The sequence below is a fragment of the Coffea arabica genome, chromosome 3e, assembly GCF_036785885.1.
Source record: "Coffea arabica cultivar ET-39 chromosome 3e, Coffea Arabica ET-39 HiFi, whole genome shotgun sequence".
In the NCBI taxonomy this organism is placed as follows: domain Eukaryota; kingdom Viridiplantae; phylum Streptophyta; class Magnoliopsida; order Gentianales; family Rubiaceae; genus Coffea; species Coffea arabica.
Genome location: NC_092315.1, coordinates 1,017,773 through 1,068,500, shown reverse-complemented (window position 1 = coordinate 1,068,500; position 50,728 = coordinate 1,017,773). Strand labels below are relative to the sequence as shown.

Here is a 50,728-nt window from a genome sequence, read left to right as displayed (position 1 = left end):
AAATGTTGCCATGTTCTTTTTATTTTTTTATTTTTTTCTAGTGATTAGTTGTTTAGCAATGAGAGGTCTTTATTTTTTCTTTGAGACCAGTTTACATTTTCTTTTCTTTCTTTTCTTCTTCATCTCTCATATTTGCTCTATTATTCTATCTTAATGTTATAGTCAACTGATATTCGTGTGCTAAATTTGAAAGATGATATTGTTATTTGATATTTCTTTATGGATAAAAGGTGAAATATTAAAATATATAAAAAGATCTTAGCATTAATTTTATGCCAGTGATCCTCTTCTATGAAAAATAAAACAAAAATTCATTCCTTTCTTTTCTCTTCTCAAGATTTGATTTCTCACTTCGCATTTTTTTTTCTTTTTTGTTTTATTTTGTAATTATCTACAAATTTCGTGTATTTTTGTTAGGAGAAAAGATATCATGTGATGCTTCCACTGAGATAATTCTAACTTGGCATTCTTTTATCTCTGTTTTCCTCCATTTCTTTCTTGTTTTCTCCCTTTTTGCAATGACTTTATGGTCTATTAAATTCAATTGAAGGATCAAGTAAGATTTTGTATATATTCAATTTCTATTTGTTTTTTAATTACTTAAGTGCTGTAATGTCACTCTTATTGTCGATAACCATCTTACTTTTATTTTGCTAAGCATTTGATATTGTAGTTGACGTAGGAAGTTTATGTAGTATAATAATATGTTGAGGATTTGAAATTTATCATTCCCTTAGGAGGTTTCAAGACTTGATGGTCTTAGGTGTGAAAAGGCATAAAATTTGTTAAAAGAAAATTCTTTGCATGATAATTGCCTTGAAGAATTCCTTACTCAAACATAAAGTTGTATATTGACATGTCCTATATGGCCTTGCATAATAATTGTAGCAACTAGTTTGGGGAAAGACTTGTTTATCCATATATTGTAATCTTCCAGGTTGAGAATTTTGCATAATATAAAACTCTCTAGTTATTAAGATAAGTTTCTCTTATGATTTGCTAATTGTATGCATATGCTTAAATTGTTAACTATTGAAATTTGGACATACTCATTGATTCTATCAAATACAGATTACTATGTGAATGCGATCAAAATTGATGAGTAACTACTTTACATCAAAATTTTGGTCCTAAACTATGTATCAATCTAGTTGGCATACTGTCATCATTGGATTCAAAACTAAATACTGGAGGAGGGGCAGGACTGTTCCTGAAGCTTCATGGTCAATATTTGGCCAAAAAAAAAATGTAAGGTCCAAATTCCATCTTATACATCATTTTTTACACCATATGTGGAGTCTACAAAATTCTATTCTATAGTTACAGATTGTTGAAACGTATTGGCCATTGCGCCCGTTGCCCTTACCTTTATCACTTGGTGTTGTATGAAGCTAAGTTGATTAAGGCGCAATGGTTGTTGATATTATCATTTCGTGCACATAGTTTTAAAGTTCACCATTTGAATATGCTATTTAGAGTTATTTTAAATTTTTATCATTTGAATGGTTAACATTTTAATTTTTAAACTTCACCATCTCACCATTTCACGTTATCAAATCTTTGTTCTTTTTTATTTTTTATTTTTTCTGTTTTTATATTGCACAACAATGTTATATTGGTCAAACTATAGTTTAGATTAATAATTACTTTTTATGTGTAACTAACCACTGCCATGTATTTACTTCTGCCTCTATTCTTATCACTACCTACTACCAAATAATAATTTATTTGTATATATTATTTATGTAATTGTCAATTTTCTATATGTTTTATAAAAATATAAAACCAAATCTTATACAAAATAATTTCAATGATTATATTTCAAAGATTTTTAAATATTTATTTACTGTTGCACATTAAGATTTGGGGAATGCATTTTCTTGTAAATTGAATGAGATGTGGTTTTTTTTAATCTAAAAACTTCTCTTAAGGTTGAACATAAAAATAATTGATTTAGCAAATCTGTTTAGACATTTTTCTTACGTTTGAACATAAAAAAAATTAACCAAAAAGGCCACCGGGCTTAGTTTTCAAGTTTTTTTTTTAAAAAAAAAATTGCAGGCTTTAAGGCTAATAGCCTAGCAGTTTTTTTTTTTTTTTTGAAAATTTCTAGTAGTTGTTGAGCTGACTACACCCAACAATCAAAAGAAAAATTTTTCTACCAGGCATTCATACGAGAAAATTCATAAAAAATCTCATTTTTTATGAATTTTGATTTTTTGAGTTTGTTAAATTTTTTGTATTATTCAATTAATAGTTATTGGATTTTAAAGAAATAAAAAAGAACTAAAATATGATATTTATGTAGAAAAAATAGCAATATAATAAAGAGTGAGACAGAGAATGGCATAGGATGTGAGACAGAAGGTCCGTTGGCGTTATTCTGCATCATCCCTATAGCCGCTGCTCTATCACCAACTGGCATTTACCCAATTTCAGTTGCTGAAATTTCTCCGGTAAGAAGAAAATTTCCTTCCTCGATCTCTCTCAAATAGATTATGATCAGTTTCCTATGTGTTTTTTTATTTTTTATTTTTTTTATTTTTTTGAGTCGGATCTAGAAGGTGCTCTACTTTTTTTTTGTGCTTTTGCTTTTCTTTTCTGATTCAATGTGATTTCCCGTTGTTTGGACGATAGCTTGCAATGCTATCTCGCTAGGGTTTTCTAGATCTATTGGTTGGGATATAAGTGCGGTTTTGATAAAGTTTTTTCTAGATCCGTTGCGATTAAGTTTGGATTTTTTTTACTGACCATTATTTTTATTCGTTTGGGCGATAAATTTTGTCTACGATTTTACGTTCTCGAAAACATTATACAGAATAATTTTTTTTGGTTTCAGGTCCTACTACAATGGCGATCAATGAGTTACCTTCCTATCATACAGAATAATAATATACAGAATATTAACAAGAAATTTTTTATTTATTTATTTTTTGGAGTTTTGGGGGGGGGGGGGGTTATGATCCTCCAGTAGAAATGTTTCTAATCTTGGTTAGTTTGTGACTGCAGATAATGAAACTCTATTCATAGCGAGCGTTGGTTCTGGCTATGTCCTGGTCAAACTTGGATTCATGGCTTTTAAGAAGTGGTCTGGGCGAGATAAACGGTACAGGTTGGAGGGCCAGTACGATGGGACTAGCAAAGGGAAAAGGGTTTTTTCTAGGTTGCTAATGGGGCGATGAACTGAATTTGACATTCTGATACTAGTAGTGAAAGTGGTGGTTTTGTTGGCATAGATATGTATGTTGGTTTTGTGCATTTCTGGGTTCCTTTCCCCTGTTTTTGATCTGTGAATATCTGGACGCTCATTAATGCTTATTGCCAGCAACTTGTTTGTATTTTGGGCTGAGAGGGTTGAGCTGGCAAATGGCAATGACATCCTCATCCTCCTCTTCGAGAGAACGGTTCTACTCGTGTCTGCAGTCAATTTAACATCTCCCATGTCTCTTACAACTGATTCCAGAAAAAGATAAAAATGAAAAACAAAAGAGGACTCCTACACATTGAGGCCTCGCGAGCTTACTAAACCATTTAGGAGTGCTAGGTGATTTGTATCTGTCGGGGTTTAAGTTGTGCATTTTTTGGGTGTGGACGTGGACAAGCAACCAGCAATAACGACATGAACCGGCTAAACAGCAAACAATATAAATGTATCCGCTGAGGTTAAAGTTCTGCAATTTTTGGGGTTAGGGATAGGGTGGGTGGCCCCCAACTGCAAAAGAGTATTCTTGGGCAGCCACCATCAAAGAATTCGCTCCCCAAAACATCCCATTCATAGTCAGTCCAAAGCAATGCATACGAGGGAATGCCCAAAACCAAACCATTACTAGCAGGTAATCAAGCTTAAGCGGGAATGCACTTTGCAAAAGGAGTTGATTTTGTTGCTAATGTGGTGGGTTGCGGTTGGTGGAATTATGGTCGTACAGCCATTATTTTTCGGTTATTTGATTGCCTGTGACTGTGAATCAGAAGTTCGCGGATGTTGTACTTGTTATATTATAATGGTATCTTTTCAAAACTGCAAGCAAGAATTTGTAACCTATATATATATTTTACATATATATAAAAACCTAAGGCTTCTTCTCCCACGTTGATCCACGTGGCAAAACATGGGAGCTAAGCAACTATTGTGTTTTTTTTTTTGGCAATAACCTCATAAAGTATATCCTGGTCTAAACAATTGATAACTATTCTAGGACATTTTTGTCCTTTTACTTAAAATTACTTGTTTGCCCTTCTAAACATAATAGGCTTCCAGAACAGTAGCTCACTATTTGGGCTGAATTTTGGTTTTTCACCTGCACTTGTTCTCCTGTTCATCCGCGTCTTTCCCTTCTTTCTCTGTACTATCACTTTCTGCTTCTTTTGACTTTTAGTTTTAGCCTACCATCTTTCTGCTTCATTCCTGTTTCTTTCCCGCCTATTTCTTTTTCCTCTCATCAGACGAAAGGCAGAAGCTGCAATTCAACTGCTTTAGCAGATGATGTTTTCTCATTTATTCAATGTCAAATAAACTCCTTTTTTTTTTTGTAATTTCTTGCTCAGAATTTGCTTACCCACAGGATAATTCTACTTGGAAAGAGGAAAATGGGGAACTTTTGGTTAGATTAGGTTGTACCTCTTGGCCAAAAAATCAGCAAAATTTTCCCCAAATTATGCGTAGCCTTCGAATTCATCTTATAGATAATTCTTACAGAATGGCATTTTGGGGAATATTATCCCCCAACTACAGCCGACTTTGTAGCCATGGGGATGCTTTTCTTCTTTGCTTGACTTTTATAGATAAATTTGAGTCTTGGTTTTGATTGCCAAAATTCATTTTTTTTTTCTATTTTATTAGTTTCAGTGTAGCTGAATGTGTTCTTCTAAACTTTTAATACAAATTTAGCCCCATTTTTAAATATGATTATGACATGTTATGATCCTTTCGATATTACCCTAATGACTAAAATAAGTTCTTGAGTATTTTTTTTCATTCTCTAAACATTCAATGCATTGTTTTTTAGTTTTTTTTTCTCTTCTTATTTTATGACTGACGACATGGAAAATTTGTAGGAGAGTATTGGAGGATTTAGGTTTTTTTGAATTTCCTTTCTCCAGAATTCTGTTCCTTCTACTTGAAGTTGGCTTGAAGGTAAGATTTTTTCCCCTTTTCTAACTCTTGAGAAATTTAGTGAATGACTTCTCTTTATGGAGACAACCATTCTACTAAAAGCAATTTGTGTTCTTTGTTCTTTGTTTTACAGATGGCTGGCTGCCATGGAAGCAATCATTCTACTGAAAGCCATTTTTACATTTTCTTCTCCATTGTACAAATGTTCCTTTTCTTTCATGTAAAAAATAATATTCTAAGCAGAAGGTGAATAAATGTAATCCCCAGAAACTGGTATCTTCATTGTAAAGGTGTATGAATTTTATACTTTTTAAATGGAAAAGATATTATGTAATTTAATTTAAGAAGTAAGGTTCTACCTTTGCTTCTTTATTCTTACTCTTATTGATTAAACATTTACAAATGCAACATAGTATAAGATCTTTTGAACATTTACAGATGCAACATAGACTACATAGTATAGGATATTTTGATTTTCATTGGAGAGATGCTACTGCTAGAAAGCAATAATTTACGCACTTAATATTTTTTGCATCTTGCCAGTAAACGTATTTGGCACGCTATGTTTACAACCTAATGACCAATGATGCAAGCAGTCCACAAAAGTTTTTCAATTATACCACAAAATCACTGAACTTAATAAAATTTTCTACAAGAATATCTAATATCAGATTTCTTTTCAGCTAAAACTTTTATCCTCTAGCCTAAAAATGCTTTTAAAAAATTTTTAAACTTAAAAAGAAAAAAGAACAACAAATAACAACAGTATTTAGGTTGGTATTTCAATTAATAAAAAAAAATAATGTTCATATCTAATATTGTTAGGATCAACATTTCTTCAATTTTAATAGGCGGGCGTGAGCTATGGTAAACACATTATTACATTATATACATCTACATAAGAATTATCACTACTTACAATTTAAGTGCACTGAATTATATTTTCTACACAATAGGTTGGGAATTGGTTGTGCTATTGGATTTAGATGAATGATTATTTAGTTTGATGAGAATTTTGAACCTTTTCAAATGGATAATTTATTTCTAATTTAGAATAAGAATTAGATACAATTGTGCCCAAGTTTAAAAATAAGAGAGCAAGGAATTTTTCAATATTTGTTACACAATAGATTGGGCATTGTACAGCCAGAGCCATTCTAGTATATATATGTGTGTGTAACCTCTGAGCAGTTATCTTGACAATTCTTTTGATGTCTTCATTATGGATGAGGCAATAGAAAATTTGGGCAGAAACCCAGCAAGACGACAGGAGGCCAAGAACTTGGGCCTGAAAAAATTTTACCAACGCTACTTACAATGAGCATGGCGTTGACCATAGAATCAAGCCCAATAAGAAATAATCCTTTTAATTAGTTGCTACAGCCTACAGCCATCTTTAAAAAAAATAATAATAATATAAAATCTTGTGCCTCTGTTTTAATACACTAAGCTATTACAGTGTGATATCAAGATTAGGTAAGTTCAGCCGTCTGCTGTCACCAAAACTTTGAAACTGGATTTTCTATCTAAACAAATACTAGTAGTTCTTCACTATCTTACACCACTGGTTAATGTATCTAGTCGAGGGATTTTCTTTTTCACTTTTCCTTTTAAATCAAAATCTTACATTGAATGCAATTCAAAATTTTTGGGACGTTTTTTGCAATCTGCCCAGAAAAGGGCGGACAACACAACAATGTACAGAACCAGCACCACCGAGCTTCCTATCTTAACAGCATTCCATGAATGTCTCCAACCGGAGAGGTTGGAATTGTACATTTGCATGCGGGTCACATGCAACATCACGTTTGATTAAAGGATCCCTGTATTGGCCTAGCTCGTGAGGAATTAAATGCGATTAATCATCTTTAATGCAACTTGAAAATATAATACTGGTGAAACATTCATCATATGATGATTATGCTCTCATTGCATCGCAAGAGAATCCTCCTGTACAGTAGGAGCTACTGCTAGATTTATATAGTATTTAACCAATTCTTAGTTGGTAGCCTATTGAGATTTTAACTTTAACTTCTTCCATCATCTCGGCTCTTCTGTTTATTTGAATAGGTCACGGTGCTCTAGTCAATCTTATGACCCGGTTCCAATTTTCTGTTCCCTTATTTTCGAGGTACACACCAAAGAAAATATTTATATGTATATCAGCTCTTCTTTTAAGAAAACAAATACATATTATTTCTTTTTTCCTTTTGTTCTTTACATCGAATTCAGTGCACTTACCAAGTTCACTTTATTTTGTACTCTGGAGATGTTGAAAACTTGAAATGTGCTCAATCTTGAACTCCCCGATTCTAGAGCTCTGTCAAACATGTTTTCGAGAACAAAGATGCTTAAAAACCACATATTTTGTAATGCTAAACTAAAAGTGAGGAGGAGGACTCAATCCTTTGTGGCTCTTTTAACAATAGGATTATATGTTCATGTACTTGCAAACGTGTAGTAGTAACTGATGACCATGGAAGTCAAGTCACAGGATCTCTACTCATTGTGTACAGACCTAAGATGGATACAACGTACAATGAAGGAGGACTGCAATTAAGGGAAATGGCGCTGAGAATTGAGTCTTGAGAAGACAAAAAAATTTTAAAACAAAAAAAAAAGAAGAAAGAAGAAGACATACCCTTTATTGTAGGGCAATATTTGATTCTTATACTGTGAGCTTTCTTGCTGATTGACTCAAATGACTGCTTAGGTAGTCCACCAAGAAAATTTGTGTGAAAGACATTAACCTCTCCACAAATTCACCTTTATAGCTACCTACTGAGTAGTAAGTACTGATCCACTTTCAAAACCAAATTGTGCCCCGCAAAACAAGCCCTTTTTTCCTTAACCGCTCCACCCTACTAGTTATCTCCTTAAATGCTAGTAAATTACGTACATAGAACTCAATAAGCACTCTTACATTTCTCACTGTTGTTTTACTCTTCAGTTTCCAGGTCAGTTATCACCGGATTCATCTTTTGCGTCAATGGGAAGAGCAAGAACTGATTCAGATATCAAATCCCATTTGGTAACAGAAATATGCAACATATCAGACCGTGCTGTCACCTGCGCTCTTCAGCATCATTTCGGTTCCACTAATCCGCCTTTCGTTGATTGGTATCTGGTCCTCAAAGTATGTTTCAATACATCTTTTCCGTTGCAAGTGTTTTCTCAAGCTGTTTTTGAACCAACGATGGCTTACAGGTGGATGAGAATGCAGGGCCCGATATCATTAGGAAGCATTACCTTAGACTTGGTAAGTTGACGAAGTATAGTTCAAATTCGCCAATCTTCTTCCCCGTCTAGGTTTTACTCTACGATGGCTGGCGGCTTAATGCTCTCCGTGCAGCTTTGCAGCTTCATCCTGATAAAAACAAGCATCCCAAGGCCGATACAGCGTTCAAGCTTGTCTCCGAGGTAAAATTACGTCCCCCTGTTTATTCTTTTCAATTTCATATAGGTGACTACGGCATTTCTTTCTTCTTTGTTTTGACTTGAAGCTTTTGTTCAGATTTATTAGAGCATACCCGTTCGTATCAGATAACAGCACTAGAATCTAGAAGTGATGTGCCAAAGCTTTAATGCGAAATCACACATGCGTTTGTAGATGTTGGATAGATTTTAATCCGTCTTTACATACCGCTGTCTTAGATAATGTCGCGTAGGTAGGTAAGGTAACGATATAGCAAACCTTCAAGCCAAAAACATCGCCCTTCTCCGGGCGGTGGGCGGGGAGTTGGGGTGCCTTCAGCTTTTTGAATTGTCATTTCTCGTTTAAATTATTCGTGCTACCACGTTCATCACAGGCATATGCATGTCTATCAGACGACGCGAGGAGAACAGCTTTCAATCTGGAGAGGCATAGGAACTTCTGTTTCAAGTGCAGCAATATTTCAGACGATTCCCCCATCCCGAGCAACACAAAACCCAAGAGAATACCCACTTCAGAGAGGACAAGATCTAATCATGCCTTGCAAAGGATGAAGGACCTACGGGCCAGATTTATGGAAGAGGCTACTATTATAGAGAATTGTCTGAAGGCCAATGCAGCATCAAGGGTATCAGACTCATCCAGGAAGGAACTACCCACCTTCAATCCTGCAGATTACCTTTCCCAAGGCTATCCTCACCGCACCACTAGCAATCACAAGAAACTGGAGCGTTCTATGTCCAGAAACTATGGGCTTCACATATTGCGCATGAAACCATAATCAGAAGAATGCAGATCAGAATGGAAAACTTGCTGTACCAACTTTAGCCAAACCTACAAACTTCGAGCCATTCAAAAAATTACAGCCAATACAGAAAACTTGTCTTGAATTTGGTTTTGGATTTGTTACTTATGAACAACCAGGATAGCTTGTAAAAGAAAAAAAATTCATGATCAGCAAGCAAGATTCATAAGCACCAAGTGATTTTACAATATCCTTCTAACAGATTAAAGGGGTTCCTAAGTCAAATATTTACTTTTACACCTTGAGTACAAAACTTTAGTGTTCACCAATCTTATGCAACTGGAGCAACTCATCAGATGCAGTTGCAAATGTTGGAAGACACTGAATGGCTGGATGAGTGCAATCATGCTTAGTTCGCTTGGACATAATCCCAATCTTGCTCCTTAATGGAAGTCCTGATCGGCTTTGGCAGACTCATTAACTGCAGGTAATGTAAGAACGCCACTATCAATTAAGGGTTGCAGCTCTTTCTTTGCTGCTTCACGCAAGGCAAGGTCTGAGGCCTCTAGGTATGCAGTAATCACCTTACAACTACACAAAAAATAACAGGATCATCAGCATTGTTTATTTGTTCTCACATGGACAGAAAAGCTAAGCTCTAAAGTAGTAAATTGAACCTGTGACCCTGAGCCCATATTGCACATTTGCCCTTTAGAGCTTTCTCCCACAACTTGGAAGCAAAGATAGGGCAATCTAGAATAAGCTTTCTAATGGTCCTGCTAGAATGAAAATCTTCAAGGAGATGGTCGTCTTCTGCTCCCTCTGATTTAGGTTCTGCTACAAGAGTTGCTATTACTTCATACAATTTTTCCAACTTTTCATCCATAGCAGGGTGAAGAACACCATCAGCACCCCCAGTTACTACCTATTTATACACATTGGTAAATCATGTGGAAAGTAAAAAGGTTACATGAAATCATCCACAAAAAGTTAAGCTGACAGACTACAGCTAAGGAAAGAAACAATTATAAAGCCAAATCCAAGAAAAGCAACAGCTTGATAAATGCAAAAATTATTTTAAAATCACTGCAATTCTCAATAACTATAATCCCAAAACTTTTGGAGGAAAAAGAAAAAAAGAAAAGGAAAAAAGAGTGACAGGTCTGCCTCACGTTTTGAGCTAGTTAAAAATGTAGATGGAAACAATTTAGGTACATCTATCTAGATAACTCCAAAGAGTAATGACTTAAAGTATGTCACCTAGGACTTAGAAAAACAATGGACCAAATTACATTGTAGAGCACAATGGTTCCTAAATCCTAAGGACCAATAAACATACTAAACTACAACATCTATAACTAGAATTGTCATGTAATTTTTTTCTTAACCTTCTCTCTCTCTCTCTCTCTCTCTCTCTCTACATTGGAAGTTGCACCTTTCACCTAAAACCACTCTTCTTTCTAGCCACACACTCATCTGAGATTTAGTGTAATCTAATTCATGAACACCTCATTTAAGATGATTAACTTACTTCTTTAGTAAAAGCAATTGAGAAAAATAAAAGAACTACTAGTGTAACTGTGCTCCTCATACAAAAAACCTGACATACCAGTTACCTAACAAGGCAATGATCAGTGACCAGTGATCGTTTTCTCTTAAACTTGGAAGGAGGATTAATTATCTCTTTCTTCCCTGAGTGACTGTCAGATGTTTTTCCCTTTTTAACATTCAATAGTTAAACTCACGCTTGGTTGAAGCATGAAACACAAAAGAGTGGTATGATCACAAAAGTGTTCTTTTTGTTGCATCACAACTTAGTGTCAACCCATGCGGCGACCAATTAAAGCCAATTGTTTATAGCTTTCTTTCTTGTCTGATTTCACGATCAAGGAGGATTTACATTAGGATTTATGTGCCTGCTTTGCAATACCTTTAGTCACCTCTCAGTGATTTTCTGTCTTCCACTGTGCAGGTTTTAATCCACTGAAGCACAGCTAAAATAAACTTGTTAGTAAGTTCCTATATGTTCCATAACTGAGATTCATGAACATCTCTAAACAAATTCAAGAAACTAGGTTATACAGTTTATTCTCCATGGTAGGCTGGCTATTGCTTAGACTCGTTAAGAAATGTTACATTTCTGTAGTAAATTCACAGATTAGGGACAACAAACTTATCCACTGCCGGAAGAGGACAACAGAATTTACATCTTTCATATAAATTTAAAGTTCCTCAATTCAACAAAAGGTGAGCTCAAAAGTCCTTAGATAATTGGCAATATCCCCCTGAAACGCTATAATTTCTTTCTACTCATTTCTGAATGGTACCTCCCCAAACGTAAAATCTCAGTCCCACCACTGAATTGGAACATGCAACTAAGTGTGGATCCAATTAAAACCAATAAACCTACCTCATAGATCACTTCCTTGCCAAACTTTGACCTTAGCAAATTTTCTGCCATCTCACTGCATACATCAATGAGTTTCTGCACCCCCAAAAAAAAAAAGAGGAAAGAAATAAAGAAAAGGAACAGCAGTAAAAATAAGGTAGGAATCAAAGCGTCTATGGTGAGACAATCAAACAGTCTGAATTGGGTAAATCACATAAAGGCTATACAATCTTAAGAGGGAAGTACAAAAATATAGGCTAAGAATATAGAATATCAGCAGAATCATGTAGTGTCATGCCAGCTCAGTTTCAAAGCCCACTTTAGTCCATATAAATCAATGGTAAACCTAGTGCAGAAGCCTCCTGCCATAAAAGTGTTTCAGGAAGGCTAGGAGAATGTAGCCTTGCATTTGCAAACAGATTCTCTGCTTCTTCCCAGTCAGCTCCAAGAAAAAAAATCAGAGCAGCCTTGCTAGTGCCCAAGGTTTGCCTCATCCTTGGCCTATAATAGTAAAAAAACAAATCTACAGGATCAAAACATAGATAAAAGTACAGAAAAACACGAACCTCGGCAAGCCCACTATTGATCAACAACTCTCTCCTTCGCGTTAAAGGATCCTTCTTCGCAACCTCATTTACATCTGAATTCTTCCCAGCACTTTTACCTGTATTTGCCTCAACTAAGATCTCACCATTGTCTCTCTTCTCCTCATCACTTGCTTCATTAACCTCAGAAGACTCTTTTTGCTGAGACAAGAAAGAACTTGTTTATAAGCTACCTTAATATCATATAAACAGAGCCAAAATACATCCACTAGGTTCAACTAATGCACTTATATGTTACAAAGTTCTCAACTAGCAAAAAGATCAAGCTAGTTACCTTCGTGTTGAGAGAGGGGATAGACAAACTTAAGGACATGAGATCATCTGGGCTTAAATAGCGAGAACAATTTGGATGAAGTAACTGCAGAAGCGAACGCCTTCCATTCTGAAACAAAAACAAAGTATGTTTAGGTTATATATATGCTATTTCACATAAACCTGTTGGATTCAAGATTTACAGATCTCTAAAAGTCCATGAATGAAGAAACATTTATGCATCTGGTGAAAGTAGTCTGAGCTAAAGCATTATCAACACTGTTCAACCAAAATGTGAAATAATTTAATGCTGATATCGATGCAGGAAGAAATAAAGTTTCAAAAAACTCAACTTTAGACCAAAGAAAGGCAGGCCTAAACATAAGAAATTACACAAAGGGAGGGGTTGAAGAATCACATCTTTGGTTAACCAGGAATCCAGCTTAGAAGAGAGTGCACAAATCACATCTGGAATGAACAAATGTTCCTTAACAGCAAATAAGCCACAATGTTCCACATCTCAATAAGGGCAAAGCAATCCTTTTTACTTTAACTAGGATCTTGCAGCAACTCAGTATACGTGGTGGTTGCCATGCTAAGCACATTAATATTCTAGTTCTAAGACAGCTAGCTCTTTCCAATTCAAGCTGAGACAGAAGACCTTAACTACAAATTCAGGACTTCTAAATCAAATTTGAAGGTCACTGGATTATGCTTGACACCAAGTCTTAGAAAAAGCCATTCACTTTTTCAATTACAAGGGAAGATAACTAATAGGGCATAGACATGACAATTAAGACTACTTGAACTGTTTTGCAGATCAACTCATTCCGGCGTCAAGAGAAACCCAGAATAATGAAGTTTATTGAAACTGTTGCAGAAGGTCATTACTCAAGTTGCAACTGCCTCTAGAGACAATTTTCTTGTAATTGAACCTTTTCTATTACATATGAAAGAAAGCTGACACTCAACTAAATTTGGGCCTGATTATAACTGCCTGAGAAGTGAGCGCACCAGAAGATTATAACAAGTTTAAGCAAGTCCTTTAAATTACAAACCTGATCTAGAACAAGTTCCTTCAGAATGCCCTCCAGCTCACGAACGATGATCTGTAATGCAAGATGCACTTCTAAGATGCCACCTAACATCACTGCTTAATAAAAAACTTAGTTGCTAGAAACCAATAGCTATGGAACCAACCTTTGATAAGAGTTTCGTGTCATCAACTGTTGAAAGAATGGAGACAAGAACCTGAAATTTGTATTAGCACGTTATACTTCCAAACTATCCAATATGAAAGTAGGGTAAATGCACTGAGAAGTCAATAAAGTTCACAACCAAATGGCCTATTAATGAAATGTGTGTTCGACAATCAAAATTTCTTGCGATCTATTATGGTGTAAAATGAATGCGGAAAACCAAAAAACAAATAACCAGGAGATTCTGAGTTCTTGAACTCAAAAAATGCAAATAGCTACAAAACAAAGACAAGTCAATAATAAAATCATACTCACCATACTCCCAAATCTGTCACGAGCAATCTTGTCACACTGACCTTTCATTCCTTTAATGATTTTCTTCCTCTCCTAAAACACACCATCAAAGAAAACAAAAACGAAAAGTAGATTGATCAACAACAGATGACTATACAAAAAGAACAGGGAACTTTTGAGTTTTTCCACAGAAGATAAACAAAAACAAGACTTCTTCAACAAACCTTTGCACTACCATGTTTGATGCATAGTATACCAACCCGGGAACCATCCCTAGTGTGTATCATCCGAACAAGAAGTGGACCTGATAACTGCTGAATTACATCTGCAGCAGATGACTTTAAAATACTTGATTTAGATATGTAGGATCACAAATAGACGCAACAGTTGTTAAAGTCAAGGTCATCTAGCAACAGAGCAATTCACATAGGAAATACTACCTGATCTGCAACAGTCAGATACTCCATTAGTGTTCTGTGTATAATGGAGTGGTCTAATATTCCTTTCTCCAAAATTGGTTGAAGCACTGAGCTCATGTGACGTACAACAGAAGACCTTTGCAACTGTAGCTTGGAAATTACATCAACTAATCTGACAGGAAAGGCATCAAAGTAAACAAGCCTCTATTAGAACTAAAATTCTTTTCAAATTTGGGAGCAATTATATAATTTAATAGCTTCATTAAATATATTCTTAGAACAAGATAATCAATTAGAAAAAAGCAAAACTGGTATTTTTGCAACCCCAGAAGACAGGACAAACCGTGGAGAATCACAACATCCAATGCAATTAACTTGACTCCTTTACTCAAAATTTTGAATTAATCCCTATCCTTACATAAGGAAAGAAAAAGAAAACTGTTCACACACTATCTTAGAAAAGTTTAGCTCTTAAAAGAACATCTCTCATAAACTTTCAAAAGAATAACAGCTCATATTAAAAAAAGGAACGTATCAGTATCTATGTATTTTTGTATGGATTTATAACATGAATCGCTAGAATTACTAAGCCAAAAATATTTACCTGGTTTCCTTCATAGAGACAAGATCTTTGAATAACTGCAGTTCGGGAGAGTATAGTTCCATAAGTAGAGTTTGTTTCTGACTTGCATTTCCCACATCATAGGCATGTTCAATAACTGCAAAAAATAAAGCAGCAGAACATCAGAATTTTCAATACTTCAATGCCATTGTTACATGTCAAGTTGAGGGATATATGTCAATGCTTCATCCTCAACATTTATTGCATTAAAAAAAAATCAAATCTGGCATGCAACTGAAATTCAGCTAAGGAACACAGCAAGGTGCACTTCAAATATCATGTTTAAAAGCATGACAAACACCTCTTAGCCTTCTGATTATGTAGAACCACACAAATTATCTCCAAAATCACATTAAATTCTAATACCATTGCAATTTCAAAATTTTCACAGGTTTTAACTAGTCAATATATCAATTGTATGTGCCAAAAAAAATTGGATCCTACCAAGTGAGCCCACCATGTGTCGAAGCAGAGGCGCAACATGCCCGTACAGTGAGGAAATAAACTCTGACAGCTGGTCTTTGGATGCTACAACCAAATAAAAAGCAAAGTAAGAAAAAAGGAAAAAGAAGCTTTGATGCACTTCATGATTTTGAAGGTTGAAACATCAAGCATAAAGCAATTCTTAATAAAATATGCAAAAGAACGTAAGATGATATGAATCATCCATCACAAACATAAAGAATCATCTTGTTAGAAGCAATAGGATAAATGCAACTTAATCTTACCATTATCTAACATCTTCGTCACCAGATGAACAGCATAAGTGTTTGTGGCTAGGCTAATAAAATGCGGCTGAAGTTCCATAAACACTGCACTCTTTTCTTCTTGTGAACAGTACTTAACACATGTCTAGTCAAGAGACAAAACCAACTTATGCTGTAACACACAATAATCCGGAATGTTTAAACACAGAAAAAAGGAGAAGGAGCATAAACAGGTTGTTACCTGAAGAACACGAGATGAAACATGAGAACTGGCGATCTCAGGAATCTTGCCCTTCATTTTTCCTAGAGCTTCGCTTGCCAATCTTTATGTGCATGTGTAGAGGGATGCAAGCAAAAGATAACCATTATTATTGACTGCTGAAAATGACAGAAGTAAAGACTTTTTCTTCCACTACCTGACAGATGAAGAAGGGACAAAAGCAAAATAGCAAATTAATTTTCTAATGTAGTAAAATTAACACACTTGGATCTATCTTCTTTCGCAATATCTCGACGTCGCATCTTCTCCCACAGGATTGAAAGCTCCTGTCAAAGAAACAATTTCAAGTATTGCTTAGATGTTAGGACTCCTATATTTGACAGCTACTGTCTGGTTGCATTGTCAGATAAAACTCAGCCATCACAAGGTTTCTAGCTTAAAAGTATGTATTACATATTTACATGTACTTAAAGATTTGAATCCAAAGGCATATGCTAAATCATAAATTTTTTGGTATAACGAAAACAGAATATTGAAAGTCTAGAGAAGCAAAAACCCAAGAAACATTCTACTCAGAGAATGAATCAACACCTCGAAATGTACACCCCCACAGACAAACTATGTGCGTCAGTTTAGAATGGAGGAGCGAAGATGATATAGACAAATGAAGAGAGAGAGAGCCAAAGATACAATAACAACGAATATTCCCAATTTCCACTGCACTCAAGAGTTTGAGTTTCTTGCTTGTGGCTAGGGTGTATTGTTGATGTTACAGCTGAATCGAAGATGGTAAGTTTCTTTTCCCTATGCAGCCAATGCTTTACCCCACCTGGTCCTAAGGAACTGGCCATTACCCAAGCCTAGTATTGGTTTGCCAAAGCAATCGAATTTTCCAAATCAGAAGCTTTGCTATCAAATAAAACTAAGGCACTGAGCATTCCAGGGTAGTTGATAGTTCCCCGAGTCATGTTCAATACCAAGAATCAAATAATCCTTTCATTAGCATGTCAACAATGATTACTGAGCTAAAGTAGTAGCAACAAAACATACTTGTTCCAGAGTGTAGTGTTTCTTCCTCTTCTTCTTTCTTGCTTCAGCCAATTCCTGCATCAAGTCCGTGCACCCAAAAGAGATTAAACTAAAAATGCAAGTTTTACCTAACCAAAATATACAATACCCAAGAAAAAAGTTTAAAGGCTTTTTCGATAGAATTGATTATTTACTTCTTCGAAATCCCAACTTGAATATGAAACCCAAAAAAAAAATTTCTGAATCATCAACAGCCAAAAATTGGATTAATTTCTACCTCCACCCAAGACCACCTTCTATCAGCTAGCAAAGTCCACAAAACAAAGGACGACAAAAAACCAAAAATGGTGCCCCAAAAAAGAAAAAAGAAAGAAACCTTTGCTAGCAAACGACGTTGTTTTTTGGTATCTGGTACGTGCTTCTGTGTCGGAGGCTTAGCTCCATACTGCCTAGATGGTGGTTGTTTGGATGCTTTGAATGGTTTCTTGGACCCCGACTGAGAATTATTGGTAGAAGGTGATTTCAATCTCTTGGGATTGGCTTTTCTTTCCTCTCCTTTGGGTCCAGCAATTCTCTTTCTCTTCTTTGAATCGTTGCTTTTTAGGGGCTTCGCTGCCATTTCTGAAGCTTTGAGTGATGGAGCAGTCTCAGGTCGAAGCTTTCTGCACGATGGGGTTTTTGCGAGAGGGTTTATAGTTGAATTGGTTTTCCTGGCAATAAGTTGGGCTTAGATATAGGCTTGGGCCAACATCTTCGATGCAATTTTTTCGTTGTTATTGTCGCCGGAGCCCAACCCACCGGTGCAATATGTGTTGCTTAAATGATTTTTATAGCACATCATTGAAAGTTGCTTTGTTTGCTTTTTCTCTGAATGTTTATGTTTTAACTTTTGTTACCTTTTTCATGTAATAAAAGTAACTAAAAAAAGGAAGAAAAGAAAAAAGCGTATCAAATATTTGGCCAAAAATTATTTGCTTGTATGACAACACAATTTCTAACACACATTTTTATCTTTCCAATCACCTCTTTATTTTACATACATCACATCATAAAATATTTAATATTTAAAAAAGGTATTACTTGCTAGTGTTTATGATTGTTGTCAGCTCTCAAATTTCTTAAAGATCTCTAATTAAAAATGATTGCAGCATTTTCCTTTTTCGTTGTTGGTAAAAAGTTTTTTACAAGCAATAACAGATTAATGGACTATATTAAAGATCTCAAATTTCTTATGCTCATCGGTTTACATTTTTTCTTCGTTTTTGGTATAATAAGCACATGATTTAAAACTTAAAATAAAGTACTAATTAACATGTTTTTGCACTATTTCAAAGTGATGACGTGGATTTAAAATATGTTTATCACTAACGTTGAATACAAATTAATACAGTTACTGCTCAACTTTTTGCAAGGAGTGAGTTGACAATCGGGACCGTTAATTGGTTCATTTTCTAACGTCCTAGGCCCTATGGTCTGCAGCTTTAAAAAGAAAAAAAAAATCAGTATACATAAAGGTAAATTTTTAGTCTAGATGCATGTCATATGTATAAAATTCAATGTGGCATTTATCCATTGTCTTCATGCTTTTGATTCGTATTCTTAATCTATTCTTTGTGTTGTTTTCGATTAGGATGGCTATCTATTTGGAATTGAGGTTATCAAGAGAGGATCGGTGAACATGACTCCCTCTCCCGGAAACTGGTGAAGAGCGCCTGATACATTACTGCTCATCGAAGAGCGCTTGTAAATGGTCTTTTTGTGTTGCTAAATAACATATTGATATGGCTTTTTAGATGTTTTGGGGTTGGTGAGTTTGTTTGGATTGGTCCTTTTAACTGGAACTTTGCACTAGCATAACAAAATTTGCCTCATCGCCGTCGCCAAGCCCATCTTCGCCTTCCCCTCCCAGACCTATACTCTCTTTCATTAACCTATATAGTACTAAGGGCGAACGCCCGGTATCCACGTCGGACGTGGTCGTCCTCCGCGTGGCGGCATGGGATTCGTTTGATGCTGGCGTGGAGCGAATGCGTTGGTTGGCAACTGTTCTCATTGCACCGGATCAGTCCTCCAGCCGTGTGCCTGCTTTTGTCTCTTTATTTTTTTTCCACTGTTTTCTTCTTTCTTCACCTCTCTGCCACTTCATCAATCTCCTCTATACCGACTCCACCTACTCGAAGCTTTTCCTCCTTGTGCACTCTTCCTTGCACTCCAAGTTTTACCTCCTTTTGCACTCAATTTCCCCCTCCTCTCTGCTACTGTGTTTCCTCCGCATCCTCAGCCTGCTCCCCCTCACCTTGTTGTTCACTTTATGCCCTTACACGTCTTCCACCTTTGAAAACCCGTCTTTCGTTGGTCCTGTTTGCCTGCATCCATCAGGTTGCCCCCGTCAGGCACCTCTCTGCTCGCTGACTAAGTTCGTCTCTACCGGCTCCATCCTGCTCCTCTCATTTTTTCTCTTTCTTCCTCGACCACAGATTTCCTTTTCTTTCATCTTTCAGCTCCAAAATTTATCTTCTGTGCCCCGCATTTTACCAAATTTTATTTTTCCTCTTCTCTTCTCCTCTTTTTTTTTTTTTTGCCACTACATCCCTTTGTCCACGCATCTCTTCCCCTCTTTCTCTCCATCCTACGGCTGCATCACCTCAGCCTTTACTGTTCCTCTCTGTCCCTTACACGCATTCTCCTCCTGCTGTCTCGTCCTGCCTGCTGGCGGATTAGATTGCTGCAATGATGACCCATGTAGTTGCTTCTCCTTACCTCTCCTCACGATTAGCCATTTGTTCTTCAGTTCCTGTTTTCCTCCTGCTGCTTCTCCTCTCTCCTTCCTATTTTGCTGCGCCAGGTAACCTCTCCTCCTTTTTTTTCACCTGTTTTTATCGCCTTTTTCGTTTCTCTTCCCTGTCGTCCTCTGTCCCTCTGATCGTCGGTTTGTCTTATGCATTTTCCTTTTCTGTACGATGTTTGTTCATTACACCTCCAGCCAATTAAGCCTCTCTTTTGAAGGAATCCTCCCCTCTCTTCTCCCCCTTCCCTTCTGATTTTTAGCTGGATCAGTGTGTGCTTCCCTCTTCCTCCCCTCCCCCCAAATTCCTCTTGTATGTTACTTTAGCGCCATCTCCTCGATTTTCTCCCCCAATTTGCTCTTTGCAGCTGATTCTCAGTCTTTCGTACAGTTTCTTTATGCAGGCCCGTTTCAGCTGCTTCGTCTAGCCTGTTCTTTTGCTTTCGCCTATCTGTTGCTTCGGATAATTTCCTTTCTGCTTGGTTTTGCATCACCCTATTGTGTTTTTTTTATTCTTATTGTTGCTGTTATCGGTTGCTTTTCTGTTTGCTCCAACCCCTCCCCCCTTCTCTCTCTTGCTGCTTAGCTTGTTCCGTTCCATTACATGCTATGTTTGCTCTTGCAAACAGTGGTCCATGTCAAATCACATCCACCTCTCTTCGATCTTTTTTCACAAAATGTCTAAGGTTACAAAATTTACTATCCTCTCTCTCTCTCTCAAGACTTCCGCCGTCCTTCTCTTTCTTTTCTTCCTCTCAGTAGCTTGTCTCTTTTCCAGCTCTTCCTCTTTTTTTTTTCCTCCAAAAAAATACTCGCGCTTCCATTTGCTTTGGTAAATCATTATTTGTATCAAAGAAGGGCTTGAAGTTCTTTTTTTTTCAGTTCTTTCATTTTTTTAGTCGTCGATCTAACTATTTATTTTACTCTTTGCTGTTTTTAGGTTTGAAGCAAGTGTTCTTTAAATGGGTGATAATGCAAAAGAAGAAAAGGGATCTAAGGTAATAAATCTTTTTTTCTTTTTGGTTCTTTTTTGCCCTAATTATTTACGAGTTTTGTTGTCTAATTTTTTTTCCTTTTATGATGTTGTAATGTTGCAGGTGCAGATTTTCAAAATTTCCTCCACCATTCTCATGGGGTTTTGTAAGTTTTGCTTTCCCCTTTGAAGTTGGGTTCTAAGTGGTTAGTTTCTAGAAAAAAGAGTTATTTCTACTGTTTTTTTTCTCATAGTTGCTCTGTTTCATTACTTTGTTTTTTTGGGATTTTTCTTGAATTGCTTGACTTGAATGTTGATCAATCAAACAAGGCAAAAAGAAAGGGATTCGGAGAAGATTACAGCACAAGAACAAAAGAAATTCCAGTTTCGAATTCCTGTTGCTGCTATCTAGAATTTCCATCAAATAATAAGCTTGGTGAAGTTGGCTACGGTCCTGTTTCAAATCAAACCATTTTGCATGATGGACCTCTGGATTCTTGGTTGAGATGGTGGTGTCGTTTGAAGGTCAATAACCAATATCATGAATAAGGTATAATTTACAGTAAAGGTCTATGACTTTTGCTGCCTTATAAAGAGAGGCTGCTTTGTTTAGTCTAAAATTACTTGGACGAAACTTTTTATGAAAAATGAAGCTAATATATATGTATATATATATAGACCAAACTATCAAAGTTGTCTATCAAAGTGCATTCATCTTATTTTCTACTCTCAAAGTTGCAGACATAGAAGTTTTATGATAAACTGGTTCATTAATTTGCATGCTACTCGTATTATTTAAAAGATCCTCCTTTAAAGAAATTTTGAAAGTCAGTATTTACCAAACCTTTTTCATATGCCTATGAACTAAATCTTGGAGTGGAGAACTGTAAATCTCTCTCCAAGCATTCTGTTTTTTTATCAAGAAATATTTTTCCTTTTGGTTGAGTTGATATATGTACTTTATAGAAATCATATAAGTTCAAGTTAAAATATGTACTTAAAATTTTGTCATTTCACTTATTTATTTTGAATTCCTTGACTATGGTGGCTTTTGGTTGATTTTCCAAATTTTATTTTTTCAATTCTTGGCTGATAGCAGTCGGAATTTTAGAGTCAATTTTATCCTTCACTATGATTTTTACTTTTTCAGGTATGTTGCTTTGTTTCTCAGAGATCTGGTATTTGTTTGAACTGCAAAATTCTTTTACCCTTGATTGATTTTGGTAGATATGGGCCACTGCTCATAAATAACAGATTGTACCAATTATTCATGTGTATGCAGGTTGCTAAAATCTTAAAAGATCGGCCATAATAGTTTCGTGCTTGCCAAGCTGTGGATGTCCTTAATGCTGATATCTACTGGAAACGGTGGAACCATTGAACTTCTTTATATGCAGGTCAAAGTTTTATGTATGCTGAATTCTGTGATTGTCATCCACTGTTAAGTAAAGTTGTTTGACAAATGTAGTTCTGATTTCCTTGTTCAGCTCTATGCCCCTACTACTCTGGCACCAACTCGTGACTTTTGGCTATTACACTATATGCTTGTGATGGAAGATGGTAGTCTCATGGTATGTACCTCATAGTAAACTGGTGGAATGCAAAACGATCTTGTCTTACCTACTTTAGGTTGATTTATTAAATTCTTGAAAAACATTAGATCTGTGAAAGATTGCTGAACAACACTCATAATGGTCCCAGTATACCACCTGTTCAGCATTTTGTAAGAGCTAAAATACTGCCAAACGAATACTTGACCAGACCTTGTGAAGGAGGTGGCTCCATAATCCATATAGTTGACCACATAGATTTAGAGGTATTCTACTTAACATACTGGTTTCATCATAGAGTAGGCTACCCATGCTATAATAATCGTATTGCTTGTCAACAGCCATGGAGTGTGCCTGAAGTGACCCGTCCACTATATGAGTCATCAACATTGCTTGCTCAGAAGACAACAATGGCGGTATGATATTTAGATTCTATGCAGTTCTTTCCTTTGTGCCAGCCATGCCATTGTATTGGTTTTAGATTTTAATCTCAATTTTTGGAATGTATTTGTGAATGTACTAAAGTATCCAAAAAGAGATGAATATACCATTTTGTTCTGGCTTTATACCAATTAAGACAGATCTCACATGAAGTTTCTCAGCCTACTATCACAATATGAGGAAGAAGACCTGCAGCATCACGAGCACTTAGCCAATGATTGAGCAAGTAGGTTTCTGAGCTATTGACATTACGTTCTGATGGCTTCTATTTTTTTATGTGAACCTAAAATTTACTTTATTTTTTCTCTAGGGATTTCACTGAGGCTGTAAATGGTTCCACAGATGAGGGATGGTCTATGCTTGACAGTGATGGCATTGATGATGTTACTGTTCTTGTGAACTCTTCTCCCGACAAATTGATGGGACTAAAGTTTCATATGTTAGCAATGTAGTGCTATGTGCCAAGGCCTCCGTGCTTTTACAGGTCAAGAGATTAAATGCACAGTAAGAAACATTATGAGGCTCCACTCGGATCTTTAGATTTTCTCTGAAAAGCAAAAGGAATTGATAAATGGATGAAAGTCAAGTTGTGGTACATATTGCCTCAAACTACAACTGTACATACCACAGTAAATTTAAAAAATACTTTTTTTTTGTTTTGTAAAATACGATGATAAGTTCAAGAGTTGAAATTTAAGATAATCCCAAGAAATTTGATGGCTAGACCAAGTAACCATTACCTTTGTGTTTAATACTGTAGGTCACTATCTTTGAAAACTGAAATGAATGTTAAAATATAATTTTCTTTCTCACTGAATTTTCAGGTTACGTACATACATAATTTTCTGGCGGCATGCTGCATTTCCTGCTCTTTTAGTATGATTTATAAATCATGCAACTACTAAAGATTCCATGTTTTGGCCTTGCAAGCTTGTTGTATTGAATATATCATTCTGGAGAGTGATAACTTATCATCTCTGTTTCCTAATGCACATTTAAGCTTGGGAGGGCTTGAATTAATTCAAAGCACCTATTTGCTTTGCTCACTACCCTCACTATTCTTCCTACTGTTTGGATGCAAGATCTCACTCTACTTAGATACATCTCAGGTGAGTGATTTATTGACTAAGGAACTTTTCAAAGGAAAGAATTACAGATTTAAGGGAGTGAGAAAAGCTTCTGTCCAAAATCTCAGGTGTCTTTCAACTTTTCTCTGCTCTTTTTTGGTTGATCCTTGTCTTTTTTTTGGGCTTGTTTTTCATTACTGTCCATGTTGATGGTTTGTTTGTAGCCATTTTCAACCATTTTTTCCAAAGGGTTTTTGGTGATTGACTGTAGTAATTTTATGACTTCTGTAGTTGTCTGGTGTTGAATTTTTTTGGTTGATTACCAGGTAATTGCATGTGAGTGCACTGATTTTAGTTAGTTATTTCCTTGTGAATGCACTGATTTGATGGGAAAATAGTTACTTTTAGCGTGTCAAGGGGTTAGATTTTTTCCCCCTTTTGTTTTTCTTTGTGCATATACTTGGTGAATTACTGAAGCATCTCACTATCTATATTTTCTTTCTTTTCATTATTTTTTCTTTTTGTGGTGCCTCTTGTGGATTTTGTTCCTCGCGTACCATTTTGTGTGCTTCAGATAGTATCATGTTTATTGAGAACTTTTTCCCTTTAATTCTTATATTCAATAGGTGAAAGCAATGATCCTGGAGGTAGAAGTAGATGATGGAGATGGAAGATTATGTGATAGTGATTTGGATGGAGGCTTCAATATTATTTTTATTAAAACCCTTGAGCAGCAAATTGTACCAATGCTTAAATTAGGACTGATTAACATATACTATTACCATATACTAATCAATGGTGAACTTTAATATGCACATTTATGATACACAAAGATGACTAAAAGTTTTCATTTACTATGGTTATACGAGTTTACTATTGCTATCCACAGATTTCTGATACAACTCAAGATTAGCCATATTTCTTACTCTAAAATTCTTGGAAATTTTTCTGACAGTATCTTGTTTCCATGCCTTTTACACATAGTGGTCAAGCCCATAAGAAAACATGGAGTGATACAAGTTTACTATAGTTCTGTACAACCCCCCTTCCCCGGTTTTAAAAAATTCTGGTTTTCTTGTACTCTATTACCTCAAAACTTCTTAATCACAAATCTGGTCTTATTAGTTGTTTCAGCTTAATGTTGGCTTGTGAATTTTTTTCCATTGGCCTAAATCTTTTCCCTCTGTTTGATGCAGGAATTGTGCCCAACCGCTGAATGTTATTTTTCTGTTAGAAGCTTTGTGTTTCTCTTTTACAGTTATTTTGGATTTTGTTCTGTTTTTTCCCTTTATGTGTACATAGAAGTTTTGCTCCAAAGAAAACATGTGGTGACATGTTCACTGCTATTGTCCATGACTTTCCTTTTTTTTTTTTCCCAAAAATCTGGTTTTCTTTCACTATGTTACCTCAAAACCTTTTATGTTGGTTACTTTTTTTTGGTGTAGTATTTTTTCCCCTGAACTTGAATAACAGTGATGCTGATATGAGGTATAAGCATGGATATAGTACTTGTAAAACTTTTTATGATGCTAAGATTATTACTTCGTTGCTGATCATAGTCTTGAAGACAAGCATTTTCTACACTTCCTTCCTCAATCTCGCACTTAATTGCTGTATCAATTTTTGGGGCTGCTAGAATAGAAATTACGTATTCCTGATATCACACGTTCCACATTTAGGTGTTACTTTTATAGACTCCCACTCATTCATGAAGTTATGCTTTTCACAAATCAATGATATACTATTTCTTTCTTCTTTGTAAATTTTATATGTATTTCAATAAGTAAAGATATGTGACACAATCACAATCTGCTCTTTATTCAACCTCTATAATACTTCTACTGAACCAAGACTAAATGGGCATACGTACTATCTATTCCACCGCGCTTGGCATACGTACTAAATGCGCATATGTATTGTCTATTACAACGCATGTATAATTACAACTTCTTGCCAGCATCACTACTTTTCACTAATATTCCTGTGTAATATAGTTCCATTTTTATGGTTCGCTTTAATTGTGCTACATTTCACTCATTTTAATTCTCACTAACATTACTAACTAAACGGTAACTGGTAGAGGTGGCAAAATGGGCGGGATGGGCGGGATTTGCTTGGGTTTGTGATGAAACCGAGTCATATGGGTTTGGGCCCAACCTTACCCATATGTATTTTGGGACTAACTTGGGCGGGATCACTTTGGGATGGGTTTAGATTGATCCCGCCCAATACCCAAATCTATTTTCTACATATTTTTTTTCCTTTAATTCATTTTTATTTTTTATATAATTTTAATATTTTTGATTTATTAATTTTTTTTTAGTTTTATTAAATAAACATGCAAGTGCTTTATACTCAGGATTCCCATAAAAAATTGGATTAACAAATAAAGGAAAAAATAGATATACAGTCATATTCCAACATATATCAAGATGACCAAGGTACTTAAGGTGTTGAATATTTATCCTCATCATTGTCCAAAGATGACAGGTCTAAATTGACTGAAATGTTGAAAATTCTTGTGGATAATGACTAGGAAAACTACTAGATTATATTCTCTAGTATGACTATAAAAATTGTTAAAGATAATTTTTTAATCTAAGACTCCGTTTGGATTGGCTATTTTTTCAAAAAATAAGTTTTTCAAATACAATGTTACAGTAATATACAATAACTCAAAAAACATCCCATTCATATTAGTATATCACATATTTCAAAAAAAATTTATAGTAAAAATTTTTCATATACACTGCTATAATAAAATATTTCAAAAATACCCCCCAAAAATAGCTAAACCAAACAGAGCCCTTGTTATTTGAGCCCAATGGGTACCCAAGTATTTCCCAAGTATTCCCATCAATTAATGGGTACAATTGGGATTTGTCTCATTTTAAACCCAATATCAAAATCCAATACCCATCCCGCCCAAAGTCCCCATGGGCATGGGTAATCCATTGGGACTTGGGACAAATTGCCACCTCTAGTAACTGGGCATATATACCACTGTGCGCCACCTAGTATTAGCTAATAGGTTTAAAGACACACGACGTCTGCATGTTTCTCCATTTATAAATACATGTTCTTTCTAAGATATCAGTATAATTTTTGTTTCTTTTTTTAGGTGAAAATTTTGGAAATGGAGTCATCCAATATACGAGATATATTGACTTCATTTAGTCCTTCCATGGACTTATTGGTAGAAGTATCACATAATATATATTTCATCCTAACAAAATTACACAAAAATTGTAGGTAATCACAAAATAGTACCCAAAAAAAAAGGAAAAAATGTGAAGTAAGAAATCAAATCCTGGGAAGAGAAAAGAAAATAATGAATTTTTGCTTTATTTTTCATAGAAAAAAGGTTACTGACATAAAATTAATCGTAAGATCTTTTCATATATTTTAATATTTCACTTTTTATCGATAAAGAAATATCAAATAATAATATCATCTTGCAAATTTAGCAAACGAATGTCAATCGACTATAATATTAAAATTGAATAATAGAAGAAATATGAAAAATGAGATGAGAGATGAAGAGAAAAGAAAATGTAAAATTGACTCAAAGAAACAATAAAGATCTCTTATGGCCAAACAGCTAATCACCTAGAAAAAAAAATATGGCAATAATTTTAGTTAGATTAGTTTTTTTTTTTTTTTTTAAAAAGGTGAGGGATGACGTTAGTTATCGAAAGAAAAAGAAGAGATGAGTACGTTTTTTGATGGAACAAATATATTTTAACCTTTTTGGCCCAATTGAATGAAAAAGGGGAAGGAAAAATTTAGCAAAAAAAAAGGTTTCACTTGTTAAAAATATAAGTAATACATGTGCCAAAAGAAGAGCTGCAACGATAACTTGACTTTCTTCTTATATACAAGACTAGAGGTACCTCGGCTGTGCAACGCACAGCCAGAGCCCTCTAGAACATTAGTTAAATACATAGTAACAAATGTTTTAGTACATAATGAATAGAAATATAGAAAAAAAAATTAAGTATAAAAACAATTAAAATTTGCTGTGAAAAAAATTTCATATATAAAGTTAACCCCAATTTATTGTGATTTGGAAAAAAATTTTTAACCAATATTATGTGTTGGTAATAATACCAAAAAAGAAAAGAAAGCAAATCCATTATGAGTGCATTATCGGTTTAATAGCAGCATAGTTTTAGTTGTAATTAAATAAAGAGTAGTCATAATGTTTCTAACATTTTAATAATTAGAAAAAAATAAAGAAAGCCACAATAACCTGTCACTATCTTCAACATCAATAAAAAAAAATACAAACTTGCATATTTTTCTTTCTTTTTTGAGAGAAAGAGCGAGTTAATCTATCCATTTAAATAATGTCTAATAGCATTACAAATAGATGAAAACATTATCTAACCAAATAGTTATAGAATACGTATAGCAAGTTAAAATAAAAACATGAATTGTTATATTTGTAAATCTACATATGCAAATTCAAATCCAACAATTTGTTTGATTGCAAATATGTCTTCTTAATCAAAATAGAATTTTCTAATAATATTTTGTAGTGTGACACTCTAAGCTAAAGACCTCAATACTAACTTCCACCACCAAATGCATTCTTTTGAAAACTGCAATTGTTTTAGCTAGTCAAATCGACAAAATATTATTAACTTCTTTAGTCAAATAGTAATGATATGCTCAGTTCTATGTCTAACAATCATCTCAAACTCTAATTACATTATCTATCATTATGGGCAATAAAAAGGGATAAGAGTACAAAGTCATATAGAACCAGTTTAAGTAAAAGATTCTGAAATCTAATTTTGCACTTCTTTTATTTCCAAGCTATCATTTGCTAAAATTAAAACCATGAAAATAAACTACCTATTATGGATACAAGCTAGTCATTCAAAATGTTGAATGAAGAGATATAAAATATTATCTTCACATTCAAAATTGCTAGCCACAACAATTATTTTACCCGTCATCCACCTTATCCAGTTTATAAGCACTTTTCACAATTAATAAACTTTATATAAATTAAAATATAATTACCTATCCATAAATTAAGAGATTCTGGTTAATTTTTAATTTAATAGGCATCATTTTTTTCTTCCTGATCATCGTTTACCTTGGATTTTCATTTATTAGATTTTTTCTCCTGTACTGTAGTACTATCACCCTATTATGAAATAACAATTTTAATAAATAAAAAATTAGAATTAGAATGAATCTGCATAATGGTGTTATTTATTTTATGAGGGAAAAGTAGTTACAATTCTTTCATTGTTAGCCTAAAAATTCTTCATGTAATCACCACCCGTCTTGTTGTCAGCATTTTCCAAAAATAAAAAGATCAAAAAGTATTTTCAGAATAAATAAAATATAAAAAACAAAAAAAAAATGTTTCTTTAGATTTGAGGAAAAATATTCACAGCATCACATACCTATTTTGGGCAGAAAAGAAAGTCACATGAAAAAGAAATAGATGAGAAAAGCAATAAGCAAATGTTGCAGATCAAGACGCAAAAAATGAGAAAAAAAATATCAAATAATATATACCAAAAAGAAACATTAAAAGTAGAAGATCATGAATCATAATTATTGGACTATGGAAGAAAGGAAATATCAAATCCATTCTTGATCTCCGATAATGAAATCATTCATTTAGTTAATTATGGACAAAAATGAAAGAAAATGCATCAACTAATCCAATAGAGAAAAAATAGAATAAATGATTAATTAGGATGATAGGGGAAAAAAACGGAGTACAAAGTGGAAATTAAATAACAAACCTGCAGTCTACATGAGGATTTGTTTAATTATCTTTAATAAAAAAGGAGAAAGGAAATAAAGTGAACAAAAGAAAAAACAAAGCAAAATAAAGAAAAGAAAAGGAATGGGCCACGTGTCAAAATGAGAGGAATCCACTTGACAATAATTGGAGTTGCTATAGTAACTCCACTTTCTTCTTATATAATAGGTAGATAGAGGTAGATATATAACTTTTAGATTCCTAGAATGTTTATGTAGTTTGCATCTTATGGCTTCCAGCTTTGTATACTATGTTGGCAATGTCATCCAATTGTGTTTTTTAAAATTAAAAAAGAAAAGGTTAACAAAATTTGAATATTTCCTAGAACTAAAACTAAATAATACCAATTAGTGATTTACAAAAAAAAAAAATTACGAACTTGCTCCATTTGAATTTATCTATCTTTCAAAAACTAATTTTACGTTTGAATTGGCCTATCTTTCAAAAACTAATTTTTTAAATACAACGTCACAATAGTATATTAGGGGTGCAAATGAATCGAACTACTCGCGAGCGAGTCAACGTTCAACTCGAGCTCGGTTAATATCGAGCCCGAGCAGCTCGTTTATAACACGAGCCGAGTTCGAGCCATTTGTACGAAGACTCGTGAGCTCGCTACGTGAGAAATTATATAAATACCCGTACTTATTTAACTAATTACTAAACTAGAAACTAGATACAATTTCTCCAAGGACTGAAGGAAGGACCAAGACAGCGGACAGTGGACACAAACACACCTCTTTCTTCTTCCCACTCGGCTGTTCCGCGTCGGCATTCTTCTTTCCGCAAATCAAAAGCAAACCCTAGCCGCTGCTACCACTGTCTTCACCACTCACCAGTCAGCCACTTCTGCCACCACCACTGCCGCCCTTCAATTGAAGAGCCGTTTCTCTTCGAGTCCCAGTTTGTTGGCCAACGTTAGAAGCAGCTACGGTAGACATTTCATCAGCTCCATTGGTGGAGGGCCTCGCGAACAGGTTATCCATCACTCTTCTTCCCTTATTTTCTGTTTTTGTTGCTGTATAATGATGCTTGGTGGTAGAATAAGTGATTGTTTCCTGTCATTAAAGCCAGATGGACTTCTTCACCTCTTTCCTGTTGTAGAATGTTTAGATGTAAAATTATTACTATTAATTTCCTCTTTCCTGTTAATGGCAACGGAGCTCTCGTTAGAATTAGAGCGCCTCTTCCTTCCCATTTCCGTCCCCAATTTCAATCAATTAGCCGAAAAAAAAAATTCTCTCTTCTCAGGTATTCGGTGAATTAAGATTGTACTGATTATTGATTGGAACAAGCGTTTTTGTCAATGTACTTTTTTCTCCTTATTTTCTTTTTTTTTTGAATTTGGATCTGTTATTATTGTTAGGGACGGTTTTTTGAAGATTGGTAAGAATGTTGGGTTTCTTTTTTTAACTTCTTACATACATTTTCATGGAATATACCTTCTGTTTGATTGAAATACTTTTGGTTTGTAGTTTTTGATTGTTCACTTTTTATTTTCTCATTCTGGGATAATTTTTAGCTTGTCCTGTTAGAAAATGCAAGCTGGATTGCGTTTAAAAATTATGTGCTTAGTGAACTTAATCAATTTTTTATTTAATCCGTCTAATTGTAGTACTCAAGAAGAACTTGAAATATTTGCATGGCCTTTTCGGCTGTTGGTGATAGGAGAAAGTATGAATGTTAAAGATATGACAGATTTGTGCACTAATGGAATGAGTTTGATGATATTTAGTCAAGGGTAAGAGTAAATACGCAAAACTCAACTAAGAAGCAAAATGTTAAATGGTGACAACTGATGCCCGAATTAGAGATATCATCAAATCCACACTTATTACCTATACCTTGAGGCTTTACATTTTTTTAGGTAATCTATGTATTCAGCTTTTAGCTTGTGGCATATTTATAATCTTTCCATTTATGTAGAAAATGACATCGGTTATCTTGAGTTGATTATGTTAGTCTATTTTGCTTCAAATTGGGATTGATTATCTTGAGTTAGCTATGTTAGACTATTTTGCTTGAAGTCAAATGTCTTGTTTTTGTTTCTATTGATACTTAGTGCATGGCTGTGGGCGAAAGTATCCAAGACTCGAGGCTATTGGTTGCTGGAGGACTTAATCTAGAGTGATTTCAAACTATTTGTTCCTTGTTTTTGAGTTTGTTTGAGGTGTTGGACATTTGAATCGAAAAATTGTCTAAACAATTATGTATGTGGAGTTGTGGACATTTGTTTCTGATTTCGTGCATGTATTATTGGACAATGAAGAACTTGTTTGTTGTTACTTTTGATTCATGTTTGGAATTGTTAAATTCAAGTGTGCAAGGCATTGAATAGCTTAAAATGTGCTATTGGAGTCAGGTTAAATAAAGCTGGTTATGTTTAGTGATAGAAAATTTTGAGCTGAATTCGAGCCATTTCGAGCTCTTGTCGAGTTGAGTAGATCGAGCCTTATCGAGTCAAACTCGAGCTCAATTTTCTCGAGCTCGAGTGTACAATAGTCGAGTCTGACTCGATAAGTTCAATGTTCGACTGGGCTCGGCTCGTTTGCACCCCTAAGTATACAAACAAAAATAAATTTAAAAATATCTTATTTATATAATATATCAAAAACAATTAAAAAATATAAGAAAAATTTTAAAAATAAATTTTACATCATATTCTTTTCCATTTATCATCACCACCCCTTATCACTACCGCCATCCTTGCTGACCAATGCCATCATCGTCTCCATCCTCCTCCCCCTCACTCTTTCTCCACTCCTCCCCTCTTCCTCTACTCCTCTTTCTCACAATTCCCTGCCTTTCCCTCTCAATTTGGTCGAGACCAAATTAAGGGGAAAATAGAGCGGCGAGAAACGAGACTGATGGAAGGAAAGAAAGGGAGGATGAGAAGGAGGAGAGAGGAGGTGATGGAGATGGTGAGTGGTGGCGATGGGTGGTAGTGTTAATTTTTAAAAATATTTTAAAAATTAAAATATTTTAAAATATATTTCAAAAATCATAAAACAAATCTATAGTAAATTTTTTAAATATTTATTATTATAGTAAAATATTTCAAAAACACTTAAAAAAACAGCTAATCCAGACCATTTGCTGATTTTTCGAAAAAAAATATTTCAAAAATATCCAAAAAAGCAGCTAATTCAAACCGTTTGCTAAATTTTTGAAATTTTTTTTGTCATGTCTTGTAAACGCATTTTTTTAATAACCTTTTACCTCACACTCACATATATTAAATTGTTATAATATATATATATCTTACATATATATAAAAACACAAGACTTTGCACCACATTGTGCCACATGTTCGAAGGAAACTGAGGGACTATAAAAAATTTGTGTTGAAATTGTGGCGAATGTCAATTAAGTCCTTGAGTTTTGATTGCTTTGGCAAATAGTGCTCTACTATTCATGGGCATTTTTTGTCTGTCTAAGTGTTAAATGTCCACTAAGCCCTTTAGGGATAAAAGGAGGCTAGAATAGTTTCTAACTGTTGGAGGGTACTATTGTAATTTGAACCATATCTCCTAGGGGTGTGCAAAATTGAAAAATTTCGACTTACCGACTGAATTCGAATTGAATTCAGAATTTTTGAAATCGGTAATTCGGAATTCGGCATTCGGCACTGAAATCGGAATTTTCGATTTCGAATTATTCGAATTTGGTAATGGAATTTTTGAAATCGGAATAATAATAATATTTTTTATTTCAATTTCGTTTTATAATATGTATATTAATTAATATATATTTATGTACATAATAATATTTTAATAATATATTTATATATAATAATAATATATTTATATATAATAATAATTTTTGTAATATATGTAATATAAATTTTATATTATATAACAATACATCTAACAAAAAAGAAAAAAAAAGAAATTTGGAATTTACCGAATTTCGAATTGAATTCGGAATTGAAATCAAAATCGGAACTGGTGAATTTGAAATCGAAATCGGTCGGTAATTCCTATACCAGAATTTAGAAAAATTGTGAATTCAAACTTCCGAATTACCGAATTCGAATTCAATGCACACCTCTAAATAGAGCTGCAAACGAATCGAGCCGCTCGCGAGCTGATCTTAGATGTCTGCTTGCTGCTAGCATAAATTGATCAGGTTTCCGTGGTTAAATTTTTGTTCGGAATGAATCCTGCTGCTGCTGATCTTAGATGATTGCTCGATTTTAGATTTTATTGGATCTGTTCTATTCGATAGTATTTGTTTTGTAGTCTTTTTTGTGTTGAGAATTATTTTTAATGCTAAAGGTAAGGATGATATCTTTCAATTGCGTTCCTTTCCTGACTTGATTGTCCTACAATTTTTGTTTCTTTTTTTAGGTGAAATTTTTGGACATGAAGTCATCCAATATAAGAGATATATTGACTTCATTTAGTCCTTCTTTGGACTTCTTTGCTATTACTACTGGTGATGGCCGAATTAAGGTACCCTTGGCTTATCTCTGCCTCTTTTTCTTTTTTTTTTTCCTTTCCTTTCTTTTTTATGTCTATTTGCTCTTCACTTTATTCTTGCTGAAACTAACATAAAGTGTCATTCTTGGAAGCTGGAAGAATATTTTTCTCAGGTTATAAATAGAATTTGATTAGGAAAACAACGGGTTTGTTTGGATTGCGGTTTATTTGCCAAAATATATTTGCTTACATCATCATTACAATTTCCAACGCACCTTTTTATCTCACATACATCACATCACAAAAAGTGCTAAAGTAAAAATATCTCTAATAATTCACAATCCAAACAAACCCAACATTAGCAAAGTTTTAGCTTAAAATTTGTCCCTCATACATGGTCCTGCAGCCTTGTCATTATTCATATGTCGGTGCATCCTTCTTCCTTGTAGATGGTTTTCAGTGCCATTGCCAATTTGAGACAGTATGTAATGTACTTTGAAAACTGGAGATGCTGCTTATATAGGGATGAATTAATACGTTAAAGCAATTTTTGGTGGAGTGTTTAGACAGTATTTTGCCAATTGCTATAGCTCATATTCCAGCTTGTATCACGCTTGATATTCTAACTGCTCCATCCTGAAAAGTCTCGATTGACTGTAGCTCCCCAAACGAACACTTAGTGCTGAAAGTCATAGGAGACAAAAGAGTCTGAATGATGTAGTTTTACCAATTGCAACAGTGTATTAACTTATGTTTTCCATTGGGATTAATGATGATTCGTGAGGTTTCTTTTTGTGCTTGCTGTTAGATATGGGACACAGTGAAGGGTCAGGTGCAAACTGAGTTTGCAGATATCATCTCAAGTGAAACAAGAAATGAGTTTTTTAGTAAGCCAGAAAGTGGTGGTCACCTTTCTGTGGACTATAAGTGTATGGCGTGGTTGTCCTTGGACAAGAAGGTAAATTTTTTGTCAAACAATTGAAGACGTAGTTTGTTTTGATTGTATAGTTTCAATGCGCGAATTTGGTGAATTGTTACATGTTTGTCTGTTTCTTCATCTGGTTTTCAGAAGAAAAGGAAACTTGGTACTTCGTTATTGGTGCTAGGAACAGGCAGTGGTGATGTATTGGCATTAGATGTAGCTGCTGGCCAGTTAAAATGGAGAGTCAATGATTGTCATCCTGGGTAAGTTGCTGGTTATGTGATATTTCTGATGTATTTGTTTTTCCTTGCCTTATTTCATTTTTCACATGAGGCTTTCTGTTGATGTACTTACTTTCATATGGAAATTATTTCTACGTAAAATTGTCCAGAGTTTTTATGGTGTTCTGTTTATAACTGATTGATTATTCAGTTATTGCTTGGCCTCAAATAGATTATGGGTATGTAAATGAAATGATTGTTTGTAGATTTTCACAGTTAGGAATCTAGTGCAAAATAATGTATGTTGCCTTCAAGTCCAATTAATGCATGTAGGATTTCGCTGATTTCTTGGAATAACATAAGTAAACCAGAAGCAAGTTTCTCTTATCCCAATTATTATGATTCAAAACTGTACAAAATAAGTGAACTACATAAGATAGACTACATAAGATAGATTGCATGATTAAGTATCCTAAGCTTCTCTTTTGAATTATATATGTGCAGAGGAGTCAGTGCAATTTCATTTGCGCCACATGGTTCATGCATTTGCACTGCTGGTGCTGATGGAATGGTTTGTGAACTTGACTCCATGTCAGGCAATTTGTCAAACAAGTTCAGAGCTTCTACAAAGTCAATATCATCAATCTCTATGTCATCAGGTTTGAATGTTTATATGATTTCAATAAGTAATGTAGATATTTCCTTTGCCTTATGAAAATCCTGCTTAAGTTGGTGGATCTGGAGAATTTAGGATAGTTTTACTGGTATTGTTAGATCTAGTCCTTTCAAGCAAGTTATAATGTCAAAAATTCGTTGTTTTGGATCCAAATTCAAACAATGGTATAATATACTTTCATTGATGTCATATAAGTCTAAATCCTGGAGATGATTTCAGCTGTGTGCGCTTTGGTAGGATTCCTAAAGGTGCTTCTTTTTGGTTGAGAATCCAACATAAGGTCTTCTTTAAAGCAATTTAGATTAAGTTTGGTGTTATGAAAACATCCAGTGTCTTCATAAGGATGATTGGTTATTTTGATTGATCGTCAAATAGCAGTTTAAGCTTCCTATAATGATCTCTCTCGCTAAAACTTGGGGGTGATATTTTTGCAATTTCTCGCTGTAACATCTCCTGTTTGTCAAAAGTAATTCTTGTCTGGAAACAAGTTTTCTAGTGACAAAGTACCAAGTTACATTAGTTTACTAAATGAAGGTAACGAAGAAGGTAGCGAAGCAACTTTATTTAAGTATATTCAATGGCAAGTCGTGTAATGAAGGCCTCATTTGTAGTTAGTTCATCGGTGTAATGGGTTTTCTGCACAGCTTCTATGTCCACTCTATGGATTTTATTCAGCTTATTTCTAAGGATTTCATTAAATTAGCAACATTAAAAGAGTGTCAAAAAATGTGAAAATGATTTTAGGGTGTGTTTACGATGGGCTCCAATCCTTAAAAATGTCCCTCTGAGGAGCACGAGTAGTATTATAGCCATTATAGCCATTATAGTTGATTGGATGGTTTACCCTGAATGACTTTTTTTTAGAAGTTCCAGATGATCTTGTCATACTTGGCTTGGTTGATTCCTGTTTTCATGAATTCAATAATCTGTGTTTCCCTTTCATTAGCTCAAGTGTCTATAGGAATGTTGCAAATGTGAGTTTTGCCTTTTGAATTTGTTTCTTTGAGCTAATCACTGTTTTCGACTTTTTGTTCAATGATTCAGATGGGAAGATATTAGCTACTGCTGCAGCACAGTTGAAGATTTTTAGTTCTTCAGATCACAAAAAGCTACAGAAATTTTCAGGCCATCCTGTGAGTTGTTATGCAACTTACTTTTGTTTTTCTGAAATTTTCTTTATTCTTTTGTTTTCTTTAATGGAAATAGTTTGTGCATTTGTATGGTATTGTGTCAATTAATGCACAGTATTCTCCCATTGCTTCTTAACAGGGGGCTGTCCGTTGTATGGTCTTTTCTGATGATGGAAAATATGTCCTTTCTTCTGCTGTGGGTGAACGATATGTTGCAATTTGGAGGATAGACGGGGGTAAAAAGCAAGCAGCATGCTGTTTTCTCTCAATGGACCATCCTGCTATCTTTTTGGAATGCAGGTCCATTGCTACTAGCGATTCAGATGATGCAGGCCTGTGTATTTTGGCCATTTCAGAAATGGGTGTATGTTACTTCTGGTATGGGAATAGTATAAAGGAATTGAATAATTTGAAGCCCACAAAAATCTGCATGTCTTATGATGACACGTTACCAAAGAAGCACAAGGGAGCACTGCCTAATATATTTGCTGCAAAGCTACAAAGTGTTGCCAAACCTGGCTTTGGTCATGTTTTTATCGCATATGGTTCATTAGTGAAGCCTTTGTTTGAAAAAATTTTGGTGCAACCTGGGACAGATGTAAAGTTAAGCAGTTCACTTGATGGATTTCTTCTACCAATCAGTCAATCACACAAATCTAAGAAAGCAACAGACAATCACAATCAAAGTAAGGTGGTTATTCTCTATATAGGTGCAGAAAATTGCTGTGAGCATCTTGGATTTTCATTATTTGCTTTTGTTGACAGTGATCCCAAGCTAGTTTCAGTTGTTTGAGATTACTAGGAATATAAACATCCCTAAATGTCACGAAATGTGAAATTATGTTTTTACTTCATGTCTAATTAAATCAGAATCTGCTAAATGAATGGTCTGTGAATCTGCTTTTCATTCATGATCTATCAACTGATTATCTGATTTTTTATGAAATTGCTAGATGACTTGGTTGACTACATGGTTCGTGCAAGTTATATTGCGTTGGATGCTTCATTTTTTATTTTCTTTGGGTGTCGTCTTCTGTGTGGGTGCTTCCTGCACATTCAGTTGCCACCATACATGATTACTTTTTCATGCCTCATAATTCAAAAGGCATCAAAACATTCAATATATTGCCACTGATTCAAACACAATTTGTGTACATGTAAAACATGATGCTTAGCTGAATGCTTTTGGCATTATTGGCTATTTCTTTGACTGTTCTGCATGACTGGCCTAATTGGTTTATCATCAGTTTTGATTATTAACAATTATTACATCTCATTATCTGATTGGTAATAGAATTATTTTTGTTGTTTGGATGGGCATAAAGACCATTAAGTTGGTTGAAATTAGTAATTAGCTCCCAAGATTATCATTTTACCCCTGTGACCTCATGATTTGTTGAAATAATTGTAGACTATCAATTTGTTATTATTTTGAGAGAATATGAGGCAAGCATGGATTCTCCAGTATATCATTTATTCTAACTTCTTTGTTCTTTGCAGATATCTATATGTATAGATGTTTCCTTTGCATTGATTATCATTCTTCTGATGATAAACAGTTACTGCTTTGGATCGTGCAAGTGCTGAAGATGCCTTACTTCCAATGCCTAAGATATTTCACCTGGTTGATAAGAATGACAGAGTTAAGCCTGTGGTGAGTAGAGGTATGTTGATCGATTCTACTTGAGAATTGATGTATATGGGTTCTGTCTTTTAACTTCTGTCTAGGTGTCTGGGGAGCAGACCTCTTCTGCTTGGTTGGCTTTTAGTAATCAATCGCTAAAGGACTTTATATTCACTCTACTGTGTTGGGTTTTCTCTCTCGTGTCTGTTTTTTTTGTTTTGGGTGTACGGCTGCAAGTACTGAAAATTTAATTGTCCATAACATTCATGGTCTGCAATTGACTTCGTGCAACAACTTTTGCTTTCTTTCTTTAGACCTTTAGTAAGGAATATCCTCCATATGTTACCCAGCGTTTCTTTCTTAACATTATAATTAGTACTGAATTATTCTAATAGCATTCCAGTTAAACTGGTTGATATCTGGAATTTTTAGCTCAAGTTTTGATATCATGTCTTTTTTCCCTCACTCGGTTGCTGGGTTGCAAAGATAGGATGGCATGTTTTGGCCCTTAAACATTATTGTGGGGTTTTGCAGATGCTTTGTGTAAATTGAATGTTGACCAAGCTACATTCTCCATGGAGGATCGACTGAGATCCTTAGGGATCCTTAACGATAGAGATGGCCTCACATCTAGCTCCATGAGTGATTCTGGCATCTTAAAGGATATAAATCTTGCAGTGAGCACACCACCAAGGAAGGTATGTTCGTCCTCTGTGGAGGAAGAGAAGTAACCCCTTTTGTTTTCCAAGTTGCTTTTTGCAAATAAATGGATTACTGATGACAGAAGAAATACCCCAGATGAAAGCAAACGTTGTATCTCTTGGAGCTAGTGAAGCGTACGACTTGCTCAAAGTCTTGGTGGCTGCGTGGCAATCCCGGTCAGCTTCTTTTTCCTAATGTCCAGTTTTAAATGATTTTTGTCAGAATAAATGTGATACTACTGTCAATTCACAATATGCTATTAGTCTAATGGTATGGAACTCTCGCCATGGTGCAAGTTATCAGTTTTATTAAAAAGAAAACTGTGATTTGGCATGGAGAATGACTCTTTGAAATGTGATCATGTTTCTTCGTCACTGTTTAGTATCATATCATATGATTTACATTTAATTAGTGTTGATTTTTCTTCAAACAGATCATGCTTTGGAAGATACGTGCTTCCATGGATACACTGTATATTGTTGAGTCACATTAAGTACGTGGTATCTCAGGAGCCAAAGACTCAACTTCTTGAGTCTTTGTACAAGGTTGGATAAATGTTTCTTTATTTAGTTTTTTTCCCCTAAAGGGCATTCTTTTGGATTTTCCCCTCTTTTATGATTGATTTTGGTTAAATATGATGTAGTTGCTGAAAGAATCCATCTATATGTAGTTCTGTTAATTTTTTCCCCTCTCATGTTCTACATCATTGTTGAGCATCCTAGGTTGAAGAAGTGGTTTTTTTTTTTTAACTGAAAAACCAAGTGCAATGAATGATTATTCTAGAGAAGAATAGGTGGTCATTTTGATAATTGAAGGCTTGTAAATTTTGCTTTCTGGATGTTGTATGCACTATGCATTGGAATGTGGATTCTGAAGAGAATCTAGTAACCTCACAGGCACACTTCAAGTCTCCAATATCCTTGAATATCTTTTACCTATCTTCAAGCTATCATCAGCTACTTAATTATCTTCATTGATTATTAGTAGTTCTTCCTTCTCCTTGGAGACAACTTTGTTGTTCCATAAAATTGTGCTGCTGGGCAATATGCATGTGTTTTGGTAGCATTGTGTGACAGAATGATGGGCCGTTCACAGACAAGTCTCCCAGGCAATGCACATGGATATTAATGGTATCTTTGCGCATATTAGCTGTAATAATACATCTTTGGATCAATGATTAGTTAACACAATGATAAGAAACACTAGTGCTGATGAGTTTGATTATCTAATTGTTCTATGACTGCAAAAGTTGTGCCTTAAGTGATGGAAATTTTTCTTGTTTCATTTACACTTCGGCGAATTTAACCCTCAAGTCTTTTTTGGTTTTTTGGGAAGTTGAAATTTGATTGGTTTTCACATGGAGTCTTGAGTGAACATTAGCAGTGAATGATTATATGCTCATGCGTGAATCATATGCATTTTGTTGCACCTGGGATCAATCTAAATGCTTCGTATCGTGATATGCATATGTTTTTTATGATTTAATTGTTTCTAATATGTAACTCCTAGGCTTTTTTTTTATTTCAGCTGTGCAAATCCAAAGAAACAGCTATGCCGTCATTATTGCAATTATCTGGCCGTTTGCAACTTGTGATGGCACAGGTTTTGTCCTTCAAAAGTTCCTTAAACTAGTTTTCTTTCTATTATATGTGTAAATAGTAGTTCATTTTTCCTAGATACTGTCTTAACAGATTGACAAGGCTACCAAAAGCAATGAACCTACTTTAATACATGATGAGGAATTGGATGAAAGTGAAGATGACGATGTAGATGAAGTTCTTTATGGTGTAGATGAAGATTCCCAAATAGATAGTGATAGCGATGAATAAGTGTCTTTCAAAAGTAGAGGTAAGGTTATCAAGCTATGGTTTAGCAGTACCAAGTTTAGTATGTTACAGTGCTAAATGAATTGGGAATGGAGGTGTTCTATCCAGAATATGTCATGCTTTAATGATGTTGCATCGATTAATCTATGGGGCTGTATCTGGGAATGGAAATCCTTTTCTATGGTAGTTGATATGGTTTGTTATTGGTTGACAAATGCTTTGTTATTCTTGTGCACATTGGTACAACTGATAGTGCATTAACATGTTTATGATTGGCATAGTATGATAGATAGATGAGTTCTAGGTTCACTAAGAAACTGTTTTGCTAGCTTATCTACCTTTTTAAAGCTAGGAACTGATACTCTGATATGTTAAATCTTGCAGGACTTTCAATTATTTATCTGCCTCTGTGAGGCTCTCCAAGCCAATTTCTCGAGTTCTGGTCCTATGATGCTGATTTGCAGTCTTGGTGGCATCTAATTTGAGTTTTAACAGCATATTCATAACATCTTCCTTGAAGTTCAGAATTTCCAAGGTCCTGCACTTCTCTGCTAGGTTACGTATGTTTGACTTCCGAGCATCTTTTGGCAAGTGTGCAGATCTTTATGGAGGTATTGCACAGTTTGGACCGATTTTGTGTACCCATGCTACAGCCTGACAATTTTGTCCAACTATACAACTATTTCGCTGACGAGGCAAAATACTCTCTTTTTTCCCTTCTTTTTTTTTTTTTGACAATGAATTTGTAAATTCACGACAAAGGGTTTGTAGTTGAGTTAGTTCTTTTTTATTGGTCTTATTTCTAGATGCCCCACGATGATATATATGTTTAATTTGTTTAACTTCTGAAATGCAAGTTTTGCTATATTGCACTTATTTTTAATGTATGCCTTTGCTAATTGTCTTTCTTATGTGGATCTTTGTTGATTTTCTTTTCTTGTTTAAGCTAAATGAAAAGTTTTAGATATGTAGCAGCTTTTCTAAATGCAGGGAGGAGAATTCGTCTGTAAATAATGAGCATGGTGTTTCCTCCAAAAATAAATGAAAGTAGCTATTGCAATTGATTATTTAACTTTTTTAAATAATCAATTGCAAATTAGCAATTAAGACAATAAATTAGTAAATCAGGAAAAAGAGAGCCTAAAATAATGGCTTTGGAGTGTTTTGAGTTGTTTTCAAAGCTAGAATCTACTGCTGGAAAAGGGTAGTAGGACCTGATTTTCCTTGACATTTGAAAGGCTTCTTAGGTACTATTTCTGTGCTTTTTCTTTCCCGTGTATGATTGTCAGGCACAACGCAGAAATTGTTAACTTTCATGATTTGCCGTTTAAAGGATAGAAAATCGGTTGTAGTGCTGATCAATTATGATGGTTTCATACTTCATGTTTGGTTTGGTTCATCAGTGATCTATGGGCTGTGACCTAATATGACTTTTGAGCTTGATTTCTTCCTTTTTGACAGATTTTCAAGCCAAGATAATATTTAGATTGCATGATAACTGAAATAGAAATTTATCCCAAAACTAAAGGATATGGAAACCAATATAGATTGATAACTTCACAGGAATAAATGCTGGTTCTTTGTATTAGACGTCTGTCAAAAGTGGAATATGGGATATATGCTTCCTGCTCTTACAAGCTAAGAATCTGATTTCCTTCAATATTCCCACACATGCTCATCTTAGAAGTTTTATTATGGGCAGTGCGTAGTTTTCTAGACTAATTGTGCTCCATTGATGAGTTACGTCTCTCACATAGAACGAGTCTGCTTTGCGTGTAGCCTTCTAGGCTATTCTACACGCATTTGGATTTTCATCACTGAAAACTGAAGTAATATTTCCATTTCCATTGTTACCGTAATGATAGTCCTCCCTGTAGCGCTCTGGCCTGCTATAATGTGTGTACTGTGGTGGCAGTGGATAGCTCTCAGCCGGCCTGCTATAGTGCACACTGTACTGTGGTTGCTGATAGCTCTCTGGCCTTGTAGAATGTGTATATTGTGGTGGAGGCCTTATATACTCGTATCCAGTGACGTAAGGTGATGCCCTGTGTGTGTTGTAGCTATGAGTTACGTAAGTGGGTGCGGGTGCAGGTGCAGGTGCAGGTGCCAGTGCCGGTGCCGGTGGCTCGGGCCTAAATACTGGACCGGTGGGATAAGAATGCCAGTACCCACTAATGTATCCTTGCCCCATATTTGGACTACTCATGCTGGGATTGTACCCGTATCTATAGCCAAAGTCTGGTGGATGGTGGTAAATTACATGAACCTCTTCAACATCTTTTGGTCCTGAGGATTGAACTGGCTTGCTCGCTGGAGCCTCTGCAGCATCTGGTTTTGGACTTTCTGCTGGTGGCGGTGGATCTTTTGGTGCCTCTGCTGGTGATGCCTCTTCAGTTGGTGGGCCTTCTGATGGAGGAGGGGTAGCAGACTCTTGTTGAGGAGGGTTGGCGGACTCCTGGGGCGGTGCCTCTCCTTGGTTATCTGGGTCTGATGGCTGAGCTTGTGGATCAGGTGGTTCTGTGTGGGAACAAATGATGGCAGTCTTTCTTGTCTTTTTTATGGCTTTGACTATTTTCTCAGGATCAGCACACCCAATTATAGTTATCTTTTGCTGAGGGAAGTCAATGTAGAGCTCATATACACCTGCAAAAATGCAGTAAACCATTTTTAAAAATGATTGAAGGGACAAACGATAAAAGACTAATGCAGATCACTTACCACTGATACCAAGAAGAGCTTTCTTGATCTTCTGTACGCATCCATTGCAGTCCATCCGGACCTGTATCTCAGTGACTCGAGGTTTCTGCATTTCGCCAAAAAACAAGAAGAGAGCTAGTAAGAAGAAAGTATTGAGATGCCTAGAATCTGTACCGCTGAACATTAAACCAGAATATAATTCGCATGTTTGCATGTGTAGCTTGGTGATTTTCTGGTATACCTCCAATTCTGGAACCATCACCGAAGAAGAAAGAAACGAAAAGCAGTGGGTTGTATGAGATGGACAGGGTGTAAGCGTTCTATATGTGGAGAATCAATCCATGGCACGAAGAGGGAATATTTAAAAGTTAGAAATGTGTGGGACAATGCAAAGAATCTCTCTTTTAAGGGGATGGGGATAGTTTTGCTGCTTGCTTGAACAGCTTTAACATGTCAATCTCATATTTCTAAAGAGGGGAGAAAGATAAAGGGTAGGTGGGGCTGGGTCCTCAGGAATGGAGCGGGTGATTTGTTTGGACCCTTGAATGTTGAGCCAGAGGCCAAAGGGAATTTGCTTTTAGGGTAAATGTGGATGGTCATTGCTAGGTGGTGGTGTTGCGTCTGCAGCTAGCTTTGTATATCCAAAGCCGACACTGGGAAAAAAGAAATATAAAAAGTGAAGCGCAGTATAGATCATTCATGCACGGCTAATTATGGGGCACTTCCTCTTACCTCAATGGTCAAACTGAGGAAAGTAGCTTTACGGGTGAAGAAGGATATCCACTCTCTGGGAATCCTTTTGTAACAAGCAAAGTTAATAGATTGATTATGTTGACAAAAACAATTTTTGTCTGTTCCATTTTCTCCATAAAAGATCGATGCCACTACTCAGATTCCTTTTCAAGGGCTTTTCGTTAATTGAGAGTTCTGTTCCATGTTTAGGAGCTATTGTCAACTAAATTCGCGCTTCTGCTGATGAAGTCAGGCTTGTTTTAAGGCCATAATAATTTGGGTTAGAGGCGAATCAATCCCAGATATCCCCTAGCTGTGGTAGATGAATTGATGATATAATCATGTTAATTTCTCTGATGAATTTGAATACCTTTCGGTTTATACATGCGTGGCAAAAACATCCTGGAAGACAGCAAAGATAGCACGTATGCAATGCAAGCAATTTCACATTCATTATTTAATTGATTCGAGATTCGACTAGGAAACCTATATGCAACATCCCTCTTTCACTAATTACAACCAATTAAGGCCTCATCTAAGCTAAGCTGTAATCAACCAAATCAATAATAATATTTCATGCTATCTAGCAGTCACAACCTTGTTAACTGTAATGTAGAGGAGCATCAGAGCCGCAGCTCTACTTGGTACTCTTTTTGGAAAAATAACCAAGTGAGATGGAACGCCAAATTGAGAAATGAGCATCAATCCCTTGGAATTCTTGACACGTAATTAATTGGAAAATCATTGAGAAATGGGAACTGCAATCTGCTAGTATTTTGGCAAAGTTGCTTTATCGATTAACCAATATTCTTTTTCTCAGATTTAATCGACAAGTTAGGGAGGGGAAATGATCAAATCCCTCGAGAATACAAACACACGTGAACAAGCCGGTTACCCAAAGTCATATTTAGCAAGTAATTGTTTGGTCCCAAGTGGAGTTGGGCATATGCAAAAGGGAAGAATCTATTTGCCTTGTTGTCAAGGCTTTTCTCAAAAGTCACAAATTATGTGCATGCTGCTGGCTAATAAAAGCACACCAAGGAATAAGGATTGTATATCATCGACTGCTATGCTATAGACAGGAAAAGGGTAAAAGGGACCCTTGCTTTTATCGCACCCCGATACCATTGAGTGATAACCTTGCGATTAGAAGTTTTTTTTTTCCAATTATTTTCTTAATTTGGAGTGTGAGGGGTTCATAAGGAGGAATCGGGAGAAAGGAACAGAAGTGGGGAGGGTCAAAATTAAATCACGTTTTACGGATAAATATGGGCATGGAGGGCCAAGAATTGACCACTAATCAGATTCAAATTTATATGACAGCATTGTTAATGAAACGTGAATCATTAATACTAATGGTGCTCCATCTCTTAAGTATTTTGAGCCAAAGCACATGAAAAAAAAACAGTGTGTCATTTATTATTAACAAAAAAGAGATGCCAATAACATACATTAACCTTTGTATAATTATGACTGATTTTTTCGTATGTATCTTGCTCTTTAGCTTAGTCCGTACAAGCATTGATTGATTCTGCATGAAAGAATATTTATACAGTACTCTCTCTACCCCAAGGAAACAGAAGAATTATTGTGTTTTGGTACCAAAAAACCAATTCGAAATATAAGAGAATGAAATTCGACAGAAAATAAACGAAATTGACTAGAGTACGACTAGGAGGTCTTTTATTTTTTAAGTAGTGGGAATAAATGTTATCATATGTCGGCTGTCATGTGTGTTTTTCATAGACGGAACAATCAATAAATCTCATATTTGACTTATTTCATTCTTATAAAGCTCCACAATTTCACGCTAGTTGTCCTCAGCAAAAGCCTTTATGCCAAATGCACAAAATTTGAGCAAGTCTAAGAGCTATTCAAGAATTGAATAATGGAAAGAAATTAATTGATAATATTAGTAATTGTTCTTGAAGACTGCAAGTAATAAAAAGTCTTATGAGTAGGCTTTGTATCTTGTATTCTAGTTTCATGGCAGGTTATTTGCTATAAACCATAAAGTATTAGGATTAACTTTTATATAGCGATCATTTATAAAGGATTAATTTTTTATACAGTGATTATTTTTAGTTGATGAACTTTTACCGGTTGAATAAAGGCTCTAAATTCAAATATAGATTTTTGTACCTCTATAAAGAGACTCCATATTTGATAAATTCAAATTATTAGACATGCTGAATTGGGCTTTGGTAAACCCCACTTGGCCCATTCAACATTTGTACTCCTAGGCCTAGTTTCACGATTCGCACCAAAAATATTAAGGTCTAGACTCCGCCCATCTTGTACATGGGCTTTGGGGCCAATTCAACATTAGCAAAGTCTGCCATTCTATGGCCATGGCTCGAAGAAGAGTTAGCAATTCTGTTTTAGTAGAAGGCGTTAATTTAATCTTTTTCTATCTGGACTTATCAGCTACATGGTTTAATAATACGAAAGGAATTGGTGATGAGGAATATTGCTACATAGTTTAATAACAAAGTCCAGTTGTTTCTTTCTTTTTTTTTCGTTGTTATAAACACGATGTGAAATAAAACAAGTGCTCCTTGAGATGCTAAGGAAAATATATCGTGTTAGGCTTGAATCTAAGTCACTCAAAAGCTAAATAGGTATAAGATCCAAAAATCCAAAAACTCATTGACCCAACACTTTCTTTTACCTTAATGGCATCCAGGTACATCTTCTCCTTCCTTTTTTTTTTTTCTGCAATGATAATATTCCTATAATTTAATCTATTTTATTCTACAAGGAGGGGAGCATAAAGAGGCTATATAAAGGACTATTAAGTATACTAGACTAAAGAGGAGCTAAAGCACTTCTTTTAAATTTTTTTCACTGCAGGTGGGTTCTACAACCCAAAGAGGGAGTTAGTCCCTTTTTTATGGCCACTGAACCAAAATTTATTGGTTACAGTACATCTTTTCCTTCACATCAGCTTCCTTTTGAAAACTTTCTAGCTTGGATTTGAGACTCTTTTGTCAGTCCAAAATCAAGAAGATGAGTATTGTTTGTCATGAATTTTCATCATCTCCTTCAAAATTTTGGCTGCTTCTTTTTTGACTATCAGTATAACCTTTCTTTCGCTCTCTCTGACAGCCTTCTTCACCTCTATGCATCTTTTATCATGGTTTAACTCATTCTATTATCAGCATTCCTTGTTTGTTCCATTTGTATCACAGCTATTGAAACAGAACAGCACTGCTGGCACAAAACCTATCGCATTAGGACTAGACATCACACCATCTCCTTTCCAATTTTTTTAGCTATGCCAAAAACCTTTTGAGCCATGCTACCAAAACGAGGAAGAACAACTTGCATCGTTTTTTATGCGTTTGAAAAAGGTAATAAAAAGATGAAGTTTTGGTGAAAAGTTGTCTTAGATGTATGAAGGATGTATTTAATAGATAGAAATGGTTAGAAATGGTTTGGTCTAAGGGGGATTTTGATAGGAAGCTGAGCTCTTCTGCCTAGTGATCCGTGCTAGTGCCACTAGCCTAGTTGTACAAACACAGCTTTTTGTACAAAAAATTGGCATTAACACAACTATTTACATTTTGTAATACAAACTGTACTCTTTTTTTTGAGTCAATCAAAGTTATTAACCTCTGAGGAACAACTCTTCTTGTTGCCCCTAATTCACGAGGAAATATTTGTTGCTACAAAAACTTAAAAGAGCTCACAACCCGTTTGGATCATTATTTTTAGGAGTTTTTGTAGAAAAATATATTATAGTAATTTGATGTATGTGAAGTAAAAAGATGATTGAAAAATGTGTTCACGAAAAACTTAAAAAGTTTTCTACAGAAAATCACAATCCAAATACTAAATTGTTAAACTTATATTAATTATGTGAATAAACTGCAAGCTAGTTAGTTTTGTAAGTTTTTTCACATTTTGATTGTTGAAAAGATGAACTTGGAAAAATTGAAAATTTTTCCTTCAGACGTTTGAGATTAAAAACTCCATAGGTGTAAACATAAAGTAATAAACTCTTGGATACTTCCTATGTAGCTGTGGATGCCATGCCAAAAAATCTTAAAGGAATTTGAGTAAAGATAATTGTTAATGACATTCCATCTTTATATAGCAACAATGAAAAATAAATTATATAATTTTATATATAGTTTTATATAGTTTTATACTTTATATATAGTTTTACATAGTTTTATACTTTTATATATAGTTTTATCTTTATATAGTTTTATATCTTTATATAGTTTTATATGAGAAATAAATTAGTGAAGATGCCATTATACAAAAGTTAAGGGTCATCAATATTTTCCATCATTGAGTTCTAAATTTGCTATCCAAACTTCTAAAGTAAAAGACTTCATCTTAGTACATATTTTGACAATAATATGTATTACATTCTTATTTAAAGGTTAAAACCAAGTATTTGTGTGAAGAGTAACTTTTATGTTTCCCTTAATGATCAGTTTAGATGAAAGGTGAATAGAATCTACTTACCGTAGTACAACTATTCATCATAAACCTAAAAGGATACTTGTAATGCCGCATCAATACTGAATAACGTATTCAATTTTTGTATTCTCACAAATAAAACACTTGTACCTTTATCCAATTTCAAAATCAATGCAGATACAAAGGCCATATAATAAAAGTGGTTGGTATTGGTTACATGCTAGATCGTACCCTACCTCAACTTTTCTTTGGCATTAAGCTTGCCCAATATGGTACGTAGTAAGTACGTTCTTGGTTTTCTTAAAAATTGGCAGACTACAGAGCCCATCCACAGCCACCTATACATACGATAAAAGCCAATTATCCACAAGATAAAGGTATTAATCAATCCACAATTCATTGTCCCACTACCTGGCATAAGTAACGCTGTAGGATTATAAACCAAGTCTTATATTATTATTTAATTTGTTTGTTTAGAAAACTACTTTATTCTTCGGTTGTGGTTTGGGTTTTGGTAGTTTAAATCCCTGTAAGATTTTGTTATTTGTTGGTCTATATAGAAGCGACATATCTGATACAGGATTGTGGATATTATTAGATTGCAGAATTTCTAAATTCTGAAACATCAACTATGAGCACTAAACCAAAACCTCCTTAATACTTAGCTAACCAATCTAATCCGCGTTAGATTTTCATTTGAGACCAAGTATTTGTTTCAAGAGTAGCATTTATGCTTCCTTAAATAGTAATTTTGGATGAAAATGTGAATAAATTTACTTATCGTTGTGTGTCCATAAACCTAAATAGGCTGCTCACAATGAGTATTGATGCTTCCTTTATCATATTCCAATGAAAATAATAAATATCTAGCTTTAATCTAGTTTTAAAACATAATGGAGATACAAATGAGCCTTATTCCAACTAATTTTGGACAATTTTAATCTTAATTTGTTAGTTTTTTTTTGTTGTTGTCAATCATCAAAACTTACATCTTCTCCTACTATAATCTATACTAAGGGAGTGCTCCTATTTTGTTAGCTATTGAATTATCTAGTTAGCCATCTAGTATGTTTGGCCATTTGGGGAACATGTAATTTTCAGTATAATATGCTATTTCGGGCTAAACCGATCCGTCCGTTTGTTTGCCCATCTCTCTAACTTTTCCTTGGCTTTAACGTGACTCGTCCTAATTATCCTAATTATGGTATACTCCTCCTTTTTTTTGGGTGTCTTTTCTTAATTATGGTACACTCCTCCATGCCCAGATTTTTTTTTTTCCAATTATTTTCTTAATTTGGAGTGTGAGGGGTTCATAAGGAGGAATCGGGAGAAAGGAACAGAAATGGGGAGGGTCAAAATTAAATCACGTTTTAAGGATAAATATGGGCATGGAGGGCCAAGAATTGACCACTAATCAGATTCAAATTTATATGACAGCATTGTTAATGAAACTTGAATCGTTAATACTAATGGTGCTCCATCTCTTACGTATTTTGAGCCAAAGCACATGAAAAGAAAAATAGTGTGTCATTATAAGAGAATGAAATTCGACAGAAAATAAACGAAATTAACTAGAGTATGACTAGGAGGTCTTTTATTTTTTAAGTAGTGGGGATAAATGTCATCATATGTCGGCTGTCATGTGTGTTTTTTTATAGATGGAACAACCAATAAATCTAATACTTGACTTATTTCATTCTTATAAAGCT

General features: G+C 34.9%; 5 protein-coding genes and 1 long non-coding RNA gene across 28 annotated transcripts; 4 read left to right on the top strand and 2 right to left on the bottom strand.

The window, feature by feature from the left end:
* The first annotated feature begins 2,282 nt into the window (after window positions 1-2,282).
* On the top strand, window positions 2,283-5,460 carry LOC113737983 (uncharacterized). The gene is made up of 3 exons (XR_011842360.1): window positions 2,283-2,456; window positions 3,010-5,134; window positions 5,247-5,460. It is a non-coding gene; the product is annotated as an uncharacterized lncRNA (long non-coding RNA).
* A 2,346-nt stretch (window positions 5,461-7,806) lies between these two features.
* On the top strand, window positions 7,807-9,404 carry LOC113738073 (uncharacterized). Its single transcript, XM_072084164.1, has 4 exons — window positions 7,807-8,249; window positions 8,321-8,372; window positions 8,466-8,533; window positions 8,923-9,404. The coding sequence occupies exons 1-4, from the start codon at window positions 8,103-8,105 to the stop codon at window positions 9,325-9,327; spliced, it is 672 nt and encodes a 223-aa protein (XP_071940265.1). The 5' UTR covers window positions 7,807-8,102; the 3' UTR covers window positions 9,328-9,404.
* A 93-nt stretch (window positions 9,405-9,497) lies between these two features.
* Window positions 9,498-17,720, bottom strand: LOC113738072 (pumilio homolog 24). The gene is made up of 17 exons (XM_027265234.2): window positions 17,404-17,720; window positions 17,049-17,102; window positions 16,263-16,324; window positions 16,020-16,101; window positions 15,800-15,923; window positions 15,516-15,599; window positions 15,054-15,168; window positions 14,471-14,621; window positions 14,255-14,368; window positions 14,052-14,123; window positions 13,738-13,788; window positions 13,596-13,646; window positions 12,560-12,667; window positions 12,247-12,426; window positions 11,702-11,776; window positions 9,969-10,216; window positions 9,498-9,882 (listed from the first exon to the last, which is right to left on the bottom strand). The coding sequence occupies exons 1-17, from the start codon at window positions 17,644-17,646 to the stop codon at window positions 9,735-9,737; spliced, it is 1,962 nt and encodes a 653-aa protein (XP_027121035.1). The 5' UTR covers window positions 17,647-17,720; the 3' UTR covers window positions 9,498-9,734.
* A 1,393-nt stretch (window positions 17,721-19,113) lies between these two features.
* LOC113737824 (homeobox-leucine zipper protein ATHB-8-like) lies at window positions 19,114-25,399 on the top strand. Of its 22 annotated transcripts, XR_011842350.1 has the most exons (11): window positions 19,114-19,872; window positions 20,753-20,810; window positions 20,910-20,952; window positions 21,116-21,335; window positions 22,068-22,182; window positions 22,273-22,356; window positions 22,446-22,751; window positions 22,930-23,002; window positions 23,087-23,260; window positions 23,886-23,971; window positions 24,470-25,399. XR_011842350.1 is itself a non-coding variant. In XM_072084162.1 (10 exons), exons 5-9 carry the CDS (start codon window positions 22,123-22,125, stop codon window positions 22,996-22,998), a joined length of 444 nt encoding a protein of 147 aa, XP_071940263.1. In that variant the 5' UTR covers window positions 19,114-19,872; window positions 20,753-20,810; window positions 20,910-20,952; window positions 21,116-21,335; window positions 22,068-22,122; the 3' UTR covers window positions 22,999-23,002; window positions 23,087-25,399. The 22 variants fall into 22 exon arrangements, 7 of the variants coding, with proteins under 7 accessions (XP_071940263.1, XP_071940264.1, XP_071940262.1 ...); XR_003459980.2 differs by having other exon boundaries at window positions 22,446-22,601; window positions 22,677-22,751; window positions 22,913-23,002; window positions 23,087-25,399; XR_011842349.1 differs by having other exon boundaries at window positions 23,886-25,399.
* Window positions 25,400-30,296: 4,897 nt separating this feature from the next.
* On the top strand, window positions 30,297-42,032 carry LOC113738070 (uncharacterized). Its single transcript, XM_027265233.2, has 14 exons — window positions 30,297-30,611; window positions 33,984-34,088; window positions 34,864-35,013; window positions 35,125-35,240; window positions 35,703-35,857; window positions 36,919-37,007; window positions 37,144-37,690; window positions 38,564-38,668; window positions 39,163-39,326; window positions 39,427-39,506; window positions 39,764-39,875; window positions 40,858-40,932; window positions 41,022-41,178; window positions 41,541-42,032. The coding sequence occupies exons 2-13, from the start codon at window positions 33,999-34,001 to the stop codon at window positions 41,157-41,159; spliced, it is 1,821 nt and encodes a 606-aa protein (XP_027121034.1). The 5' UTR covers window positions 30,297-30,611; window positions 33,984-33,998; the 3' UTR covers window positions 41,160-41,178; window positions 41,541-42,032.
* A 680-nt stretch (window positions 42,033-42,712) lies between these two features.
* On the bottom strand, window positions 42,713-44,228 carry LOC113737082 (uncharacterized). 2 transcript variants are annotated; one of them, XM_027264332.2, is made up of 3 exons: window positions 44,095-44,228; window positions 43,875-43,959; window positions 42,713-43,799 (listed from the first exon to the last, which is right to left on the bottom strand). In XM_027264332.2, the coding sequence occupies exons 1-3, from the start codon at window positions 44,110-44,112 to the stop codon at window positions 42,940-42,942; spliced, it is 963 nt and encodes a 320-aa protein (XP_027120133.1). In that variant the 5' UTR covers window positions 44,113-44,228; the 3' UTR covers window positions 42,713-42,939. The 2 variants fall into 2 exon arrangements, with proteins under 2 accessions (XP_027120133.1, XP_027120132.2); XM_027264331.2 differs by lacking the exon at window positions 44,095-44,228 and having other exon boundaries at window positions 43,875-44,087.
* Window positions 44,229-50,728: the final 6,500 nt, after the last annotated feature.

Excerpts from the sequence above, each read along its gene's own strand:
- LOC113738073 (XM_072084164.1), top strand. The coding sequence starts at position 8,103 with ATGGGAAGAGCAAGAACTGATTCAGATATCAAATCCCATTTGGTAACA. Across the intron at positions 8,373-8,465 it reads GAAGCATTACCTTAGACTTG|CTTTGCAGCTTCATCCTGAT; the intron begins GTAAGTTGACGA and ends CTCTCCGTGCAG. Across the intron at positions 8,534-8,922 it reads CGTTCAAGCTTGTCTCCGAG|GCATATGCATGTCTATCAGA; the intron begins GTAAAATTACGT and ends CGTTCATCACAG.
- LOC113738072 (XM_027265234.2), bottom strand. The coding sequence starts at position 17,646 with ATGGCAGCGAAGCCCCTAAAAAGCAACGATTCAAAGAAGAGAAAGAGA. Across the intron at positions 14,369-14,470 it reads ATCTGACTGTTGCAGATCAG|TCATCTGCTGCAGATGTAAT; the intron begins GTAGTATTTCCT and ends AGTATTTTAAAG. Across the intron at positions 13,789-14,051 it reads GTGACAGATTTGGGAGTATG|GTTCTTGTCTCCATTCTTTC; the intron begins GTGAGTATGATT and ends TACAAATTTCAG.
- LOC113737824 (XM_072084157.1), top strand. The coding sequence starts at position 22,123 with ATGTCCTTAATGCTGATATCTACTGGAAACGGTGGAACCATTGAACTT. Across the intron at positions 22,357-22,445 it reads TGGAAGATGGTAGTCTCATG|ATCTGTGAAAGATTGCTGAA; the intron begins GTATGTACCTCA and ends GAAAAACATTAG. Across the intron at positions 22,752-22,929 it reads CTCAGAAGACAACAATGGCG|TTTCTCAGCCTACTATCACA; the intron begins GTATGATATTTA and ends TCTCACATGAAG.
- LOC113738070 (XM_027265233.2), top strand. The coding sequence starts at position 33,999 with ATGAAGTCATCCAATATAAGAGATATATTGACTTCATTTAGTCCTTCT. Across the intron at positions 35,014-35,124 it reads GGTTGTCCTTGGACAAGAAG|AAGAAAAGGAAACTTGGTAC; the intron begins GTAAATTTTTTG and ends TCTGGTTTTCAG. Across the intron at positions 37,008-37,143 it reads AGAAATTTTCAGGCCATCCT|GGGGCTGTCCGTTGTATGGT; the intron begins GTGAGTTGTTAT and ends GCTTCTTAACAG.
- LOC113737082 (XM_027264331.2), bottom strand. The coding sequence starts at position 44,067 with ATGCAAACATGCGAATTATATTCTGGTTTAATGTTCAGCGGTACAGAT. Across the intron at positions 43,800-43,874 it reads AGCTCTTCTTGGTATCAGTG|GTGTATATGAGCTCTACATT; the intron begins GTAAGTGATCTG and ends GCATTTTTGCAG.